Source organism: Triticum urartu, chromosome 1A (assembly GCF_056163025.1).
Source record: "Triticum urartu cultivar PI428250 chromosome 1A, HENAU_Tu73, whole genome shotgun sequence".
Lineage (NCBI taxonomy): Eukaryota > Viridiplantae > Streptophyta > Magnoliopsida > Poales > Poaceae > Triticum > Triticum urartu.
Window position 1 is genome coordinate 586,581,950 of NC_141873.1, and position 72,089 is coordinate 586,654,038.

The following is a 72,089-nucleotide window of genomic DNA, read 5'->3' on the forward strand; positions in this document are numbered from 1 at the left end:
CGGCGACGGCAGGCTCACACCGCAGCCGAACCAGTGAACCCTTGTACTCCTCTCCGCTCGGGCTTCCACTGCCGCGTCTTCCCTGGCTTCGCGTCGTCCCTTCCTAGGCCTCGCCGTCCTCCACCGCCCTGGTGCTCTCGGCGTGGCGTGGTCAACGTGGTCAAGGAATGGCTTCCATCGGACGTGGACTGTACGTGGAGAGGCTGACAACTGGGTCCACGACGGCAGCAAGGAAGTGCCTCCTTATTATGTGGAAAGTAATGATTCCTCCACCTGACAGCAGGGACCCACCGGACGGGCCACCGTATTTCACGAAAAAAAAACATTTCCCCCTGACTGTTGGGACCCACCGGACGGGCCTGTTGGAAATATGCCCTAGAGGCAATAATAAATTAGTTATTATTATATTTCCTTGTTCATGATAATCGTTTATTATCCATGCTAGAATTGTATTGATAGGAAACTCAGATACATGTGTGGATACATAGACAACACCATGTCCCTAGTAAGCCTCTAGTTGACTAGCTCGTTGATCAATAGATGGTTACGGTTTCCTGACCATGGACATTGGATGTCGTTGATAACGGGATCACATCATTAGGAGAATGATGTGATGGACAAGACCCAATCCTAAGCCTAGCACAAGATCATATAGTTCGTATGCTAAAGCTTTTCTAATGTCAAGTATCATTTCCTTAGACCATGAGATTGTGCAACTCCCGGATACCGTAGGAATGCTTTGGGTGTACCAAACGTCACAACGTAACTGGGTGGCTATAAAGGTACACTACGGGTATCTCCGAAAGTGTCTGTTGGGTTGGCACGAATTGAGACTGGGATTTGTCACTCCGTGTAAACGGAGAGGTATCTCTGGGCCCACTCGGTAGGACATCATCATAATGTGCACAATATGATCAAGGAGTTTATCACGGGATGATGTGTTACGGAACGAGTAAAGAGACTTGTCGGTAACGAGATTGAACAAGGTATCGGGATACCGACGATCGAATCTCGGGCAAGTACAATACCGCTAGACAAAGGGAATTGTATACGGGATTGATTAAGTCCTTGACATCGTGGTTCATCCGATGAGATCATCGTGGAACATGTGGGAGCCAACATGGGTATCCAGATCCCGCTGTTGGTTATTGACCGGAGAGTCATCTCGGTCATGTCTGCATGTCTCCCGAACCCGTAGGGTCTACACACTTAAGGTTCGGTGACGCTAGGGTTATAGAGATATTAGTATGCGGTAACCCGAAAGTTGTTCGGAGTCCCGGATGAGATCCCGGACGTCACGAGGAGTTCCGGAATGGTCCGGAGGTAAAGAATTATATATAGGAAGTGCTATTTCGGCCATCGGGACAAGTTTCGGGGTCACCGGTATTGTACCGGGACCACCGGAAGGGTCCCGGGGGTCCACCGGGTGGGGCCACCTGCCCCGGGGGCCACATGGGCTGTAGGGGGTGTGCCTTGGCCTATATGGGCCAAGGGCACCAGCCCCAAGAGGCCCATGCGCCAAGAGAGAGGAAAAGGGGAGAGTCCTAAAGGGGGAAGGCACCTCCGAGGTGCCTTGGGGAGGATGGACTCCTCCCCACCCTTGGCCGCACCCTTCCTTGGAGGAAGGGGCAAGGGCTGCGCCTCCCCCTCTCCCTTGGCCCTATATATAGTGGGGAAAAAGGAGGAGCAAACCAATCTAAGGCCTGGCGCCTCCCTCTCCCTCCCGTGACACATCTTCTTCCTCCCGCAGCGCTTAGCGAAGCCCTGTTGGAATCCCGCTACTTCCACCACGCCGTCGTGCTGCTGGATCTCCATCAACCTCTCCCTCCTCCTTGCTGGATCAAGTCATGGGAGACGTCTCCGTTCCGTACGTGTGTTGAACGCGGAGGTGCCGTCCGTTCGGCGCTAGGATCATCGGTGATTTGGATCACGACGAGTACGACTCCATCAACCCCGTTCTCTTGAACGCTTCCGCGTGCGATCTACAAAGGTATGTAGATCAACTCCTCCCTCGTTGCTAGATGACTCCATAGATTGATCTTGGTGACACGTAGGAAAATTTTGAATTTCTGCTACGTTCCCCAACAGTGGCATCATGAGCTAGGTCTATGCGTAGTTTCTATGCATGAGTAGAACACAAAGTAGTTGTGGGCGTTGATTTTGTTCAATATGCTTGCCGTTACTAGTCTTATCTTGATTCGGCGGCATCGTGGGATGAAGCGGCCCGGACCAACCTTACACATACTCTTACGTGAGACCGGTTCCACCGACAAATATGCACTAGTTGCATAAGGTGGCTGGCGGGTGTCTGTCTCTCCCACTTTAGTCGGATCGGATTCGATGAAAAGGGTCCTTATGAAGGGTAAATAGCAATTGGCATATCACGTTGTGGTTTTGCGTAGGTAAGAAACGTTCTTGCTAGAAACCCATAGCAGCCACGTAAAACATGCAAACAACAATTAGAGGACGTCTAACTTGTTTTTGCAGGGTATGCTATGTGATGTGATATGGCCAAAGGATGTGATGAATGATATATGAGATGTATGAGATTGATCATGTTCTTGTAATAGGAATCACGACTTGCATGTCGATGAGTATGACAACCGGCAGGAGCCATAGGAGTTGTCTTAATTTATTTATGACCTGCGTGTCAACATAAACGTCATGTAATTACTTTACTTTATTGCTAACCGTTAGCTGTAGTAGTAGAAGTAATAGATGACGTGACAACTTCATGGAGACACGATGATGGAGATCATGATGATGGAGATCATGGTGTCATGCCGGTGACGATGATGATCATGGAGCCCCAAGATGGAGATCAAAGGAGCTATATGATATTGGCCATATCATGTCACTATTATTTGATTGCATGTGATGTTTATCATGTTTATACATCTTATTTGCTTAGAACGACAGTAGTAAATAAGATGATCCCTTACAACAATTTCAAGAAGTGTTCTCCCCTAACTGTGCACCGTTGCGACAGTTCGTGTTTCGAAGCACCACGTGATGATCGGGTGTTAGATTCTAACGTTCAAATACAACGGGTGTTGACGAGCCTAGCATGTACAGACATGGCCTCGGAACACATGCAAAACACTTAGGGTTAACTTGACGAGCCTAGCATGTACAGACATGGCCTCGGAACACAGTAGACCAAAAGGTCGAGCATGAGTCGTATAGAAGATACGATCAACATGAAGATGTTCACCGATGTTGACTAGTCCGTCTCACGTGATGATCGGACACGGCCTAGTTGACTCGGATCATGTAATCACTTAGATGACTAGAGGGATGTCTATCTGAGTGGGAGTTCACAAGATGAACTTAAATTATCCTGAACATAGTCAAAAGGATTTTGCAAATTATGTCGTAGCTCGCGCTTTAGTTCTACTGTTTAGATATGTTCCTAGAGAAAAATTAGTTGAAAGTTGAAAGTAGCAATTATGCGGACTAGGTCCGTAAACTGAGGATTGTCCTCACTACTTCATAGAAGGCTTATGTCCTTAATGCACCGCTCAGTGTGCTGAACCTCGAACGTCGTCTGTGGATGTTGCGAACATCTGACATAACACGTTTTGATAACTACGTAATAGTTCTGTTAAATGGTTTAGAATTGAGGCACCAAAGATGTTTTTGAAATGTCACGAAACATATGAGATGTTTCGAGGGCTGAAATTGGGATTTCAGGCTCGTGCCCACGTCAAGAGGTATAAGACCTCCGACGATTTTCTTAGCCTGCAAACTAAGGGAGAAAAGCTCAATTGTTGAACTTGTGCTCAGATTGTCTGAGTACAACAATCATTTGAATCAAGTGGGAGTTAATCTTCCAGATGAGACAGTGATGTTTTTCCAAAGTCATTGCCACCAAGCTGCTAGAGCTTCGTGATAAACTATGATATATCAGGGACATATATGATGATCCTTGAGATATTCGCGATGTTTGACACCACAAAAGTAGAAATCAAGAAGGAGCATCAATTGTTGATGGTTGGTGAAACCACTAGTTTCAAGAAGGGCAAGGGAACAAAGGAATACTTCATGAAACGGCAATTCAGCTGCTGCTCTAGTGAAGAAACCCAAGGTTGAACCCAAACCCGAGACTAAGTGCTTCTGTAATAAGGGGAACAACCACTGGAGCAGAATTACCCTAGATACTTGGTAGATTAGAAGGCTGGCAAGGTCGATAGAAGTATATTGGATATACATTGTGTTGATGTGTACTTTACTAGTACTCCTAGTAGCACCAGGGTATTAGATACCGGTTCGGTTGCTAAGTGTTAGTAACTCGAAATAAAAGCTACGGAATAAACGGAGACTAGCTAAACGTGAGCTGACGATATGTGTTGAAGTGTTTCCAATGTTGATATGATCAAGCGTCGCACGCTCCCTCTACCATCGAGATTGGTGTTTGCATTGAGCTTAGACATGATTGGATTATGTCTATCGCAATACGGTTATTCATTTAAGAAGAATAACGGTTACTCTGTTTATTTGAATAATACCTTCAATGGTCTTACACCTAAAATGAATGGTTTATTTAATCTCGATCGTAGTGATACACATGTTCATGCCAAAAGATAGTAATGATAGTACCACCTACTTGTGGCACAGCCACGTAAGTCATATCGGTATAAAACGCATGAAGAAGCCCCATGTTGATGGATCTTTGGACTCACTCATTTTGAAAAGTTTGAGACATGCGAACCATGTCTATTGGTGTGTATGCATGAAGAAACTCCATGCAAATGGACCGTTTGGACTCACTTGATTTTGAATCACTTGAGGCATGCGAATCATACCACATGGGCAAGATGACTGAAAGCCTCGGTTTCAGTTAAATGGAACTAGAAAGCAAATTGTTGGAAATAATACATTTTGATGTGTGCAGTCCAATGAGTGCTGAGGCATGTAGTGGATATCGTTATGTTCTTTGTTCACAGATGATTTGAGTAGATGTTGAGTACATTTACTTGATGAATCACGAGTCTGAATTATTGAAAGGTTCAAGTAATTTCAGTGTGAAGTTGAAAGATCGTCGTGACAAGAGGATAAAAGATCTATGATATGATCATAGAGATGAATATCTGAATTACGAGTTTGGCACAAAATTAAGACATTGTGGAAATCGTTTCACAACTAATACAGCCTGGAACACCATAGTGTGATGGTGTGTCCGAACATCATAACTGCACCCTATTGAATATGATGCATACCATGATGTCTCTTATCGAATTACCACAATAGTTTATGGGTTAAGCATTAGAGACAACCACATTCACTTTAAATAGGGCACCACGTAATTCCGATGAGATGACACCGTATGAACTATGGTTTAGAGAAACCTAAGATGTCATTTCTTAAAAGTTTGGGGCTGCGACGCTTATGTGGAAAAGTTTCAGGCCGATAAGCTCGAACCCAAAGCGGATAAATGCATCTTCATAGGACAACCCAAAAACAGTTGGGTATACCTCCTGTCTCAGATCCGAAAGCAATAAAGGATTGTTTCTAGAATCGGGTCCTTTCTCGAGGAAAAGTTTCTCTCGAAAGAATTGAGTGGGAGGATGGTGGAGACTTGATGAGGTTATTGAACCGTCACTTCAACTAGTGTATAGCAGGGCACAAAGAGTTGTTCCTGTGGCACCTACACCAATTGAAGTGGAAGCTTATGATATTGATCATGAGACTTCGGATCAAGTCACTCCCAAACCTCGTGGGATGACAAGGATGCGTACTACTTCAGAGTGGTACGTAATCCTGTCTTGGAAGTAATGTTGCTAGACAACAATGAACCTACGAGCTATAGAGAAGCGATGGTGGGCCTGGATTCCGATAAATGGCTCGAGGCCATAAAATCCGAGAGAGGATCCATGTATGAAAACAAAGTGTAGACTTTGGAAGAACTACTTGATGGTCGTAAGGCTGTTGAGTACAGATGGATTTTAAAAGGAAGACGGACAATGATGGTAAATGTCACCATTAAGAAAGCTCGACTTGTCGTTAAGATGTTTTCTGACAAGTTCAAGGAGTTGACTACGGTGAGACTTTCTCACTCGTAGCGATGCTAAGAGTCTGTTGGAATTATATTAGCGATTACTGCATTATTTATGAAATCTTGCAGATAGGATGTCAAAACATTGTTTCCTCGACGATTTTCTTGAGGAAAGGTTGTATGTGATACAACCAGAAGGTTTTGTCAATCCTGAAAGATGCTAATAAGTATGCAAAGCTCCAGCTATCCTTCTAAGGACTGGAGTAAGCATCTCGGAGTTGGAATGTATGCTTTGATGAGATGATCAAAGATTTTGGGTGTATAAAAAGTTTATGAGAAACTTGTATTTCCAAAGAAGTGAGTGGGAGCACTATAGAATTTCTGATGAGTATATGTTGTTGACACATTGTTGATCAGAAATGACGTAGAATTTATGGAAAGCATATAGGGTTATTTGGAAAGTGTTTTTCAATGGAAAACCTGGATTAAGCTACTTGAACATTGAGCATCAAGATCTATAAGGATAGATCAAAACGCTTAATGGAACTTTCAAATGAGCACATTCCTTGACATGATCTTGAAGGTGTTCAAGATGAATCAGTCAAAGAAGGAGTTCTTGCCTGAGTTGTAAGGTATGAAGTTAAGACTTAAAGCTCGACCACGGCAGAATAGAGAGAAAGGACGAAGGTCGTCCCCTATGCTTAAGACATAGGCTCTACAGTATGCTATGCTGTGTACCGCACCTAAAGTGTGCCTTGCCATGAGTCAGTCAAGGGGTACAAGAGTGATCCATGAAATGGATCACACGACAGCGGTCAAAGTTATCCTTAGTAACTAGTGGACTAAGGAAATTTCTCGATTATGGAGGTGGTAAAAGAGTTCGTCGTAAAGGGTTACATCGATGCAAGCTTAACACCTATCCGGATAGCTCTGAGTAGAGATACCGGATGCATATAATGGAGCAACAATTTAGAATAGCTCCAAGTAGAACAGTTATTTGGAATAGCTCCAAATAGAGCGTGGTAGCTACATCTAGGAGATGACATAGAGATTTGTAAAGCACACACGGATCTGAAAGGTTCGGACCCGTTGACTAAAACCTCTCTCACAAGCAACATGATCAAACCCAGAACTCATTGAGTGTTAATCACATAGTGATGTGAACTAGATTATTGACTCTAGTAAACTCTTTGGATGTTGGTTACATGGCGATGTGACCTGTGAGTGTTAATCACATGGCGATGTGAACTAGATTATTGACTCTAGTGCAAGTGGGAGACTGTTGGAAATATGCCCTAGAGGCAATAATAAATTAGTTATTATTATATTTCCTTGTTCATGATAATCGTTTATTATCCATGCTAGAATTGTATTGATAGGAAACTCAGATACATGTGTGGATACATAGACAACACCATGTCCCTAGTAAGCCTCTAGTTGACTAGCTCGTTGATCAATAGATGGTTACGGTTTCCTGACCATGGACATTGGATGTCGTTGATAACGGGATCACATCATTAGGAGAATGATGTGATGGACAAGACCCAATCCTAAGCCTAGCACAAGATCATATAGTTCGTATGCTAAAGCTTTTCTAATGTCAAGTATCATTTCCTTAGACCATGAGATTGTGCAACTCCCGGATACCGTAGGAATGCTTTGGGTGTACCAAACGTCACAACGTAACTGGGTGGCTATAAAGGTACACTACGGGTATCTCCGAAAGTGTCTGTTGGGTTGGCACGAATCAAGACTGGGATTTGTCACTCCATGTAAACGGAGAGGTATCTCTGGGCCCACTCGGTAGGACATCATCATAATGTGCACAATATGATCAAGGAGTTGATCACGGGATGATGTGTTACGGAACGAGTAAAGAGACTTGCCGGTAACGAGATTGAACAAGGTATCGGGATACCGACGATCGAATCTCGGGCAAGTACAATACCGCTAGACAAAGGGAATTGTATACGGGATTGATTAAGTCCTTGACATCGTGGTTCATCCGATGAGATCATCGTGGAACATGTGGGAGCCAACATGGGTATCCAGATCCCGCTGTTGGTTATTGACCGGAGAGTCATCTCGGTCATGTCTGCATGTCTCCCGAACCCGTAGGGTCTACACACTTAAGGTTCGGTGACGCTAGGGTTATAGAGATATTAGTATGCGGTAACCCGAAAGTTGTTCGGAGTCCCGGATGAGATCCCGGACGTCACGAGGAGTTCCGGAATGGTCCGGAGGTAAAGAATTATATATAGGAAGTGCTATTTCGGCCATCGGGACAAGTTTCGGGGTCACCGGTATTGTACCGAGACCACCGGAAGGGTCCCGGGGGTCCACCGGGTGGGGCCACCTGCCCCGGGGGCCACATGGGCTGTAGGGGGTGTGCCTTGGCCTATATGGGCCAAGGGCACCAGCCCCAAGAGGCCCATGCGCCAAGAGAGAGGAAAAGGGGAGAGTCCTAAAGGGGGAAGGCACCTCCGAGGTGCCTTGGGGAGGATGGACTCCTCCCCACCCTTGGCCGCACCCTTCCTTGGAGGAAGGGGCAAGGGCTGCGCCTCCCCCTCTCCCTTGGCCCTATATATAGTGGGGAAAAAGGAGGAGCAAACCAATCTAAGGCCTGGCGCCTCCCTCTCCCTCCCGTGACACATCTTCCTCCCGCAGCGCTTAGCGAAGCCCTGTTGGAATCCCGCTACTTCCACCACGCCGTCGTGCTGCTGGATCTCCATCAACCTCTCCCTCCTCCTTGCTGGATCAAGGCATGGGAGACGTCTCCGTTCCGTACGTGTGTTGAACGCGGAGGTGTCGTCCGTTCAGCGCTAGGATCATCGGTGATTTGGATCACGACGAGTACGACTCCATCAACCCCGTTCTCTTGACCGCTTCCGCGTGCGATCTACAAAGGTATGTAGATCAACTCCTCCCTCGTTGCTATATGACTCCATAGATTGATCTTGGTGACACGTAGGAAAATTTTGAATTTCTGCTACGTTCCCCAACAGGGCCACCGTATTGCGCAAAAAAACGTTCCCCCCGCTGTCAGCTCGGACCCACCGGAAGTGCCTCCTTATTACGCACAAAAAAATGAATACTCCCCCTGCTGGTTGGGATCCACCTTGGTGGGAGGCTGACTTGTGGGCCTACTAAGTTGACGGGGACAGAGTGCTTTGTCAACTTAGTCAATATGAACGATTCTAGCTCCAGTGACCGTACGATGTCCATCCAACGACGGTAGTGCTTCTTCAACCTCTGGTCTTCTTGCTCCAGCCGCCCAAAGCAGCACCGGTCGTGCCGCATGCTCCTGCCTCCCGTGGCCGGCTGTGCTGCCGCGGAGGCCTCACCGCCCCCTACTATTCCCACCGCTGGCCAGGCCATCCCTCTACTCACCCACACCCCCTATTATTCTGTGGCGATGGCAACCTCACACCGCAGCGAACCAGTGAACCCTCGTACTCCTCTACGCGTGGGCATCCACTGCCGCATCTTCCCCGGCTCCGCGTCGTCCCCTTCCTAGGCCTCGCTGTCGTCCACCGCCCTGGTGCTCTCGGCACGGCATGGTCAATGTGGTCAAGGAACAGCTTCCATTGGACGTGGACTGTACGTGGAGAGGCTGACAGCTAGGTCCACGGCCGCAGTAAGGAAGTGCCTCCTTATTACGCGCAAAATAATTATTCCTCCACCTGACAGCGGGGACCCACCAGATGGGCCACCGTATTTCGCGAAAAAACTTTTCCCCCTGACTGCTGGGACCCACCAGCTACATCTTCGCACGCAAGGAAGTGCGTTCGGGCAAAAAAACATGATTCGCCCCCCTGACTGTTGGGACCCACCAGCTACATCTTCGCATGCAAGGAAGTGCCTGACAATCGGGACCCACCTGGTCGAAGCGTACGTAGCGTTGTCATTCTGGTCGCGAACGTGTACGTACATACTGGTCGATGTAGAGGCGCACACGTAGCATGTACACGTACGTACAGCGGCCAGGGTGCAAGAAAGTAAATATGGCCACGTACGTACATACGGGCAGGGTCTCGAACGCCTACTCGCGCGTACGTACGGCCAGGGCTCGTGTACATGGCTGGGTCGGAATGGAGAAACAGCGTCGTCGTCGTGTTCATGGGGAGCCAACCGGCTGGGTCGGAACGGAATGCGTCGTCGTGTTCATCGGGAGGGCTTGGACGGAACAGCCGATGGAAACGAGGCCTGGCATACCGCAGAACGTAGGAAACGGCCTTGTGTTCGACCGGCCACGTTCGAAACGGGGTCCTGTTCATCGGGAGGGGTCTGGCGTACCGCAAAACGGAGGAAACGGACCTCCTACGGTCGAAACGGGGGTCCTGTTGATCGGGAGGGGTCTGGCGTACTGCAAAACGGAGGAAACGGACTTGTATTGGAGCGCTACGGTCGAAACGGGGGTCCTGTTCATCGGGAGGGGTGTGGCGTACCGCAAAATGGGACTCCATGGGATACTGTTCATCTCCACCATCGACCCCCTCCAGCCTCCACGGGCTACTGTTCATCCACCGTCGACCTCCTCCAGCCTCCACCTACGACTTTTCATCCACGGGCTCCTGTTCATCCAGCCTCCACCGCGCGCTACTCCACCGGCTACTGTTCAACCAGCCCTCTCCACGGGCTCCTGTTCAACCACCCCTCCATGGGCTACTGTTCATCCAGCCCTCCACCGTCTACTGTTCATCCAGCCCTCCACGGGGTGGTCCTGTTCATCCTGCCCTCCACGGGGTCCTGTTCATCCAGCCCCAACCGGCTCGATCGATCGGGGTCCTGTTCATCCAGAGGCAACACCACGGGGTCCTATTCATCCACCCCCACCGGGAACTGTTCATCCAACCCCCCCCCCCAGCAACACTCACTCTTCATCCAGAGGCAGCATCGATCGGCTTCAGTTAGCAGCAGTAGCGAAGGAATTGCTCGATCGGGTTCAGTTAACAGCCATTGATCGATCGCTCGGGTTCAGTAACGTGTAGCCTGCAGTGCAATCGCTCGGGTTCAGTTAGAGCCCAACGCCTCGCTCGGGTTCAGTTAGAGCCCAATGCCTCGCACCCACGCGCGTGCGTGTACGAGAGAAACGCGCATCGCTCGGCCCCGACCACCCACCGTAACCGGGAACACCCCGATATTTTCCTCGCCCTCGCTTCTACCACGGTTTTTTCCGTCATGGACGGCCCAAAGAATGTCATGCAGCTGCGTCTCCGGCCCGCCCAGGATGAAAAGCCCATTTTCTGTCATGATTTTTTGTCATAGAAGTAGGACCCCACCACATCTATGATGATACCGTGTTTTGTCACAATTATTGTCATAGAAGTGTCATAAGTATGACAGAAAAAAATTCGTTCGGCCCAAAATGTCATGGATGTGTCTTTTTTTGTAGTGTAAGCTTTATACGAACTGTGATATGGAAATAAAAGCGACGAACTGCATAATGAAGTTCTTTGTCACAAGAGGCAGTATAAACTGACGTTCTTTTGCATTAAGATTTTGTGCATCCAACCATAAAAGCGCATGACAACCTCTGTTTCCCTCTGCGAAGGGCCTATCTTCTACTTTTACTACCTATCCTTTATACAAGAGTCATGGTGATCATCACCTCTTCTTTTTATACTTTTCTTTTTGGCAAGCACTATATGTTGGGGGAGATCCAATATATCCACTCGGATGTAGATATTCATAAACTATTACTGTTGACATTACCCTTGAGGTAAAAGGTTGGGAGGCAAAACCATAAGCCCCTATCTTTCTCTGTGTCCGATTGAAACTTTGATCTCATAGATGTTGCATGAGTGTTAGCAATTATGAAATACTAAATGATAGTTGAGTATGTGAACTTACTAAAAAGCTCTTATATTGACTTTTTCCTACGTTATGATAAACTGCAATTGCTCCAATGACTAAGATCATAGTCTGTTGGTTTTCAATAAAGTTTTTGTTTCATACTTTACCTTGTGAATGAATTGTCACTTTAGCATAAGAAATTATATGACAATATATGTTGTTGTTCTAAAGATGATCATGATGCCTTCATGTCCGTATTTTATTTTGTCGACACCTCTACCTCTAAACATGTGGACATGATTATCGATTTTGGTTTCCGCTTAAGGACAAGCGAGGTCTAAGCTTGGGGGAGTTGATACGTCCATTTTGCGTCATGCTTTTATATTGATATTTATTGCATTATGGGCTGTTATTACACATTATGGTACAATAATTATGCCTTTTCTCTCTTATTTTACAAGGTTTACACAAAGAGGGAGAATGCCGGCAGCTGGAATTCCGGACCGGAAAGGAGTAAATCTGAGAGACCTATTCTGCATAACTTCAAAAGTCTTGAAAATTTACAGAGAATTATTTTGGAATATATAAAAAATATTGGGTGAAGAAATACCAGAGGGAGCCTGGGGGTGCCCTACCCCCCTGGGCGCGCCCCTAGGGCTTGTGGGCCCCCGGCAGGTCTCAAGTGCCCATCTTCTACTATATGGTGGTTTTTAACATGGAAAAAAAATCAAAAGAGAGCTTTCGGGACGAAGTGCCACCGTCACGAGGCGGAACCTGGGCAAAAGCAACCTAGGGCTCCAGCGGAGCTGTTCTGGCGGGGAAACTTCCCTCCGGGAGGGGGAAATCGAAGCCATCGTCATCACCAACGCTGCTCTCATCGAGAGGGGGTCAGTCTCCATCAACATCTTCACCAGCACCATCTCCTCTCAAACCCTAGTTCATCTCTTGTATCTGATCTTTGTCTCAAAACCTCAGATTGGTACCTGTGGGTTGCTAGTAGTGTTGATTACTCCTTGTAGTTGATGCTAGTTGGTTTATCCGGTGGAAGATCATTTGTTCAGATCTTAATGATATTTATTGCCCCTCTGATTATGAACATGAATATGCTTTGTGAGTAGTTACGTTTGTTCCTGAGGACATGGGAGAAGTCTTGTTATAAGTAATCATGTGAATTTGGTATTCGTTCGATATTTTGATGAGATATGTGTTGTCTTTCCTCTAGTGGTGTTATGTGAATGTCGACTACATGACACTTCACCATGATTTGGGCCTAGGGGAAGGCATTGGTGTTGTCTTTCCTCTAGTGGTGTTATGTGAATGTCGACTACATGACACTTCACCATGATTTGGGCCTAGGGGAAGGCATTGGGAAGTAATAAGTAGATGATGGGTTGCTAGAGTGACAGCAGCTTAAACCCTAGTTTATGCGTTGCTTCGTAAGGGGCTGATTTGGATCCATATGTTTCATGCTATGGTCAGATTTATCTTAATTCTTCTTTCGTAGTTGTGGATGCTTGCGGGAGTGGTTAATCATAAGTGGGAGGCTTGTCCAAGTAAGGACAGCACCCAAGCACCGGTCCACCCACATATCAAATTATCAAAGTAACGAACGTGAATCATATGAGCATGATGAAAACTAACTTGACAACAATTCCCATGTGTCCTCGGGAGCGTTTTGCTTTATATAAGAGTTCTTCTAGGCTTGTCCTTTGCTACAAAAAGGATTGAGCCACCTTGCTGCACCTTTGTTACACTTGTTACTTGTTACCCGTTACGAATTATCTTATCACAAAACTATCTGTTACCGATAATTTCAGTGCTTGCAGAGAATACCTTGCTAAAAACCGCTTGTCATTTCCTTCTGCTCCTCGTTGGGTTCGACACTCTTACTTATAGAAAGGTCTATGATAAATCCCCTATACTTGTGGGTCATCATTCCCCAAGAAGCCTAAAGTGAAGGAGAAATATATTCCACCACCTAAGCGAGTATGTGCGGTATGTAAGGAGAATCTCAGGCCACCAGTGACCTAGATCATTTCAAAGGTACAAGGTTGAGCTTAGCAACCTGAAAACCAGCGCTTAATGGGAGGCAACCAATCATTTATTTAAAAAGGAGTTTTTATTTTTAGCTAGAATGCTCTCATGAAAGAACTGGTAAATAACATCCAAGGAAGTCTTTTTTGACTTTGTGTTGTAGGAGAAATATTGAAGAAAGGAGACAAGAGGAAGATATCACAGAGCGAAGGCAACAGAGTAAAATAAGAACTCAACGTACTAGTGGGAGAGCTCGTACGAGCGCTCACATAAGAAGATGGAGGCAACCGTCGCAGAGGTCCAAAGTGATCGACGGCGTTTCATACGAGCTCAACCACTCGTATAGACGGTCGTATGAAACCCTGGCCGAGAAGCACAGAGTCTAGTGTGGTCGACAATGTTCCATATGAGCATCAGCGCCCGCATGGTTAGTGGTATGAAGCCCTGGACAGAACCCACAAAAAGGACATAGCCAAGGACGGCCTACGATACGAGCATCGCGCTCATATGGAGCTCTGCCTCAAATGGTTTTCACCTCCAGAGAGATTGACGGCCTTTCATACGAGCATCCGTGCTCGTATGGACGATCGTCCCAGGTACGCAAACCCTAGATCGAACAGTTTGAACGTGAGACCGCGTTCCATATGAACGGACCCGCTTGTATGGGCGGCCGTATGGCGTGCAAATTCTTATATGGCGCTGCCGGCGCAAGGGGATCTTCTTCCTCACCCTTGCACCCCAACTCTCATCTCTCTCTCTCTCTCTCTCTCTCTCTCTCAAACCCTAACAAAAATCCTCCAAAATCCCAATCCCCTCGAAGCTTCACCGACGAGCCTATAGATCTGTCTGCCCTCTGCTTGTTGCACCAGAGGTCGGTGGTGGGGATGAGAACTCTGGTGCCTTCACTCTGGTTAGGGTTTTTTAGTCCTCGTGGGTACGGCGCTACGACGTGGTGGCGCTTCTTCTTCGAGTTTGTCTTCCTATCTCTGATCCTCCTCAAGTTCGTCCATCTGGACGTACTCAACGGAGCTCCAACATAGATTCCTGTCGTCTTTTGGGGGCAGTGAGGTTAGGGTTTCTCGTCGTGTGGCGAGATTCGGTGTCAGGTGCTTTGGATCTATTCAAGGGTTCAACAGCGACGATTGCGGCTGCAGGGCGATGGTCCTTAGGGAAAAGTACATGAAGACTTTCCGGCTGTCATCGACAAGGTCAAGCGGGCTTGGTAGGGGAGAGGTGACGGCGGCGCGTCGCTGGCTCGTTCCGGCGGCGGTAGTGGTCGTTCAGTGGTCTCTGAATCTTGATGTAATTTTTGTTATGTTTGAGATGCTTTGCACTCCGACTAACGTTGATAATAGGTATGAATCTTTTTTCCCAAAAAGAAAGTCTAACTTACTTCCTACTATGACTAGCCTTACAATGTTCTCGTACTCACAAAATAAAGCCTAACTTACTTCCAACAGATATCGTATTCGTAAAATAACTACCGTTTAGTGGAAGTTTGGGCAAAAAAAGGACTCAAATATATCTCGTAAACATGGAATAAATTTACAGGATCATGTAAACTTGACCTTAACTTCCATCTGGTTTAGGGAAAATTTTGCTTCCTGTAAGCTTTTGGCGGCAATGTAACCGATGTGGCATCGTCGCGTCGACACGCTACCTCACTAGAATGCAGCTGCGTCGCCGCTGACGCGCCATGGCGCCACATTGCCCATGTTGTCGCCTGCCGTCGTGCCCCTACCGTGCTGCGCGACGGCCGCCACCATGCTGCCCCGCATCTCGCTGGTGACCACCGACTGCCTCGCACCGCCCTCGCCGAGACCGTGGCGGGTGTCACTGAGTAGGGGCCCGGGCCCTAGACCATTATCTAGTTTTGTTTGGTGAAAAATAAAATAAAAACAAAGTTTAGGAGGAAAAGTTTATGGGACCTGACAAAACTAGCTCAGAAAACTTGCCCTAAAATTTAGGGACATTGAAAGTTATTTTAAAGAAACTATTGGAGTTGCTCTCAGCACACGTGGCTCGTTTTAGTCTGGAATCACGTGAGCCCGAGAAAAACGCCGATGTGGACAGACATGTAGGCAGGGGCGGACGGAACAGTTGTTATTTTTTCATTTATTTAGGCCCTCACATGATTTGTATTACCGTGGTGTGCCTCTGTCGCCCCTCTCTCTCAGTTCGAACAAAAGAAAAACAAAAAAAACTAACGCCCACACATGTGGCATCTTGCACATTGCTCACACCACTCATTTTGCCACGTATGAACAGATGACATCAGCAGGAATCTGTTTGGTTTTTGGCTAAAAATGTTTTATCTCCTAATTAAAAATCAAATTAAAAATCCGTTTTCACCATTAAATCCGTATCGACGAGATCTTCAAAACTAGACCTCATGTTGATATGTTTCGACGAAAATTTTTTTGCCCAAAAGTTGTCATGATGTTTACACTGTAGTTGCCATAGTGCGTAAACTAAAGTTGCCATGTGGCAATTTTAGTTTATAGAGCATGGCAACTTTAGGTATTTGATGATGGCAATTCCAGTACTTTGACCATGAAAATTATTTTTTGTATGTACCATGGCAATTTTAAGTGCATGTATCATGGCAATTTTAGTTTATGGTCCATGGCAAGTCTAGTTTCTTAATTCCATGTTTTATAATATGTCAAAATTTACTTTTAAATGTAGAAGAAAATAGTTGAAACATATCATGGCAACTTCAGTGTAAACATCATGGCAATTCATATGCAATAGACATGGCAACTTTTAATACAAAAAAAAATTCGTCGAAATATATTGATATGAGATCTAGTTTCGAAGATCTCGTCGCGAGGGATTTAATGATGAAAACGGATCTTCAATCGGATTTTTCATTTAAGAGATAAAACATCTGCATCTCTTTTAGATGTTAGGTTTTTTTTTATTTTAGATGTTAGGGACATGGCAACTTTTTTTTCTTCATTTAAAAGAATAGAAGATTCTCCACCCAAAAAAAGAAAAAAAACGTCTGCATCTCTCTCTGTTCTTCCCCAGTTCCCCCAATCATACCTCAGTTATCCCCTGCTACCTATCAGGTGCCTTACAATACAGTGGTAATAGTAAGAGCATTGGCAGCGCATCTTGACAACTCTTAACCTTTATTTATTATTATTTATTTTGCTGGAAACTGTTAACTGATTATTTTTGTAAGTTGCAACAAGATGAATCGCCTCATCAAACATATTTATAGGATTAAAAAGAAATATTAATACCGGATTTGGAAGCACTGCAAGTATGATTAGCAAGAAAATAACTGTTGCAGGAGTAGGATTGGATGACCACTGCACTAGCTGCTGCTAAAGCGCCCAAGCTGACGGCGACCTAGCAAAACTTTCCCACCTTTCCCATCTCAAAAGATCAAACACGTGCAATAAGACGAGAAGAAAACGCCTCACAGCGAAGATGTTCCCCGGACGTGGTGTTTTTGTCGGAGACCCACCTTGACAGCTATCCGGCAGAATGTTTAAGGAGGAGGATGAAGATGGACCAGAAACTGGTGTGTACAAGTAATGGAAGAAGTGGTGGTTTAGTTCTTTTTTGGAATAATCATATCAATGTACGTAGGCTTGCCCTAGACACTATGTTCATTGATGTAATAATGGAGGATAATAATAACAATCCAGTTTGGCGTTTGACGGGGATGTACGGTGAATTTAGATGGGAGAATAAGCATCTGACCTGATCACGTATGAGGCAACTCAACCAGAGTCAGATTTTGCCGTGGCTCTTAATTGGTGACCTCAATGAAATCCAATTTCTTCATGAGAAGGAGGGAGGCAATCCACGTCCGGCACAATACATGCAGGCCTTCCAAGAAGCGATTGATGATTGGGCTTTACATGATATAGGCTTCATCGGGGACCCGTTCACTTGGAGACGTGGAAGAATAAGGGAAAGACTAGACAGAGGTCTGGTGAATGGTGCATGGGCGAATTTGTTCCCTAATGCAGCATTGCAGAACTTGGAATTTAACCACTCTGACCACAGACCCCTTCTTGTGGATACAGAGTTTTATACACACTCAACCTCCGGACAGAACAACGTACAAGTAAAACGGTTTGAGGCCCGTTGGTTGAGGGAGAGGAGTTTTGAGGAGACGGTAACGGCAGCGTGGAATGATGTTACAGCCGACCCAAGTGTGACTAACATTTATGACAAGTTGAATAAAATGCATAACCAGTTCCACGACTGGGATCAGAGAGTTCTCAAAAAGCCAAAAAAGCGTCTGCGTAAAGCGCAGCGAGATCTTGAAAGAGTTATGGCGGGACCGATGGATGATGAGAATGAAGAAAAGAGAAGAGAGTTAACTGAACTCATCGAGTATTTGCTGGAATTGGAAGAGATCCAAGTGAGGCAACAGTCCAGAGCAATTTGGCTAAAAGCTGGTGACCGCAACACTGCTTTTTTCCAGGCTTTCGCTTCGGCAAGGCGGAAAAGGAATTTTATCAAGCGATTAAGGAATGAGGCTGGGGATTGGTTGGAAAGTACTGATGATTTAAATGCCCATGTATTAAACTACTTTTCTCACATGTTTTCCTCTGAAGTTCAGCAAACCAATCCGGTGATCATGGAGCGAGTTCAGCGGAAGGTGTCAGATCAGATGAACAATTCCCTCATGGCCCCATATACAGCGGAGGATGTGAAGAAAGCGATCTCTAGCATTGGAGATATAAAAGCACCTGGGCCTGATGGTTTGCACGCAATCTTCTTCAAAAAATACTGGCATATAATTGGGGAGGAGATCACTAAAGAGGTTTTGTTGGCCATTAACTCGAAGAAAATTCCAGCAAATTGGAACGACACAACAATTCTGATGATCCCCAAAACTGATGCTCCGGAGCTGGTAACGCAATTCAGACCCATTAGTCTTTGCAATGTTCTCTATAAAATAATCTCGAAAATGTTGGCTCTACGTCTGAAAAGTATACTACCTGATATCATTTCTCCTACTCAAAGCGCCTTTGTCCCTGGAAGAATGATCACGGATAATATCTTGATAGCATATGAGTGTGTGCATAAGATTAAGAATAAAAGGACAGGACAATCTGGGTTGTGTGCAGTAAAACTCGATATGCATAAAGCCTATGACAGAATGGAGTGGTCGTTTTTGCATGATATGATGATCAAATTGGGATTTCATGAAAAGTGGGTAGAATTGATTATGGAATGTGTGAGATCAGTTAGTTATAAAGTGAGATTTAACTCACAAGAAACAGATGTTTTTAACCCTACAAGGGGAATTAGACAGGGGGATCCCCTATCCCCTTACCTATTCCTCATTTGTGCAGAGGGCCTTTCTAGTCTATTGCAGTATGAAGAAGAAGCTGGTGGCATAGAAGGGATTAGAGTGTGCAGAAATGCACCATCAGTATCACACCTATTATTCGCTGATGATTCTCTAATTCTCATGAAGGCAGACACGCTTAATGCAGCTTCCTTACAGCATGTTCTGGAGACTTACTGTCAAAGCTCGGGGCAAATGGTGAGTTTTGCTAAATCGAGTGTTTCTTTAGCCCTAATACTTCTGTTGTCACTAGGGCTGAAATATGTCAGGAGCTTCACATTGATACAGAGGCACTTTCTGATAAATACCTGGGCCTACCCGCAATGGTGGGAGCGGATAGAAGTGATTGCTTTCAGCACTTTATTGAGAGAATCAAAGAGAGGCTTAGAGGTTGGATGGAGAAACATCTATCCACTGGAGGAAAGGAGATCCTATTGAAATCTATGGCACAAGCAATTCCGGTGTTTGCTATGTCAGTCTTCTGCCTACCCAAACGTATATGTAAAGAGATTACTGATTTAATTTCCCAGTTTTGGTGGGATGATGATGAAGAACACAAGAAAATGCACTGGTATTCTTGGTGGAAACTTTGCTATCCGAAGAATGAAGGGGGCATGGGATTCCGAGACCTATACTCATTTAATCTAGCAATGCTTTCAAAGCAATGCTGGAGGTTACTGAACAACCCGGATTCCTTATGTTCAAAGGTATTGAAGGCGAAATACTTCCCTAATGGTAATTTACTTCAAGCTACTTTAAAGAATGGGGCCTCATTCACTTGGCAGAGTATTATGAAGGGCTTGGAGACTTTCAAATTGGGGTATATCTGGCGTATTGGATCGGGGGAGAAAGTGAACATCTGGAACGATCCATGGGTTCCAAGCAGTGCAAATAGAAGGATTATCACGCCGCGAGGTCATACTATCCTGTCTACAGTCAGCGATCTCATCGACCCCACAAATGGGAACTGGGACGAGGATCTGATTCGAGCTATCTTTAATCCTATCGATGTCCGAAGGATACTAGAAATCCCGCTGAATCACAATGCTTTTGAAGACTTCATAGCTTGGCATCCGGACCGAAGAGGCATCTTCTCGGTACGATCAGCTTATCACACTCAATGGAGTCGAACTTTCAGGACACATGCAAATGCAATAGCGCAGCCAGGGAGGTCAAACACACCACAAGTTTGGAGTATTCTATGGAAACTTCAAATCCCACGTAAAGTTCAAATTTTCTGTTGGCGGGCACTACATGGAATTCTACCCCTAAAGTCCATCCTCACTAACAGGCATGTTGGCGTAGAGGGTGCGTGCCCCATATGTCACATGGCGGCGGAAGATGTGAGGCACTTACTGTTTGATTGCTCCCATGCTAAGGAGATGTGGTCTCGGCTTGGAATCATCGATATCATTGATGAAGCAAAAAGGATTGATCGATCGAGGTCAATTATATTAGAACACATCCTGCTCGGTCCGCCAAGACAAGTGCCCAGCAAACCGAATTTGGATGTGAAACAAATCATAGCGGTAGGAGGATGGTACCTGTGGTGGATCTGACGCCAGTACACTCATAACGGTAATCCTCCACCAGCTTTCAAATGGCCTATATCGGTCCTTGTTATCTCTAATAACTTCGACCAGGCAAATGCGAAGAAAACTGTTTCAGTGCAAGACAGATGGGAGAAGCCGGAGCCTAGATTTGTCAAACTAAATGTTGATGCAGCATTTTATGTCGATGAAGGAGTGGGAGCAACTGCTGCGGTTATCAGAGATGTAAATGGATCGTTTCTTGCAGCCCAATGTATCTATATTCCCGTGGCATCAAGTGTGGTCACAACAGAAGCAATGGCAATGAGGGATGGCCTGAGGTTTGCAAACTCCTTAGGTTTCCGAGAGTAGAAGCGGAGTCCGATTCCTTAACAGTGGTTGATTCCTGCAGTGGCCAAGCAAGATGGTGGGATGAAGCTGTTGCTATCTTCGCGGAGTGTGTCGATGTTACGACTTTGATTGGGAAGGTCAAATTTAAGCATTGTTCTCGTAATGCAAATAAAGTGGCGCATGTGCTAGCTAAACATAGTTATTGTAATAAAATTTCTAGATTTTGGAAGGATGAGCCTCCAGGCTGTCTGGTCTCAGACCTTGTGGATGATGTAATTCCTATTTAAAGCAATAAAGCTAGCCATGATGGCCTTCCCTCAAAAAAGAAAACGCCTCACATGAAAAAAGCAAAGGAAACGGAAATCTGCTGCTGCTGTTATTACAGGATGGATTCGTAAAGTTAGGCATAACGTAAGGGACCAAATTACAAAATCGTCAAAACTGAAACCACCCTCCATGGCTAACATGAGCGAGGCCAGATGTCTCAAACAGCTGCAACCCAAGCCCAAGCAACAAAACAAGAATAGCACCACCCTTGTCAATTCATATATGCACCCTCAAAAGCGTCAATTTATCCATTCGGCCAGGTGGTTTTGACGTCGTGCCGGCTTTGTCAAACTCACGGTATGCTCAGTATTTTCTTCAGCTTCATCACAAGCTTCCAGTCATCCATCGTCAAGTCATCCTGCAGTCACAACAGTCAAGGGTATATGAGCAGACAACAGGGTGAACCAGGGCACTGCAAGCAAACAAGAAAGAAACGCTCGACTTGCCCTGTAGTTCTCCTTAAGAAGGTCGATGGATCGCCTTGTGATGTGGCTGACCAGCTCATCTTCCATCTCAAAGTGCCTGCCAAAGCTCTTCTGCTGCTCATCAGAGTTGCTCCCAATGATCTGGTCACCACCCACGAGACAACAACATATGTCAGACAAAACCTGATATAAATCTAACAAGCATGGACAGAACACAGGGTAATACCGACCTTTATAGCCACCTTTTGCCCTTTTGTGGCTGTATCAACTTGTTTGTGATTTATCTCAATGGAGGCAATCTTCCCAATATCGATAAATTCTTTCGAGGGTATGCACAGAGGCGTTCCCACCTACATAACAGAGGAAAATGAGAAATGGAATACATATCTTGACAAAGACCACTCCATGATAATATTCAAGTGTTTCGGACATTAAATTATACATATATGATAGTTTCCACCTTTTTTTAGGTAAGTTTCCACTATCTAAGATTATGAGGTATTTGTTCATCTACGTGGTTAGTTCTTAACTACTGAGTATATTCTAGAAAAATAGCTTGAGAAGGAGATCAAAGACCATAAACACCATGATCATGATGTATGAGAAAACATAACATTCATGTCTATGGACACATCATGATCAAAGACCATTTCTAATTTCTAGATGTGAGCCTACTGCTACTGGCATTTGTTCATCTAGGTCAAATAATAGCTACTGGGTATTCTAGAATGATAACTTCTCAGCTAATCAATCCAGTAAAAAAAGGGTTGAGAAAATATAAATTTTCACTGATCAGACAAAATACCTTGGCTATTCCTTCAAGGATATCGACACCCAAAACGATTGGATCCTTCTTGTTGAAGACACAGTTCGGCATGATCTTGAGAACACAGGGGAAAACAGCCTCTTCAGCGCTGTCCTTCTTCTTCTCTTCCCTTATGTTCTTAATGTATGCTGTGAATTGGTCGAAAAGGTGGTATATGATATCTGCCACGAAGATCTTCACACCAGACTCTTCTGCAAGATCACGGGCATCAGGCATCACTTTGACATCAAAAGCCAAGATAGTTGCATATTCCTTCTTCCTCTCAAGCATAACACTGGCCTTCATAACATCTTTCTTGTGCACTGGCCCTATGCTGAAATCACAGAAGGGGATATTCACAGCAGGGCTCTTCAAGAACTCCGTGAGAGCCTCCAATGACCCCAGCGTAGATGCTTGCACATATACACCCTCGCCACTCTTATCAATCCGGTTCCTAACCCTCGACATCTCTTCCATTACAGCATCCTTTAGGTCCTCTATATCCGCATCAGGTCGTACAGCATATAGCGCAGTCCCAGCAATTGCATGTTCGAGACCCTGACCAAACACACACGTTGTTTTTCAGAAGTGTGCTAATATTTACACTCTGAAGTGCCAAAGATCTATGAACTCACCTGCGCTGATATTTTAATTCCTTGTGCAGCTCTGATCTTCTTATGGTGAAGATAGGTGCCCTGAAAAATTGCGTTTCAATGAATTAGTCAACTAGATCTTACAAGGTAACCGAAGGCTCAAATCATCTTAGTGCAAAAGAAAGCAATGAATCATAATATGCAAGCGTTTAATCATCTTGGTAAGGCCTAAGCATTGTGGTGCCTAAGAGTTAGAAATAAAGATAACTACTACCTGTCCCTGAACTACATGAATGAATATATAAAGAAGGGAAAAATTCATGCTGGTGAGTGGCATTGAAGGGACAAAACTCAACCCAAAACCATCTTAGCGAAGCAAGCAAAGGCAGCAGGTGGCAAGTAAGATGTTGTGGCGGACAAATTTGTCACCACACTTGTGGCAGAAGTTGGCTGGCAACTGAGTCTATGACAAGCGGGGTGACTGACTAAGAAAGTGTGGTGTGCCACTGTGACTGCATCCAAACACTTGCCACACTTTTCTGCCTAACATTTGGCAAAGTATGGCTGCAAACCAAACATGCCCTTAAGCTTTCTTGGCAGGGCTAGCATGACGCTAATTTACTGTTTCCAAGTAGGCACAAAATGACATGATAACATAAATCTTTTGGACAAAGTGTGCATAATATAAACCTCCCAGTATGTAAATGTTTTAGTCAAAGCTACCAAAAGGTCCCCGGTCATCAAAGCACCAAAAGAGAATGAATCTTCAAGGTAGCAGCCTATTTGAACTTGAACAGCACTGTATTAAATCTATAGTGAGAAATTGAATGAAGGTACAGTATAATGAGCCACACACCTTAACTCGAAGCTCCTTCATCGGGTGTGGTGTTAACAAAGCTCTGATGGTTGTCACAATGGGTCCCTAAATAGAAATACAGTGAGAACATATTGAATCTTACAAATGCTGGTGATGTACTTGCAGCGGGAATTGCAACTATACAACAAAGTGAATTTTACCTGCATGCCACACACGACTATTTGATCTCCTTCATGGAGCATACCATTGACCAGCACAACATCAACTGTAGTGCCATGACCTTCAATGACCTTGACTTCCAGGACAGTACACTGATACACAATAAGATAAGATCATAAGACTGAATCTTCTACAATGACAAGCATATTTATGCAACGTACACTGAAACAGAATAAGATAAGATCATACAAGTGCATTCTTCTACAATGACATGTAAACTCATATATGCCCGTACCTGGACTTCATCAACAAAAGTAAGCTTTTCTTCCATCGTCTTTTGTGCCCATTGCACCAATAGTAGAAGCAGATCAGGAATGCCTTCACCGCTGCAGAGAGAAGTGCATTATGTGTTAAGGAAAAGATGCTAGTAATATCATACTTGCTGCCAGATATCTGAATGAATGAACCCATAAGATTAATGGTTGACCATGCCTTACTGCACTGGTAGGCACAATGTTAAATGTATCTTCCATCTCTTTGTTCTTGTAGTACAAAGCAGTGTTCACACCTTGCATCTTGAATTGTGTCACAATCTGTTGGACAAAGCACATACATGTGATTAGAACAACACCAACTAGTAGTTCTTTCCATAATAAAAATAAAAGGAGAGAGCAATAATGTCCACATACATCAGTAAGCCTCGTATTGAACTCCAACTTGACGTCATCATTTTGTTGTCTCAAGGCTTTCCCGATAGGAGCATTGGGGCAGGTCTTCCAACCATAAAGACGATCAACCTTCATACAGTGGTAAGAAACAAACAAGTAAATGGCAGAACAGTAAGGAAGCCGAAGGTTAAAGGGACAAAAGTCCAAAGAATAGTACCTTGTTCAAAGCAACGATAAATACTGCATCTCGACTTTTCAAGAGATTCAGGGATTCGATTGTCTGGGGTTCAAGCCCATGCATAATGTCGACAACCAAAATAGCAATGTCGCACAAACTTGAACCTCTAGAACGCAGATTACTGAAGGACTCGTGACCAGGAGTATCAATAACAAGCAGGCCAGGAACCTTGAGAGTAGCATCAGCCTTCAATTCCCTTGTTCTCTCTCTAATATTCTCAGTTGGGAAGTATGTAGCTCCAATCTGTTGAGTAATACCGCCAGCTTCTCCTTCTTGCACATTAGTTCGTCTAATACAGTCCAGCAGCTTTGTCTTTCCAGTATCGACATGACCAAGGATGCAACAGATTGGTGAACGGAGGTCGCTAGCATTGTCAGCATCATCATCTTTAGAAGATCCTTTCTTCCCTTTCTTTTTAGCAACTCCATTGTTGGCACGCACATTTTCAGTTTCACTCTTTTTAGAGTTGTCAACAGGCGGAGCAACATTTTTTACAGCAGGCACTGCAGGTTGCGGTTTAGAAATTTCCTGCTTCGTGGCAACGGGCTTGTCCTCCTTCTCCTCTTCCTCCTCAAAAGCACTTGTCTTCGACAAACCCACATCGATATCATCCCAGCTCTTTGCATCCCAGTCATCTTCATCTTCCTCCTCCTCTTCTTGTTTTGCCTCTTCCACCTCTTGGTCGGGTTCTGTTTTTGTCTCAGATTCTGCCACCTGAGACTGAGATTCCTGGTCCACTATGACATACTCTTCCTCGTCAATGTTGGCTTCATTTACCTCTTGCTGTTGTTCTTCAGCTGCCTTCTGAGCCTCTGAAGCCTTTGTTTGAGCTTTTTTCTTCTTGCTATCATACTTTGGCCTCTTCTTTATCTCAGGGGCAGCCCCATCAGCTACTGGAACTTCACTCTCACCAAGGAATTGCCTCCTCATGGCTTCTAACCGCTTGGCCTCCTCCTTCTGCTTCCCTGTTAAAAGCTTACCCTCCTGCTTCTTCTTGAGCAGCTTCTCCTTTTCCCTCTCCTTCTTCCTCCTCTTTGCTTCCTCTGCCTTCTTCTCCTCCTCCTCTTTCCTCAAACGCTCCTCTTCCTCTTTCCTCAAGCGTTCTTCCTCCTCTTTCTTCCTCCGCTCCTCGGCTTCCTGCCTCTTCGCAAGAAGCTCCTGCATCTCCCGGACATGCTTTGGGAGCTTCTTCATGTCAACCTTCCCTTTAGGCGCCTCTGGCTCCTTTTCCTCCTCCTTCTTAGCATCTGTCCCTTTTGCTGCTGCCTTCTTCTCCTTCTCTTTTTCTTTCTTCTTCTTTTTCTTCTTGGCTGCAGCGGACTCTACCTCTCCTTCCCCGGCCTTCTGCTCTGCATTACCATCCTCCGCAGTTTCAGCGTCCTCCTTCACTGCTGAAGCGGAAGGCAGTGCCTGGGATGGTTTCTCCTTCTCCGGTGCCGGTGCCGGTCCTTCACCGAGCTCAGCAAGAAGTTTGTCCAGATCCTCCTCTTCCTGTGCTGTCCTTCCACTCTTCTTCTTTTTCTTCTTTGATTTCTTCCCTTCAGCATCATCCACACTGGTCGCAGCAGCAACAACAGTATCCTCGACCTTGGCAGCCTTGGGCTCAGGCTCCTCAGCGGCAGCAGGCCGGTCTTCAATCTCTGCAAGGAGCTTGTCAATGTCCTCATCATCCACAGTAAACCCTCCCTTCTTTTTCTTCTTCTTCGATTTCTTTCCGCCGGCATCATCAGCATCTGGGGCCAGAGAATCCCCACCTTTAGCCTGCTCAGGCTCAGCCTCGGCCTCCTGTGTGGGTTGGGGAGGATCCTCCATCTCAGCCAGGAGCTTGTCGATGTCCTCATCGTCCACGGTAAACCCACCCTTCTTTTTCTTCTTCTTCTGTGGCTTCTTGGCAGCCATGGCCGCAGCCTCCTGCTCCTCCTCTTCCTCGGCAGCAGCTGGGGGCGCCACCGCAGCAGCAGGAGCAGCCTCCTCCTCGTCTTCCTCGGCGGACTGGCGAGCTCCCTTGCCCTTCTTCTTTTTCTTCTTGGACTTGCTGAAGTCGAAATCGAGGTCGACGTCGTCGAGATCGCCGCTGGCCTCAGACTTACCGGCCTCGAGCTCGGATGCGGCGGTGGAGGCGGGGGCCTCGTCCTGGTCCTGGTCCTCGGCGGCCGCGAGGGCGTCGAAGGCGCTCATCCCGCCCGCGCCGGCGCCGCCCTTCTTCTTCTTCTTCTTGCCGGTGAAGACGACGTTGATCGGGTCGTCCCCCTCCTCATCCCCCGCCGGCGGGGGCGGCGGTGGGGCGGGCTCGTAGTCGTCGTCGTCGTCGTGCGCGGCGGACTTGCCGCCCTTCTTGCCCTTCTTGCCGCCCTTCTTGGGCGGTGGCTTCTCCACGGCGTCGGCGGGCGGCGGCGCGGCCTCGTCGTCCTGCGGCAGGGAGTACTCGTCGTCGTCGATGGCGACGTTCTTCTTGCGCCCCATCGGCGCCAAGCGCGTCGTCTAGTCTAGGGTTCGGGGGGCGGAGGTGGAGCCGGAATGCGGCGGCGGATGGGGATCGATTGGTGGGAGCGGCGGGGCAGAGGATGGGGAAGAAAACCCTACTTTCTTTACTTGCGAGTTGTGCCCGGACGCCAGGGAAGAAAGGGAGACGGGAGAGGAAAAGGACGCTTCTACCCTTTTATCTCTTCTCCGTTTATTAATCTCTTCTCCTTCTCATACGACTTATACTTTGTACTAGTATTTTTGCAATACTTTTGAATTTCTACCAGATTTATAAAAAATTGCCTTTATTTAAAAACACAACATGTAAAGTATTTTCTTTAGCAGATGGTTTATAATATAGTATAAAAAAATCAGTACACCTTGTTCAAAGATCTCTAATGGATGCAAGAGATTGTGAAATCCTCTCTTTATTTTGTTTCCACGGAAAAATGGGTTATATATGGATAAAAATCAAGCTTTTACAACAAAAGAAACAAAATGAAGATAGAAGAGATCAAGTGGAAGGCACACCAGCCAGACCAGAACGTAAGACGTCGATGGACGTCCAACCCAGCAACTTGTTTAAGGGTCCTGCACGCGATTCACGAAGTAGTATCGCCAGAACCACCATCTCCGCACAAGAAGCCATTCTCCAACCCTAGACGTCTCCATTTTCAATCTCATCTCCACAACCAAACACCATCGCCATCACCGCACCAATCCACCTCCAAGTTAGTCATACTTGTAATTGTGTATTGCATCCAACAACCATTGTAAGACGTATTATCAATAAAGCATGCATCTTTATGTGTTCTTCCATGATTTTTCTTGCGATCCGATCATCATGTGTGAGTAATTCGATAAGGCAAAGGATTGAGGCATAGCCTTACAACCTGGTGTATTTGTTGGAGGGGTCGATTGAATGGATTTGATTGAACGTCATGTATGTGTGAAATAAAAAATGCATCATAGTTGTCTTCTGTCTCTCTCATTCTTCGACCTTGTAGGTACCCAGGATCCCGGAGTTTGGTACACAAGGAGGCTAGGGTCAGGAAGAACGTGAAGCGCTATTGTGAACACCAGTGATAGAAAGGTTTACTACGATAACATGGATCCAATCTCCGGAAATATATGAGGTGTGGTCATTAAACACTCAATGTTTTTTGTCTAATTTATCTTAATTAACAAGATAACCATGCACGACGAAAAGGACCTATGGTTGGCCAACTGCCTCTCGATGTAGGGTGCGTTCCGATCAAGACGTAATTTGGATACATCCCCACTTTGATACATTGCAAGCACATCTTAACAGTTGTCTTGCAAAGCACAAATTAAGATCACAATGATCCCAATCTCAAATATATGGTTGTAAGAATAAAATCTTCATACCCCATGCCTATTTTTACTATAAGGTTTTCAGCAACAAAGGTGATTATCGTCGGTCCAAAAACTGAAATGTATACTCTTGCAAGCATTCAAACTACTTAGAACTCTAAGAATTCAACATGCAAGCACATCTACAGCAGCACCAAGAGTAAGCTATTATTCAAAGTATACACCACTAAAACAAAAACTAATTGGACAAATGGTGAAGTCACATACCAAGCAACAATCCCCCGAAACAGCTTCGGAAACGGAGCTTCGAGCAAAGAGATCAAAATCTGCGGGTTTGAGCTCGGGAACACGGGAGAGAGAGCAACGGGGATCTTTTTCGGGAGGTGAGCGATGATGTGGGCTAAAGAGACAAGTGAGGGGGGCCCACCTAAGGACCACAACCCACCAGGATTATAATAATTGGAAAGATTTTTTATTAACACCTTTTTATGATGCTTGAACATTATTTAAAATTGATGCACTACCCCTCTTTTTTAGGGAAAAAACAACAACTAGAAAGCAGTCGTAGAAAGAGTTTAACGGCCGGTCCATGACGTATTGGGTTTTGTATTTTATAAACATGATAAAAAGCATATACGGACACATATACTCATCTCTATGAATGCGCACACGCATAACCTACCCCCTATGAGCACCTCCGAGAAAATGCAAGCGCGAGTGCTAGGTCCATGAGTTGAACTCTCATGAATTGGTTCCGCCGCTAGGAATCTAACCATCTAAGCTACGCTTACTTCGCACTAGGTGTTGCATTTGATTGGTACCCCCTCCATCCGAAAAAGGTTGTCCCTCAAATGGATGTATCTAGCATCAGGTTAATGCCTCATATGAATTGCCTAAGGTACTGGAAGGTTATGTTATGAATGAGGAGACAACTAGAGATATTCTTGCTTGTAAGGATAGATATGACCTAGAGAAATTATTATGCAAGTATAAGGAAAAATCTCTAAATGCTAGAATGAAATATAATCCTAAGTTTGCTACTTCACCTATCTTTATTGATGATGAGGATTATGAATTCTCTGTCGACCCAGAGTTAATTACTTTGGTTGAATCTGATCCTTTCCATGGTTATGAAACTGAAACTGTTGTGGCACATCTTACTAAGTTGAATGACATAGCCACCCTTTTTACTCATGATAAGAAAACTCACTATTACTTTATTCTCAAATTATTTCCTTTCTCATTAAAGGGTGATGCTAAAGCTTGGTACAATACTCTTGCTCCTAGTTGTGTGCGTAGTTCCCAGGATATGATTTACTACTTTTCTGAAAAATATTTTCCTGCTCATAAGAAACAAGCTGCCTTACAGGAAATATTTAACTTTGTGCAAACTAAAGAAGAGAGTCTCCCACAAGCTTGGGGGAGGCTTTGTCAGTTACTTCATGCTTTGCCTGATCATCCTCTTAAGGAAAATGAAATACTTGATATCTTCTATAATGGACTAACCGATGTTTCTAGGGATTTCCTAGATAGTTGTGCTAGTTGTATTTTCAAGAAACGAACTGTTGGACAAGCTGAAGAATTATTGAATAACATATTGAAAAATTATGATGATTAATTGGACTCTTCCTGAACCACAACCTAAACCTACTCCAAAGAAGAGGGGGATATTATATCTCAGTCCTGAAGATATGCAAGAGGCAAAGAAATCTATGAAAGAAAAAGGTATTAAAGCGGAGGATGTTAAAAATGTACCTTCTATTGAAGAAATACATGGGCTTAATACACCACCACTACCCAAGGTGGTAGAGGTAAGTTCTCTAATGAAGTTCAATGATAATGACAATCCTCACAATATGCACCCTAGCCAATGCCTTTATGAGTCTGAGAACTATATTAGAAAACAAGATCACTTCAGTGCAAATGTTATGAAACAATTGAAATACAATTCTGATATGATTGCTCACTTGAGTGACTTGTTATTTAGAATATCAAATGATGTTAGAGGTGTTGGAAAACATCCTGCTATGGTACAAACCCAACTAGAACAAATTGCTAAATCTCAAAGAGAATTGCTTGATGAAATGAGTAATAATATACATGACTTTGTTGTTAAAGTTGCAACTAGAGGAGGTAAAAATGACTCAAGAACCACTTTATCTTGAGGGACACCCAAAAAGAATAGAACAGGATTCACAAAGGAACAACACCACCGCACCTAGTCCTTCTAAAAAGAAGAAGAAAAATAAAAATGATAGGACTTTGCATGCTTCTAGTGAACCTGAAGTAGAGAAACCTTCTAACAATGATAATGAAACTCAATCTGGTAATGAACATTCACCTAGTGATAATGAAAAAGATAATGATGATGTTCATGAAGATGGTCAACCAAACAATGAAAACGAACCAGATAATGATGTTGGGATAGAGCCACCTGTTGATCTTGATAACCCACAACCTAAGAATACAAGATATGACAAAAGAGAATTTGTGGCTAGAAAACACGGTAAAGAAAGAGAACCATGGGTTCAAAATGTTGGGTTTCGTAGTAATTTCAAAAAATTTCCTACGCACATGCAAGATCATGTGATGCATAGCAACGAGAGGGGAGAGTGTTGTCTACGTACCCAACGCAGACCGACTGCGGAAGCGCTGACACGACGTAGAGGAAGTAGTCGTACGTCTTCACGATCCAACCGATCAAGCACCGAAACTACGACACCTCCGAGTTCGAGCACACGTTCAGCTCGATGACGATCCCCGGACTCCGATCCAGCAAAGTGTCGGGGAAGAGTTCCGTCAGCACGACGGCGTGGTGACGATCTTGATGAACTGCAGCAGCAGGGCTTCGCCTAAACTCCGCTACAGTATTATCGAGGAATATGGTGGCAGGGGGCACCGCACACGGCTAAGGAATAGATCACGTGGACCAACTTGTGTGTTTCTGGGGTGCCTCTACCTCAGTATATAAAGGAGTAGAGGGGGGAGGCTGGCCAGCCAAGCCTGGCGCGCCAGGAGAGTCCTACTCCCTCTGGGAGTAGGATTCCCCCCCCCCCCAATCCTAGTTGGAATAGGATTCGCGGAGGGGGAAAAGAGGAGGAGGGGGCCGGCCACCTCTCCTAGTCCTAATAGGACTAGGGGAAGGGGGAGGCGCGCAGCCCATCTAGGGCAGCCCCTTCTCTTTTCCACTAAGGCCCACTATGGCCCATATAGCTCCCGGGGGGTTCCGGTAACCCTCCCGGTACTCCGGTAAAATCCCGATTTCACCCGGAACACTTCCGATATCCAAATATAGGCTTCCAATATATCAATCTTTACGTCTCGACCATTTCGAGACTCCTCGTCATGTCCGTGATCACATCCGGGACTCCGAACAACCTTCGGTACATCAAAATGCATAAACTCATAATATAACTGTCATCGTAACCTTAAGCGTGCGGACCCTACGGGTTCGAGAACAATGTAGAAATGACCGAGACACGTCTCCGGTCAATAACCAATAGCGGGACCTGGATGCCCATATTGGCTCCTACATATTCTACGAAGATCTTTATCGGTCAGACCGCATAACAACATACGTTGTTCCCTTTGTCATCGGTATGTTACTTGCCCGAGATTCGATCGTCGGTATCCAATACCTAGTTCAATCTCGTTACCGGCAAGTCTCTTTACTCGTTCCGTAATACATCATCTCACAACTAACGTATTAGTTGTAATGCTTGCAAGGCTTATGTGATGTGTATTACCGAGAGGGCCCAGAGATACCTCTTCGACAATCGGAGTGACAAATCCTAATCTCGAAATACGCCAACCCAATATATACCTTTGGAGACACCTGTAATGCTCCTTTATAATCACCCAGTTACGTTGTGACGTTTGGTAGCACTCAAAGTGTTCCTCCGGCAAACGGGAGTTGCATAATCTCATAGTCATAGGAACATGTATAAGTCATGAAGAAAGCAATAGCAACATACTAAACGATCGGGTGCTAAGCTAATGTAATGGGTCATGTCAATCAGATCATTCAACTAATGATGTGACCTCGTTAATCAAATAACAACTCATTGTTCATGGTTAGGAAACATAACCATCTTTAATTAACGAGCTAGTCAAGTAGAAGCATACTAGTGACACTTTGTTTGTCTATGTATTCACACATGTATTATGTTTCCGGTTAATACAATTCTAGCATGAATAATAAACATTTATCATGATTATAAGGAAATAAATAATAACTTTATTATTGCCTCTAGGGCATATTTCCTTCAGTCTCCCACTTGCACTAGAGTCAATAATCTAGATTACACTGTAATGATTCTAACACCCATGGAGCCTTGGTGCTGATCATGTTTTGCTCGTGGAAGAGGCTTAGTCAACGGGTCTGCAACATTCAGATCCGTATGTATCTTGCAAATCTCTATGTCTCCCACCTGGACTAGATCCCGGATGGAGTTGAAGCGTCTCTTGATGTGTTTGGTCCTTTTGTGAAATCTGGATTCCTTTGCCAAGGCAATTGCACCAGTATTGTCACAAAAGATTTTCATTGGACCCGATGCATTAGGTATGACACCTAGATCGGATATGAACTCCTTCATCCAGACTCCTTCGTTCACTGCTTCCGAAGCAGCTATGTACTCCGCTTCACATGTAGATCCCGCTACGACGCTTTGTTTAGAACTGCACCAACTGACAGCTCCACCGTTTAATGTAAACACGTATCCGGTTTGCGATTTAGAATCGTCCGGATCAGTGTCAAAGCTTGCATCAACGTAACCTTTTACGGTGAGCTCTTTGTCACCTCCATATACGAGAAACATATCCTTAGTCCTTTTCAGGTATTTCAGGATGTTCTTGACCGCTGTCCAGTGATCTATTCCTGGATTACTTTGGTACCTCCCTGCTAAACTTATAGCAAGGCACACATCAGGTCTGGTACACAACATTGCATACATGATAGATCCTATGGCTGATGCATAGGGAACATCTTTCATATTCTCTCTACCTTCTGCAGTGGTCGGGCATTGAGTCTTACTCAACTTCATACCTTGTAACACAGGCAAGAACCCTTTCTTTGCTTGATCCATTTTGAACTTTTTCAAAATTTTGTCAAGGTATGTGCTTTGTGAAAGTCCAATTAAGCGTCTTGATCTATCTCTATAGATCTTAATGCCTAATATGTAAGCAGCTTCACCGAGGTCTTTCATTGAAAAACTTTTATTCAAGTATCCCTTTATGCTATCCAGAAATTCTATATCATTTCCAATCAGCAATATGTCATCCACATATAATATCAGAAATGCTACAGAGCTCCCACTCACTTTCTTGTAAATACAGGCTTCTCCAAAAGTCTGTATAAAACCAAATGCTTTGATCACACTATCAAAACGTTTATTCCAACTCCGAGAGGCTTGCACCAGTCCATAAATGGATCGCTGGAGCTTGCATACTTTGTTAGCTCCCTTTAGATCGACAAAACCTTCCGGTTGCATCATATACAACTCTTCTTCCAGAAATCCATTCAGGAATGCAGTTTTGACATCCATCTGCCAAATTTCATAATCATAAAATGCGGCAATTGCTAACATGATTCGGACGGACTTAAGCATCGCTACGGGTGAGAAGGTCTCATCGTAGTCAATCCCTTGAACTTGCCGAAAACCTTTTGCGACAAGTCGAGCTTTGTAGACAGTAACATTACCATCAGCGTCAGTCTTCTTCTTAAAGATCCATTTATTCTCAATTGCTTGCCGATCATCGGGCAAGTCAACCAAAGTCCATACTTTGTTCTCATACATGGATCCCATCTCAGATTTCATGGCTTCAAGCCACTTTGCGGAATCTGGGCTCACCATCGCTTCTTCATAGTTCGTAGGTTCATCATGATCTAGTAGCATGACTTCCAAAACAGGATTACCGTACCACTCTGGTGCGGATCTTACTCTGGTTGATCTACGAGGTTCAGTAGTATCTTGATCTGAAGTTTCATGATCATTATCATTGGCTTCCTCACTAACTGGTGTAGGTGTCACTGAAACAGTTTTCTGTGATGAACTACTTTCCAGTAAGGGAGCAGGTACAGTTACCTCGTCAAGTTCCACTTTCCTCCCACTCACTTCTTTCGAGAGAAACTCCTTCTCTAGAAAGGATCCATTCTTGGCAACGAATGTCTTGCCTTCAGATCTGTGATAGAAGGTGTACCCAACAGTTTCCTTTGGGTATCCTATGAAGACACATTTCTCCGATTTGGGTTCGAGCTTATCAGGTTGAAGCTTTTTCACATAAGCATCGCAGCCCCAAACTTTAAGAAACGACAACTTTGGTTTCTTGCCAAACCACAGTTCATAAAGCGTCGTCTCAACGGATTTTGATGGTGCCCTATTTAACGTGAATGCAGCCGTCTCTAGAGCATAACCCCAAAACGATAGCGGTAAATCAGTAAGAGACATCATAGATCGCACCATATCTAGTAAAGTACGATTACAACGTTCGGACACACCATTACGCTGTGGTGTTCCGGGTGGCGTGAGTTGCGAAACTATTTCATAGTTTTCAAATGTACACCAAACTCGTAACTCAAATATTCTCCTCCACGATCAGATCGTAGAAACTTTATTTTCTTGTTACGATGATTTTCAACTTCACTCTGAAATTCTTTAAACTTTTCAAATGTTTCAGACTTATGTTTCATCAAGTAGATATATCCATATCTGCTTAAATCATCTGTGAAGGTGAGAAAATAACGATATCCGCCACGAGCCTCAATATTCATCGGACCACATACATCGGTATGTATGATTTCCAACAAATCTGTTGCTCTCTCCATAGTACCGGAGAACGATGTTTTAGTCATCTTGCCCATGAGGCACGGTTCACAAGTACCAAGTGATTCATAATCAAGTGGTTCCAAAAGTCCATCAGTATGGAGTTTCTTCATGCGCTTTACACCGATATGACCTAAACGACAGTGCCACAAATAAGTTGCACTTTCATTATCAACTCTGCATCTTTTGGCTTCAACATTATGAATATGTGTATTACTACTATCGAGATTCAATAAAAATAGACCACTCTTCAAGGGTGCATGACCATAAAAGATATTACTCATATAAATAGAACAACCATTATTCTCTGATTTAAATGAATAACCGTCTCGCATTAAACAAGATCCAGATATAATGTTCATGCTCAACGCTGGCACCAAATAACAATTATTTAGGTCTAATATTAATCCCGAAGGTAGATGTAGAGGTAGCGTGCCGACCGCGATCACATCGACTTTGGAACCGTTTCCCACGCGCATCGTCACCTCGTCCTTTGCCAGTGCCCGCTTATTCCGTAGTCCCTGTTTCGAGTTGCAAATATTAGCAACAGAACCAGTATCAAATACCCAGGTGCTACTGCGAGCTCTAGTAAGGTACACATCAATAACATGTATATCACATATACCTTTGTTCACTTTGCCATCCTTCTTATCCGCCAAATACTTGGGGCAGTTCCGCTTCCAGTGACCAGTCTGCTTGCAGTGGAAGCACTCAGTTTCAGGCTTAGGTCCAGACTTGGGTTTCTTCTCCTGAGCAGCAACTTGCTTGCCATTCTTCTTGAAGTTCCCCTTCTTCTTCCCTTTGCCCTTTTTCTTGAAACTAGTGGTTTTGTTAACCATCAACACTTGATGCTCCTTCTTGATTTCTACCTCCGCAGCTTTCAGCATTGCGAAGAGCTCGGGAATAGTCTTGTTCATCCCTTGCATATTATAGTTCATCACGAAGCTCTTGTAGCTTGGTGGCAGTGATTGGAGAATTCTGTCAATGACGCAATCATCCGGAAGATTAACTCCCAATTGAATCAAGTGATTATTATACCCAGACATTTTGAGTATATGCTCACTGACATAACTGTTCTCCTCCATCTTGCAGCTATAGAACTTATTGGAGACTTCATATCTCTCAATCCGGGCATTTGCTTGAAATATTAACTTCAACTCCTGGAACATCTCATATGCTCCATGACGTTCAAAACGTCGTTGAAGTCCCGATTCTAAGCCGTAAAGCATGGCACACTGAACTATCGAGTAGTCATCAGCTTTGCTCTGCCAGACGTTCATAACATCTGGTGTTGCTCCAGTAGCAGGCCTGGCACCCAGCGGTGCTTCCAGGACGTAATTCTTCTGAGCAGCAATGAGGATAATCCTCAAGTTACGGACCCAGTCCGTGTAATTGCTACCATCATCTTTCAACTTTGCTTTCTCAAGGAACGCATTAAAATTCAACGGAACAACAGCACGAGCCATGTATCTACAATCAACATAAACAAGCAAGATACTATCAGGGACTAAGTTCATGATAAATTTAAGTTCAATTAATCATATTACTAAAGAACTCCCACTTAGATAGACATCCCTCTAATCTTCTAAGTGATTACGTGATCCAAATCAACTAAACCATAACCGATCATCACGTGAGATGGAGTAGTTTTCAATGGTGAACATCGTTTATGTTGATCATATCTACTATATGATTCACGCTCGACCTTTCGGTCTCCGTGTTCCGAGGCCATATCTGCATATGCTAGGCTCGTCAAGTTTAACCTGAGTATTCTGCTTGTGCAAAACTGGCTTGCACCCGTTGTAGATGGACGTAGAGCTTATCACACCCGATCATCACGTGGTGTCTGGGCACGACGAACTTTGGCAACGGTGCATACTCAGGGAGAACACTTGTTGATAATTTAGTGAGAGATCATCTTATAATGCTACCGTCAATCAAAGCAAGATAAGATGCATAAAAAGATAAACATCACATGCAATCAATATAAGTGATATGATATGGCCATCATCTTGTGCTTGTGATCTCCATCTCCGAAGCACCGTCATGATCACCATCGTCACCGGCGCGACACCTTGATCTCCATCGTAGCATCGTTGTCGTCTCGCCAATCTTATGCTTCCACGACTATCACTACCGTTTAGTAATAAAGTAAAGCATTACATCGCGATTGCATTGCATACAATAAAGCGACAACCATATGGCTCCTGCCAGTTGCCGATAACTCGGTTACAAAACATGATCATCTCATACAATAAAATTCAGCATCATGCCTTGACCATATCACATCACAACATGCCCTGCAAAAACAAGTTAGACGTCCTCTACTTTGTTGTTGCAAGTTTTACATGGCTGCTACGGGCTTAAGTAAGAACCAATCTCACCTACGCATCAAAACCACAACGATAGTTTGTCAAATAGACTCCGTTTTAACCTTCGCAAGGACCGGGCGTAGCCATACTTGGTTCAACTAAAGTTGGAGAGACAGTCGCCCGCAAGCCATCTATGTGCAAAGCACGTCGAGGGAACCGGTCTCGCGTAAGTGTACGCGTAAGGTTGGTCCGGGTCGTCTCGTCCAACAATACCGCTGAACCAAAGTATGACATGCTGGTAGGCAGTATGACTTGTATCGTCCACAACTTACTTGTGTTCTACTCGTGCATATAACATCAACATAAATAACCTAGGCTCGGATGCCACTGTTGGGTTTCGTAGTAATTTCAAAAAATTTCCTACGCACACGCAAGATCATGTGATGCATAGCAACGAGAGGGGAGAGTGTTGTCTACGTACCCAACGCAGACCGACTGCGGAAGCGCTGACACAACGTAGAGGAAGTAGTCGTACGTCTTCATGATCCAACCGATCAAGCACCGAAACTACGACACCTCCGAGTTCGAGCACACGTTCAGCTCGATGACGATCCCCGGACTCCGATCCAGCAAAGTGTCGGGGAAGAGTTCCGTCAGCACGACGGCGTGGTGACGATCTTGATGAACTGCAGCAGCAGGGCTTCGCCTAAACTCCGCTACAGTATTATCGAGGAATATGGTGGCAGGGGGCACCGCACACGGCTAAGGAATAGATCACGTGGATCAACTTGTGTGTTTCTGGGGTGCCTCTACCTCAGTATATAAAGGAGTAGAGGGGGGAGGCTGGCCGGCCAAGCTTGGCGCGCCAGGAGAGTCCTACTCCCTCTAGGAGTAGGATTCCCCCCCCCCCCCCAATCCTAGTTGGAATAGGATTCGCGGAGGGGGAAAAGAGGAGGAGGGGGCCGGCCACCTCTCCTAGTCCTAATAGGACTAGGGGAAGGGGGAGGCGCGCAGCCCATCTAGGGCAGCCCCTTCTCTTTTCCACTAAGGCCCACTATGGCCCATATAGCTCCCGGGGGGTTCCGGTAACCCTCCCGGTACTCCGGTAAAATCCCGGTTTCACCCGGAACACTTCCGATGTCCAAATATAGGCTTCCAATATATCAATCTTTACGTCTCGACCATTTCGAGACTCCTCGTCATGTCCGTGATCACATCCGGGACTCCGAACAACCTTCGATACATCAAAATGCATAAACTCATAATATAACTGTCATCGTAACCTTAAGCGTGCGGACCCTACGGGTTCGAGAACAATGTAGACATGACCGAGACACGTCTCCGGTCAATAACCAATAGCGGGACCTGGATGCCCATATTGGCTCCTACATATTCTACGAAGATCTTTATCGGTCAGACCGCATAACAACATACGTTGTTCCCTTTGTCATCGGTATGTTACTTGCCCGAGATTCGATCGTCGGTATCCAATACCTAGTTCAATCTCGTTACCGGCAAGTCTCTTTACTCGTTCCGTAATACATCATCTCACAACTAACATATTAGTTGTAATGCTTGCAAGGCTTATGTGATGTGTATTACCGAGAGGGCCCAGAGATACCTCTCCGACAATCGGAGTGACAAATCCTAATCTCGAAATACGCCAACCCAATATCTACCTCTGGAGACACCTGTAATGCTCCTTTATAATCACCCAGTTACGTTGTGACGTTTGGTAGCACCCAAAGTGTTCCTCCGGCAAACGGGAGTTGCATAATCTCATAGTCATAGGAACATGTATAAGTCATGAAGAAAGCAATAGCAACATACTAAACGATCGGGTGCTAAGCTAATGGAATGGGTCATGTCAATCAGATCATTCAACTAATGATGTGACCTCGTTAATCAAATAACAACTCATTGTTCATGGTCAGGAAACATAACCATCTTTGATTAACGAGCTAGTCAAGTAGAAGCATACTAGTGACACTTTGTTTGTCTATGTATTCACACATGTATTATGTTTCCGGTTAATACAATTCTAGCATGAATAATAAACATTTATCATGATTATAAGGAAATAAATAATAACTTTATTATTGCCTCTAGGGCATATTTCCTTCACAAAAACCTATGCCTTTTCCACCCAAGTCAACTAAAAGAAAGATGATGAAGAATTTGAATGCTTTGCTGAAATGCTGAGGCCAGTCTTTTTGCGTACTCGCTTGACTGATATCTTGAAAATGCCTCCTTATGCAAAGTATATGAAATTGAATACACCTTGTCCAACGATCTCTAATGGATGCAAGAGATTGTGAAACCCTCTCTTTATTTTGTTTCCATGAGAATACTCTTCCTCCCTTAGCCTGAGGGGATTACTCACACATCAGGATCAAATCACAAGCAGAACGCATTGTATAGATAGTTTCTTGAAGATGAATGATTGGAAGTCTTAGGATGTCGCTGATCGCAATGGAATGTCGATTACAAGTATTTAATCTAATGGCGATGGAGGCAATGATGATGGAGATGGCTATGGAGATGTGATGTTGACAACGGTGTGACGGTTGTGTAGAGACGGGAATGGCGAAGCTTGACGGGCGGGTGAATGGTATCTCCCGTGGCATTCTTTTCACCTGGTCTTCCTTGTCCTCTTGGCCTAGTGCACATGGTAGTGGTTTAGCATACAATGATCCTTGTCCTAGGCTATTAAGACCTTTTGCACCTTTGCAATGAACCCCTCGTTTTTAAAAGTTCAAAACAAAATTTCAAATTCCGCAATATTTTGTGTGCTTGCAAACATTTTTTTAGTTCAAAATCATAAAAAAATCTTGAACATTTATAAAAAACTAAGAGTATTTTTTAAACCCATAATATCCCCCCTATTTTTTCGGGTAAGGCCAATATATCTTCACTTCATACACCCGTATGGTCCTACTGCATCAGACAGTGTATTTTCGATATCTATTAGTACTTATTTCTTCTTCTTCTTCTTCTTTTCTTTTTGAGAAACACTTTTTTTGATAGGGAAAACACTTTTCTTCTTCATTCATGTAGGCAAAAAAAAGTAGCGAAGTTTCGGCCCGACCCATCAAGTAGGGGAAGAAAGGCCCGGTGGGGGAGGAAAGGCCCGGTGGAGTAATAATAGTAGATGCAGGTAGGAGTCGGTCTACTAATCTTGGATGTGATGTCTATATACATGCATGATCATTGCCTTGGATATCGTCATAATTATTTATTTTTCCGTCAATTGCCCAATAGTAATTTGTTTACCCACTGTATGCTATTTTCTCAAGAGAGGCCCCTAGTGAAAATTGAGTATATTTTCTATCATATACTAAAACCAAAAATACTTTGCTGCACTTTTATTTATTTATTTTGTTTTATATTTTTGTTAGATCTATTTATCAAAACCTATACAATTTAATCTTTCTCAATACTGTTGAGGGATTGACAACCCCTCTACGCGTTGGGTTGCTAGTATTTGTTGTTTGTGTGCAGGTGTTGTTTACATAGTGTTGCTTGGTTCTCCTACTCAATTGATAACCTTGATTTCATAACTGAGAGAAATACTTATTTCTACTATATTGCATCATCATCTCCTCTTCGAGGAAATCCCAACGCAACTCACAAGTAGCACATACTTACCACCTCCATCATTAGAAAGTGCTATGACAATTCCTTGCACTTGGGGATTTTGAGTCATCCACTTGAGAAAAAAAGGTTGCCGTCCGATAAAACCCTACTTTTGGAGGCCAAACAGAGTCTACAATAATAGAAGTGTGCAGTGCACATCAGTCGACCTTTTGCTCGATGTCGTGAAGTGGAGGATGGTCCGATGGGTTGTCCAAAGGAATCACATCCATGACTTTTTGCAAAACAAGGGACAAAGAGCTAGGAAAAGAACGCGAGTCTCTAAAAGGTGTCAACAAAGGGACGCACTAGTGGGTTTTCACTCTCTCCCCTAACACATGTATTTGGAAGCTAAGAGGACTACTCATCTTGGAACCACTCATATCGGGCTTGTGGCGCTCACTTACTAATTTGTGGGTCATTCTCTTACTAGGCTTGCCTTGAAGATGGGATACTTGAAGTTTATCGGGCGAGGACTTGACTTGGAGTCATAGGCCGGAGCACATACTCTTCCCCTTCCACTTTGAAGTTATAGTAGCTGACAGTGGCGGATCCAGAACCCAGGCCGGGGGGGGGGCCTAGGCCTGGGGCGTGCTGATTATACTTAGTGTTGAGTATACTATCTCACGCACTGTAGCAACACTGTTGAGGCGCTGTAGCAAGCATGGGCCCAGGGCTTGGGCTGATCCTAGCTCCGCCCCTGGTAGCTGGTGCATCCATCATGAGATGTCTCAGTCATAATGCCAAGGGTGTCCCAAGAGAAGGTGACAAACGACCATGGGCACCACATTGCATTCCAAAGTATCTTCATATGCCCCAATTTTGAAGGATACTTCAACAGTGTGCTCAACTTGAATGGTACTGTAGTCACTCAACAAATGTACACTACATGGACTAGGATGACGCTTCTTTGGAAGTTGCAACTTGGAGCATAGTTCTTCACTTGCCAAGTTGTGACAACTTCCTCCATGGATGATGACTTTGAGTTTTTGGCACAACAACACCTGCCCTTTATTATATTAAAGACAGTGGGGCACAACCGACCACACGAAACATTACAGAATCAGGGACTCAAAAGTCCCAGAAAGCTAAAGGAAGCACATACATGATCCAAAAATTCGTGTGCACACACTGCTAAAAGGATGAATAACATGTGTCTTGGGTAACTCCACAGCTTGCCACGATGCCCGCACACGCGCCCGCGCACAAGCTCCTCCGCTGACCAACACCAAGAACTGGCTCGAACGGTGGCCGACCTTGAAAACCACGAGAATACTCTTCCTCCCTTGGCCTGAGGGGATTACTCACACATCAGGATCAAATCACAAGCAGAAGGCATTTGTATAGATTGTTGCTTGAAGATGAATGATTGAAAGTCCTACGATGTCGCCGATCGCAATGGAGTGTCGATTACAAGTATTTAATCTAATGGCGATGGAGACAATGATGATGGAGATGGCTATGGAGATGTGATGTTGACAACGGTGTGACGGTTGTGTAGAGACGGGAATGGCGAAACTTGACGGGCGGGTGAATGGTATCTCCCGTGGCATTCTTTTCACCTGGTCTTCCTTGTCCTCTCGGCCTAGTGCACATGGTAGTGGTTTAGCATACAATGATGCCTTGTCCTAGTCTGTTAAGACCTTTTGCACCTTTGTAATGAACCCCTCGTTTTTAAAAGTTTGAAACAAAATTTCAAATTCCGCATATTTTGTGTGCTTGCAAACATTTTTTAGTTCAAAATCATAAAAAAAAAATCTTGAACATTTATAAAAATCTAAGAGTATTTTTAAACCCATAATAACATTTTAAAAAATGTACTCTGGCCATTTTTCTGAAAGATTTCTTGAACATTACCTGTAGTGCCTTGTTTTGGCTAAGCTGCCAAAAGACAAAACATAAGTTCCAGGCTTTTATGACCTTTTGGATGGTTAAAATTAACCCCTCGTGATCATTTTAAAAAATTGAAACAAAATTTAAAATTGAGAATACTTTCTGAATTTGTGAATATTTTAGAATTTTTGAGCATTTTTGAAGTCGTTACTTTTTTAATAATTCGAAAGATCTGTTATTAACAATTTTTTAAGATGCTTGAACATTATCTAAAATTGATGCACTACCCCTCTTTTTTAGGGAAAAAACAACAACTAGAAAGCAGCCGTAAAAAGAATTTAACGGTCGGTACATGACGCATTGGGTTTTGTATTTTTATGAACATGATAAAAAGCATATACAGACACATACACTCATTTTTATGAACGCGCACACGCATAATCTACCCCCTATGAGCACCTCCGAGAAAATGCAAGCGCGAGTGCTAGGTCTACGAGTTGAACTCTGGTGAGTTGGTTCCAACGCCAGGAATCTAACCATCTAAGCTACGCTTAATTCGCACTAGGTGCTGCATTTGATTGGTACCCCCTCTGTTCGAAAAAGGTTGTCCCTCAAATGGATGTATCTAGCATCAGGTTAGTGCTAGATACATCCATTTTAGAGACAAGCTCGTGACAAGATTTTTTGGACGGAGGGAGTAGTAATGTGCAGGACACGAGCTCTCTCTCCTTAGTAAACAACATATTACATTAAGAAAGAAAAAAATGCATTCTTTCTTTGTGAAAACAAAATAAAACCGAGACTTCTTTTTATTAGAATCAAAGAAAATTATGACGTGAAAAAGAAGAAGGGATTGCGTACAATACTTTTTAATAGATATCGAGAAAAGTGCATTTTCGATATCTATTAGCTTCTTCTTTTTTCTTATTGAGATGAGAAACACATTTTTTTAGGGAAAAGGCAAGGCAAAAAAAAAAGTAGCGACGTTTCGGCCCGGCCCATCAAGTAGGGGAAGAAAGGCCCGGTGGGGGAGGAAAAGGCCCGGTAGGGTTGGTTGATAAACCCGGCGTATCGGGGGATCCATCCCCCTCCTGCCTCCTCTCTCCCCGGTGAGTAGGGTTTCCTTCCATTTGCAGCGGCGAAGGCGCTTTGGAAGAAGCCCTCATGGCGACGGTGGCCCGCACCGCCCTCAGGAGGATCGGCGGCCGCTCCTTCCGCCCGTCGCTGGCCGCGGCGGCGCACCAGCACCAGCACCAGCAGCCGCACCCCACCCCACCTCGCTCCATGGTACGGGCCCCTCCTCCCTCCCTTCTCCACGCCGCGCGAAGACGACCGCCTTTGCGTAGCCCTTGCTTGCTCCGTAGGAACCGTCGCAGGAACCCTAGCATTTCGTGCATCAGTTTCGTTGCCCTAGGCGCTGCCTGTACTGTATGGACGATGGATTCCGTTTTCCCTGCCCCTGATCATGCCGTAGACGGCAGATCCCAGCTCCTTGGGGCCTCAAGGGGAAGGGGATCTCCGTCTTGGTCATGCCCTGCTTCTCCATCTCGGTGGAATCGGTGAGCTCTGCCTCCACCACGCTGTCGTCACTTGATTTACCTTGTGTAACTGACCTTGCCTGCCCATGAAATTCCTGTTGTGTGCCTATGTAAATTAGCCATTTTATTTTATTCGCAAAAAAAAAGAAAAAAAAGTCAATTAGCCATTTGCTTGGAATTACAGCGGCTAGTTACAGTCGTTCCAGTAATTAGCTCATCTACTTTCATTCATTGCGCACCTGCAGTTTGAAATGCAAATTCCTTCCAATTCTATATGCTAGCTACTTCATTTCGATTTCTTATTATTGGTGCAGGTCGCCGTTCCACATCGCAGCTGTTCCTCCACCTCCTTGCCTGCCATCGTCCGTCCCACTCCAGACATCAACAGGAAGGTGTGTTTCTGCCATTCTTCATGCCTTGCCCAGTTTGGACACCCTCTCTCGAGATGGGATTTTTTGACCGTGTGGTGTTAGCAGCCTCATGGAGGCTATTGCAAGGTAGCCCCTCCGTAAAGAAATATAAGAGCTTAGTGATCTAAACGCTCTTAAATTTCTTTAGAGAGGGAGAACCAGGATAGCTGTATTTATGCACAACTTAACTTTGTTTGCCTATGGAATTTCTTAGAGGCTTTATTATAGCAATATCAGTCTCTGCCAGCTTGCTTCTTACCGATTGGTGTATGCAGTACTGATTTTACTGTGATAAGTATAATCTGTTGATGCCTCTGCCTGGTGATGACGGAGAGTTGGTGTCCATTTCCTCGTGGAAATGGATTTTTCTTTGTGTGTTTAGGCCATGAATGGTTTGCATCGGAGGTTATTGTTGCAAGGTGCCAAGGTGGCTGTATGGACAGCTTAACCTATGGAGTTTCTTAGAGGCTTTACAACAATATCAGTCTCTGTCGCTTGTTACCAATTGGTGTATGCAGTACTGAGTTTACGATGATAAGTACAATCTGTTGATGTCTTTGCCTGGTGATGATGCGGAGTTGGTGTCCATTTCTCCATGGAAATGGATTTTTGTTTGTGTGTTTAGGCCATGAAATGGTTTATCGGAGGTTATTGTTGCAAGGCGCCAAGGTGGCTGTGTGGACAGCTTAACTTTGTTTGCGTATGGAATTTCTTAAGAGGCTTGATAGAAATATTAGTCTTGCAGTATTTTGTCTACGATACGATGATACGCGATTTGTTATGTTTTTCAGATGTTTCTACAAGTTTCTGAATGTTTCTCTGTGGAACTGGAGTTTTTCTTTCTGTGTGTAGACCGTGTGGTGTTAGTCTGATGGTTTATATTGGAGGGCGTTGCAAGGTGCCAAAGTGGCCCTACTTAACTTTGTGTGTTTATTATGGAATTTCTTAAGAGGCCTAATAACATGTCAGTATGTGAGCTTGCTTCGTACCTAGTGGTGGTGTATGCTACTACTTTGTGTGTTTATATCTGAGCCATTTGTGTGTTGAATGTACAGTTTCATCTGGACGTGAGTGGCAAGCTGCTTCCCGAGATCGGGTTTACCACGGACCATGCCTACAGGATCTCCATCTGCGATGACAATGCTGACTCCGCATCAAACATAGTGAAGTAAGAGTTACAACTGTTGGGGTGTTGTTTTGGATCATGAAGTCGGTTCAATATTGATGCTTCGTCGCTGTTTTGACAGGGACTTCCTGAAGGCACTTCAGTCAAACAGACCAGAGGATCTCGAGGCGTATCTGAGGCACCAGGTATGATATGCTGTGCTGTTGTTATATCGAACCAACGTAGACTTGTGTAGATGGACGGCTCTGGAAAAGCCAACAGAAATATTTTTTTTTTGTGTTTCAGCAAGAAGCAGTCCCCTTCTCTGCAATGTTATGCCACTCCGCTGGTGATATATAATTGAGATTATATTGCACACTTCTGGCTAATTGTACCTTGCTGTGAAGCATTTATTTTGATCTCCTGTTTTGCATGTTCATTGATTGTATTGCACAGTGCCCTTCTCTGCGATGTTATGCTCTCCTGCAGTCATACATCATTGATTGATTATATTGCATAATACTCCCTCCGTAAACTAATATAAGAGTGTTTAGATTACTACTTTAATGATCTAAACGCTCTTATATTAGTTTACAGAGGGAGTACTTCTGGTTGATTGTACGTACCTTGATCTGGTCTCCTCGTGTTTTGTATGTTCGTTGATCATATGGCTTTTGAGCAAAATGAGCGAATCTACACTCTAAAATATGTCTATATACATCCGTATGTTGTAGTCCATTTGAAATCTCTAAAAAGACTTGTATTTAGGAAGAGGGAGTAGTTGATTGGACCTTGCTGTGATAGTAGACTCATTACGTGAAGATGATCGTTTTTGATGGTTGTTGCTGAATTTGTAGGTCTCTATTGTGGAGGTAAAGAAGGTGGTCAGCGGAGCTGCTGTCGAGATCACGCTCCAGGGAATAGAGCGAACCGCCGAAATCCGTTTTGAGATTGAAGCGCTCAAGCAGATGGTGATGGATGAGGCCACCTCCACCAGGGCTGGAGTGGAGTCCTTGAAGACTATGGTGGCGGACACGAAGAAGGAGCTGCAGGAGCTGAAGACCTCCACCAGTGCCCAAGTGGGGTGGTTGAAGGCTGCCGTGGCGGGCACGCAGAAGGAGGTCCAGGAGCTGCAGATGGATATGTCAGATAAGGACTTCACCACGGTCGTCTTTCGCAACACTGTCGCTAATGTGGCGTGCGCATTTCTGGTTTTCGTGTCTGGGAAGGTGATGTTCACTGTTACTGAAGCAGCGGTGGACTTTGTGAACCACGGAGGGATATGAACGTACTGTAATGAGCTGAAGAAGTGTTCCCACGGACCACACTACTGGTTGGGTTAGTCTGGGAGTCATGTGTCATGTCTTGTGGTTTAGTTTTGCTGGAAAGTGCAAGCCATCCTCTGGACTGTAGATGATCAAGTGTGGTAGGTTTGCTCTTGCCTAATGGAACTTTTTTCCTGCAAAATGTTGTGTTGGCCCAGGTTGTTTGTGTGTGTGTGCTAACATTTTTGTGATGGATGCAATCAATGGTGAAGAAAATTCTCTAAAATGTTGTGTTTTGTTGGGTTTTCTTTTTCCTTCCAGTTATTTGTGCACAAGCACCAAGCAGTAGATGTTTCATTTGATAAACTGCTTTTGCTTCCTCTAGCGTGGTAAATTTTTTGTTGGTTCACTAGTACTACTACTACTAGTTGAGTCAAGCCTTCCATTGATGTTTATAATTAATCTCTAGTACTCCTTCTGTAAACTAATATAAGAGCGTTTAGATCACTATTTTAGTATTCTAAACGCTCTTATATAAGTTTATGGAGGGAGTACTACTTAGTTGCTACTACCTCATTGATGTTTATAATTAGTGTTTCTTATCGCCTGTTGCACTGCCTTCAACTTTCATATATCTTACTCCCTCCGTCCTACTCCCTCGGTTCCTAAATATAAGTCTTTATAGAGATTTCACTATGGCCTATTTTCGAACGGAGGGAGTACATACGAAGCAAAGTGAGAGAATCTTCACTCTAAAATGCATCTATATACATCCGTATGCGGTTCATAATGGAATCTCTACAAAGACTTATATTTAGGAACGGAGGGAGTGTAATATAAAAGCGTTTTTGACACCACACTAATGTAAAAAAACACTTTCATATTATGAGACGGATGGACGAACAATTTTTCTATCCTGCGAACGGTTTTTAAGCATTTTCTTTTGAATAGGCAAACAATTCTAGAATAGACGAACATTTTTTTCCAAAACTGGTGGATTCTTTTTTTTGAATTTCATGAACATTTTTTTAAAAATTAGGACATTTTTCAATTAGCAAACATTTTTTAAATTTCATGCAAAAAAGTTAATACACACACCTTTTAAAAAATCATGGATTTTTTGATATTACGAGCATTTGTTTTGAAACTATGAACATTTATTTGGATATGCAAACATTTTTAGAAAAATCCCCAACATTTTTTGAATTCACAAATATTTTATGTTTTCTTGAAAATTTTACGTCAAAGGTATCAGTTTTTTAAAAATTGAAAAGTTTTTTTTACTTTCCAAATTATTTAAAGTAGAATAAATGGAACAGAAAAATAAAACTTCAAAAACAGGCGCCTGCACATGGGCCTGCCGAAATGGGCGCGCTGTGTCTTCTCCAGCCCAAATGTACCAAATCAAATAACATTTTTTTTGGAAATTGTTTGTTCCAACAATTTTGGAAATTCATGATTTTTTTTGAAATAATGAACATATTTGGAAATGCATGATCATTTTTTGAACCATGAAACATTTTATGAATTAGTAAACTATTTTGTAAGTCATGAACGTTTCTGAATTTTTTGGTTATTTTTCAATTCATGAACATTTTTTGAATTGGCGAAATTATGTTTGATTTCATTAACGTTTTTCGTACATGAAGTTCTATAAAAAAATCATGGAAGTTTTTGTTTCCCGAACATTTGTTTTCAAAATCGGGAATATTATTTTATTATACGAACATTGTTTTTAAATCATGAACACTTTTGAATCCACAAACATTTATGAGTTATTAAACATTTTATTTCAAAATTCTCATTTTTTAAATATTCGGTACATTTCTTAGGATTATTTAAAGTCAAGGAAAGGAAGACCGAAAAGGAAAACAAAAAATCAAAACCGAAAAATAGAAAAGCAGCTGCCCGGAGATGAGCCGGGCCAAGCAGGCGCGATGTGTCTTCGCACAACACGCAAAGCGCAGTATAGAAGGTTCCTACTTGGGCTTGCCCAGACGGGGATTCGCCTGTGTGAAACATTTATTTATTGGCATCGGCCGGCAGATTTTTTTAAAAGATCCGCCGCCTCGCGAGCCGTGGGATCTGACACAATCAAGAGGCCGAACTTCTTTCTCTACTTTGTAACAGAGGGCTTGTTGCGAAAACATTTACAAAGAAAGATTATGTTGCAATTATTTTTTGCAACATAGGTTATGTTGCGAGAATACCTATAGACCAACATGTCAGTTGTCCCTCTATCTCACTACAATAAAGTGTGGGTCTCACTTGATCCCGACAACATTATCATTTTCCTCTAAAATTATTCATTTGCTTACTCCTCACAAGTGAGGTTCACATTTATCATTGTGAGATAAAGAGAGCTGATATGTGGGTATAGGAGTATTTTCTTCATATAACATGGTCAACGAGTTTGACCTGACAATAACGATGTCTAATGGCATTTTTGAGCAAACATCTAATGAAATGATGTCATTTTTTAGATATCTAATGGCATTTTGAGCAAGCATCTCACGGAAAGATGGCATTTTTGAGCAGTTGAAATTTCTAGTAGCACAAATGATAAAAACCCTTTTTTGTAACATAGGTCGTGTTGTAGAATTTTTTCCCATCTTCACTCTTTTTTTGCAACAACTGTGATGTGGTTGGAGAACTTTTGCAACATAGGTAATGTTGCAGAAAAATTAAAAATGAAAAAATGTGCAAAAAACGACGCTGCTGTTGCCTGCGTCAAGCGCGTCGTCGGTGATCACAACAAATCAATAAAGCCGCCGCTCCCGTGGTTTCAGAAGCGCGCTGGGGAGCACAAATCATCGCTGCCGCCGTCAACCACCACCACTACCGCCAGCGACCAGCACCGCCGCCACCTAGCTACCACTTACGCCGGCCTACAGGAACAGGGGAAAAAGGGATCTCTGGATTTGTAGAGAGGCCGGCCACCGTCGGCGAAGATCCCATAAATGGGAGGGCTGACGTTGCGGCATGCACGGAGTGGCGGCGACGGCGATCAGCTCGATAGCCGAAACAGCATGGATTTGCTGCGAGTGTGAGGTGCTCGACCGGAACAGAGGGAGGGCGTAGAGAAAGGCCGACAGTGAGATGACCTCAGGAGTCAATGGCATGCACTGAGGACGGCAAGGTGACGGACACGGCAGAGCACGAGGAGGAAGCAGCATTTTGTCGAGCACTTGGCCTGCATTCCATTTCCGGGCTAGCTACGCCCCATCCCCATGCCACTCCGGACTGCGACATGTCATTCTTTCTTCTTGACATGACTTGACATCGACAGCCAGAGGAAGACAGGTTGGAGCTCCGCCATGTCCTCGGTGCCGGTATGCACGCATGCAACAAGCTTGTGGTCTTACTCTGGCGAGCGCCTTGTCGATGGCGGCCGACCTGGTCGAGCCAACCTCAACCTGCACCATCTCATCTCTCGTGCGCTCGGCCCCGTTGCTGCCTCGTCCACTGCTCCGGCCAGGCACCCACCCCCGCCTCCACCTTCTTCCCCGCACCGCACGCCCACCCGAGAAGCAACACCCCGCACCCGACGCGCAGCAGGACCCTGGCCTGGACCCCGACCTCACCACGCTTGCCCTTGGCGGCGCCCAACGGCGAGCAGGTTCGCCGGCTTCAGATCGCGGAGCGCGTGCGGAGGAGGCCGGCGAGGAAGCCCCCGACACGAGCTCCAGCGCCAGCACGGCCGGACGGGATGACCGCGTCAAGGCGCACGACGTGCATGAGCCAGTATCTCGGCCTCGTGAAAAGCTCGACCGCGAACGGCTGCGCGCCTTGCAGACGGTGCCGCCGTCGCCCAGTCGGAGAGGCCGAGGAGGCGCGGCACGCAAGGCGGAGTGGTCGGTGCGGCGCTCCCGCGGACCAGAGCCATGAGATGGGTGGTGTTGGAGTTTTTTTTAATCAAAAATGTGAGGCAATATTTTTGCCTCGTTCAATGATTAGGAGGGAAATGATTTTAGGGTTTGTATTTATACAACACCAAATCAGAAAAGGATCACTACTCTCGCAGCATGATTGATCCTAATATTTTCTCCCACGGCGACCAAAGAGAGCGCTTCATTCTTGATGTGTCACGAGGAGAACCGTCGATGGGGCGCTCTTGTGTTGAAAGATGCGAGCGTTCCTTCCATTGCAAATGATTCAAGAGGTGAGCATGGTGAGGGTGGTCACAGCCTTCCTATTCGGGATGCTTGTGTCAGAGAGCTCAATTCACCACCCCTTGATGGAATGCGTCAAGTGCAAAGTGTAGGTGTTGATGCTTTTCAAGCTGAAGCCACTCTTTGAGCATTCCTCAAAGCATAATAGAGTGTTGTCACTTGAAAGGAGGTGATCGATGGATTCTTACTCGCCCTTGCAAAGGGGGCAAAGCCTGCAATTAGGCCATCCACCACTGGCCAAACAGTCGGCGGTCCAAACTCAATTTTGTATGGACAACCAAGAAAAGAAAATGACCTTTGGTGGACCTTAAGCCTTGCACAATGTGTGTTCCATAGGGGAGTGGATGTTACCGAAGAATAGAACATTATATGCGGACTGGACGATGTAGATCCTGTTCTCGGTGTGCTTCTACACAAAGGGTGAAGTCGCGGATGGTGGTCCAGAGCTCAATGGATTTCCAGAGATGCGCGAACGAGAAGTTTAAAGTGACTCTAATCTTGTCAACCCAAGCTTAACCTTTAGAGCTTCCCGAAGCTTCAATTTTTTTTGAGAGGATGCCTCATAGATAAGGGGCGTGATGTCCCATGGTTTTAGGTTTTGCATGCAAGGGGAGTCCCAAAAAAGGGATGCGCGCAATTGCATGCCAACGGTGATAATCATGGAGGTGTAGAATAAGTTTTGGTCCATCTCATCACATGAGTTTCTAAAACCAACCCATAACTTGGTTGGCTCCTTCCATTCGAACCAAAGCCAACACAAACGAAGTGCCCATGCAAAGAATTCCGTGTTTAACACCCCAAGGCCTCCAAAATCGAGTTGCCGACAAACAATGTTCCAATTGACTTTGCACTTGGCGCCGACGGTCTTGTTTGTTCCTACCCAAAAGGAAGGCCCGCTCGAGCGTATTGACATTGTGAAGGATGCTAGGGGGGCGATGAGCGGGTGATGAAGTAGATTGCTTGCGAGGAAAGAATGGAATTGACAAGGGCGGCGCGCCCGATGGTGATGATGCTTTGCCCATTCCAAGGGACAAGTTTAGTGCCACCTTGTCCATAAGGGATTGGAAGCCTCCATTTTGTAAGTTGTCGAACTGATAACAGGAGACCCAAATATTTTAACGGGGAGGACGCACGGGCAGTTGGGAATCTCTGAAGGAAGGTCTAGATGTCTGCACCTAATTGGGACCATCACCCTCTTTTGAAAGTTTGTGCATAGGCCCGTGGCGTCACCAAAAGCAATTAGCAAGTTGGGGAGATTGTCGATATCTTTTTTGATGGGGGCAATGAACACGGACGCATCATCCGCGTAGAGGGAGGTTCTCATGATGGGTCTATGGCCACAGATTTTGTGTAGCAGCCCCTTCCTAGTCGCCAAGTCAAGAATCTTTTGGAGGGGGCCAATGGCAATGACGAAAGAGGAGAGGGGAGAGAGGGTCCCCTTGACGGGAGGCCACGACTGTGGTATACGGGGTTATCGGGGATGCCGTTGAGGAGAACCTACGATGAGGAGGTGCATAGGAGAGCGGTGGTCCAATTCGGCTTGGAATAGATTTAAAAAAAACACCGCAGCAACTATAGGTCCTCTGAATAAGAAGCAATGTAGATAAGTTTGCTCAACAGGGGTTTCAGTACGGAGTTCATAACACCCTAGAGCATTACTTTATAGTTTATACTCAAAATGACCATGGTGCGTTTGAAAAATGCAGTTTTGGGTTCATCCACTTGTCGCATGCGTATTTGATGGTACCCCGACCAGAGATCCAGACAAAACCTAATAACTCATCAATGATGAGCAATGGGTACTTATTCTTAACTGTTATAGCATTCAGAGCCCTATAGTCCACCACCAAATGCAAGGATAGGCCCTTTTTGGCCATGAGAACAGCAGAAGAGAACGGGCTGGAGTTAGGCTTGATTATGCCATTTTGCAGCATCTCTCTGATTTGTTTCTCCATTTCATCCTTCTGGAGGGGATTATAATGATATGGTCTGGGCTGCACTGGTTGAGCTCCTGGTAATAGGGGAATTAAGTGATCTTGGGAGGTAGTCCCTTTAGCTCATCAGTCAAAGTATTGAACTCATTCAGGAGAAGCTTGATCTCAGGATCACAAGCCACTGTTTCCACAGAGTTAACCTGACACATAAAGGGTATGTTGTATATTTGGTGTGGCTTCCATGCTCGTGAGTATATTATCTGACACTTCTGGGCATTATGACAAATTGGCCGAAATTCCAGCTAGTGTAGCTTGGGTTCCCAACAGTGAGACCTTCATCCATTTTCTGGCCCAGTCCACCTCCATTGGACTGTCCATCTGTTCCCAACTGTGTGAAGCGAGGAAGTGATTTGTGTGGTTGGGGTTGCCTTTTTGCGGCGCCTTCCATGCACCTTTACCGTCTTCTTGCCTGAGGAGGAAAATGACAGTGGTGGCCATGGCTTCAAAGGCCAAGTGAGTTCTGTTCTTCCTCTTCATCATGCCAAACATCTTTCTTGTTGGTTATATACTCCCCCCGTAAACTAATATAAGAGCGTTTATAGAATACTAAAGTAGTGATCTAAACGCTCTTATATTAGTTTACAGAGGGAGTACTTGTTTTCTGTTATTGAATCTTGCTCGGAGTGCTTGTGTTGGCTATGTGATCCTGGTTGGGCTGATATTTTGCTTCTACTCCCTCCGTTCCTAAATAATTGTCTTTCTAGAGATTTCAACAAGTGACTACATACGGAGCAAAATGAGTGAATGTACACTTTAAAACATGTCTACATATATCCGTATGTTGTAGTCCATTTGAGATGGCTAGAAAGACAAATATTTGGGAACAGATGGAGTAGGACACAAGAGATGGGGTGGAACAGGGGAGGTGCAGCGATCAAGATACAGCAAGCTGACTGCAAATAAGCAAGCGTACCTGCAGTCTATGCGGCAACCCAGGCCATAACATGCGAAGTTGCAAAAAAAAAATACTAAGTGTTTTTTTTTTCATTTTGCTGATGGTTAATTACTGAAACATGTGTTTGTGGAACATCTTTAATGATTTAATCTTCATTGCTGTCAACCTTCGAACTGAATAATGATGGAATAAGGCGCCAAGATTGAATAAAGTTGTTTATCATTTTTGTAAGCAAGCGAGAAAGTTGTCTTTTCTCGTTTTCAAACAGTGTTGGTGTGTTTCAGTTATTTAGATACCAGGGCAATCCTTGTGTGTGTGCAGCAGAAGCTTGTCGGAATGATGTCAAAACTATGAAAGTGGCCACCGCGAGTTTGGGTGCTAGTGATCTTACTAACTGGATATTTTCTGCATTCTATGTATCTTTTGGGATTGGTGCATAAATCTTATGAATTTTGTTCCATTAATAAAGTTTATGGCGTGGTCATACATATGTGGCTATTAATGGACCTAGAAAGTTTCAACCAGTGGGTTTCAAGAAGAAGAAAAAAGAGAGGCTTTTTTAGCTGCCAATTTCAAAATTTTGCTTCAAACTTGAGCATTTTCGGAAAAGAAAAATGCAAAACAATAACTGAAAAATCATATGTATGCCCAGTGAAGATCTGGGAAAGTTTCAACCGATATGGACCAGTGGTTTGTGAGAAATTTGCTGGTTTTGTTTTGGGTCATGCTTGCCCATTCTTGTACGGTTGTACCCAACACAATCAAAAATGCGAATAAGAACAGTCAGGATGAGATCCTGATATGCCCTCTTGAGTCAAGAGGGCATATCAGGGTCTCATCCTCGATAAATAAATGGATGCAGTTTAGTAATGCGAATAAGAACAGTCAGGATGAGACCCTGATATGCCCTCTTGACTCAAGAGGGCATATCAGGGTCTCATCCTCGATAAATAAATGGACTCTTGACAGTGCTAAACTGCATCCATTTATTTATCGAGGTACCACACTGCACATCAGATCAAAAATTTCTCGGCCGTAAGAGTTAGTGACTACTAGGATCCAGCTCTTTCTATCTTCAGAGGAGTACTTTTTCTGCACAATTTGAATCTGAAAAGTTCTCCCGTGGTGTTTTCTGTATGATGAAGTCGATATCGACTGAAGGAGTGCCTTCGTCCAGAACCAGAATCAAGTTCGTTTCAAAATAACCCTACCAAGACAGACCAAGCTGGCGCTCGCACATGCTACACTTCTCTCCATCCTCTTATCAATGCAAAAGCCAAATTCACACAAGGATGCCTCATAATATGCAGTGTCACTACATCAGACCTGGCAAGTTCAGGTTTAAGCTTCTGTTTCCTGACCTCATGCATCCCCTAGCTTACAATCATCCAAGGCCTGAAATGTAGGGAAAGATCCAGACTAGAATTTTACATATTCCTGAAATGTAGTACAAGATTCAGACTATTTTGTGCTGAAGAACCCGAGAGGGCCGACAAGAAATGAAGCACGTGAAAACCGAAACGACCACAAAAGAGTCCCCTCCCTTATTCAGTCAAAAAATGGTTCATACAAAACCGAGACAGAACGCTCTGACTGGATCCAAAGTTACATCCAGGCATCTACATTCCTGATCTTCTCTCTCTCAAAGATTCTTGGTGCATGCAAATGTACTGCCAGGTCATAAAAACCAGATTATCTTTCACGCAGAGACAAAAACCAGAGCAGATGCAAAAACAACCTAGTAGGTCTAAACAAAACTCAAAGACAAACACATGGTAAATGTGATGGATTGATGCAGCAGAGAAAGATTCTTGATACAGCACATCAGATCAAAATTTTCTCTGCCGTAAAGAAAGTGACTACTAGGATCCGGTTCTTTCTATCTTGAGCAGACTACTTTTCTGCACAATGGAAGTTCTCCCGTAGTGTTTTTGTATGAAGTCTATACTCCCGAGCACGATCCGAGGACCACAGAAAAATCAAGGATAATATGCTACAGTTCTCTCATAATATGCATTGTCACTGTTCCTAAATATATGACATTTTGACGGTTCAAATTGAACTGCCAAAACGTCATATATTTAGGAACAGAGGGAGCACCTACAATGAAGTTCTTTCTAAATATATGCTATAGTTCTCTCATAATATGCATTATTTAGGAACAGAGGGAGCACCTACAAGTCAGGTTTATGGGCAACAAACAAATGAAGCATGTGAAAATCGAAACAACCCCAAAAGAGTCCCCTTCCTTATTCAGTCAAAAGATGGTTCATATGACACCGAGACAGGAAGGCTTTGACTGGATTCAAAGTTACATCCAGGGATCTTCTTTCTCTTGAAAGATTCTTGGTGCATGAAAATGCACTGCCAAATAAAAAAAAACAGATTATCTCTCTCACACACACACATACCAAACCCAGAGCATTTGCAAAAACAACCTAGTAGGTCTAAACAAAACTCAAAGAGAAACACATGGAAAACGCAATGGATTGATGCAGCAGAGAAAGATTCTTGAAAAAACACATCAGATAAAAAAAATCTGCCATAAAGAAAGTGACTACTACTAGGATCCAGTTCTTTCTATCTTGAGTGGAGTACTTTTCTGCACAATGGTGATGGCCGTCGCCTCCGAAAAGTTCTCCTGCAGTGTTTTTGTATGAAGTCTGCAGTCCCGAGCGCGATCGGAGGATCACAGAAAAATCAAGGATAATATGCTACAGTTCTCTCATAATTGTTCCTAAATATATGACATTTTGACAGTTCAAATTGAACTGCCAAAACGTCATATATTTAGGAACAGAGGGAGCACCTACAAGTCAGGTTTATGGGCAACAAGCAAATGAAGCATGTGAAAATCAAAACAACCCCAAAAGAGTCCCCTCCCTTATTCAGTCGAAAGATGGTTCATACGACACCGAGACAGAAGGCTTTGACTGGATTCAAAGTTACATCCAGGGATCTTCTTTCTCTCGAAAGATTGTTGGTGCATGAAGATGTACTGCCAAGTCACAAAAACCAGATTATCTCTCTCGCACACACACACATGCAGACAAAACCCAGAGCATTTGCGAAAACAACCTAGTAGGTCTAAACAAAACTCAAAAGAGAAACACATGGCAAATGCAATGGATTGATGCAGCGGAGAAAGATTCTTGATACTGAAGATTATACAAATACACAAAAAGATGAATCACTAGTTGAGACGGCCAAATCAGCTGAGAGTGCTATATAAATTCAGTGCATTTTTTGCATTCATCAAACAATGCAAATGGCATGAACACGATACTGTCATCACAGCTAGTTCAACCTTACCATAACATACCTACCACCTCATAACAGCTAGTTCAACCCTAGCTTAACATACCAGCTCATAACAGCTAGTTCGGCCTTAGCTTAACATCGAGCCTCATCACAGCTAATTCAAGCTTAGCAAAAGATACCACCTAATCACAGCTAGTTCAAGCTTACCAAAAGATACCACCTAATCACAGCTAGTTCAGCCTTACCATAACATACCACCTCAGTGAACATGACAGATAATTTAGTCTAACAGCGCAACCCTGATGATAATAATCATAAGAACTAACTACTGATCTGGCGCCGGCTCCTTCTTGCCATCAGGCCGATCCCACATGGACGCATAGCCAAACACAAATGCTGGGCCATACATCATGAGCAAATGGTACCACTTTGCCCTACGATAGAAGCGCCTGCAGAAAAGGCAGTTCAAGAGAGAGAGGTTAGTACAGTCCTTGTAACCAAGACCAAGAGTGGAAGCAGGTATAGAGCGAGCGGAACACGGGCTGGAGAACATACCAGACAGGGCTCTCGCGCTTAGGCTCGGCATGGGATGAGATGAGGCCCTTCTGCATCTTCGTCTGCAGCAAGTCATCCATGGTTAATGACAGACAGGGAGAAACAGCATTATGAAACCCAAGACGAATCCGTATTACTAGAGCTAGGGTTCCGATAATGTGATGTCCCCTAGAGATTGAAAGGGGCGACGCTAGCAAATCGGGACCGAAGCCGTATGGTTCGTCCATGGCCGCCGTCAGCTAGGGGTCGGAGAAGCGGGGGAGGCGTGGGGGGTGAGGGCAGCATACCGTCGAGTGGAGCAGGCGAGCGGTCGCCGGCTGGTGCTGCGTCGCCGCCGCCGTCGCCGCCGCGGCCAGCGATGGGCGGAGGGCGCGGCCGGCGAGCCTTCTGGAAAGGATGGGGAGCGCCGTCGCCATCCCGGAGGGCTTCTTCGAGTCGAGACCTGCTTCCGCTTCCGCCGCCGGCTCGAGGAGAGGACAGGAGACGAGGGGATCGATTGAGTCTTTTTTTTCTTTAGGGTTAGGGTTTAGGCCTTTCCTCTCCTCTGCGCCACGGCCCCGCACCGGTCCACCACCCCCACGCATGGGCTTCTATGGGCCGGTCGAAAGACAATTCTAGTACCGCTGGATTGGGTTTTAATTCTCATCTCGTGGTGCCTTCTTTTTCTTCCTTCTGTTTTGTGCATCGTGTTGTGCTGCAGCTAGATGGTATCTCTATTCCTAATGGAGCAATTGGTAGTCTCGCTTTCAGCTTTTTTTCGTCCCATTTTTCATAGTTTTTTTGGTACCTCCTCCTACATTTGCTGGTTTTTTTTCGTAGATTTTTTTCGTCCCCTCCCCCATTTCATCGGTTTATTTTCGCGTCATCCTCTCACACAATGAAAGAAATCTAAACAGATCAGAATTTTTCATACTGGCGCAAGTTATTTAGTAATGTAGAATTAATCACGAACAATCTCTAAAGATCAAATCTAAATTAATTAACCTTATCTTAAATCACTCAATCACATTAATTAGAAAAAATAATTGATTTTCAAAAAAATCGCTCAATCACATTAACCTTACCCTTAACTCACGGATGGTAATCAATCTCCAAACAAAGGAAACAATATATCGAGGGAGCAGTAAATAAACTCCCTTTCTTATGACATGTATATGATCATCCCTTCCCTCTATGTTATCGAGCGTTCTCGATTCTCGAGGTCGATACTTGGGCTGCATCACTGGGTCGCAACGGTGCCGGAGGACGAGGACGGCGAGGCCGGGTGCCGCGGCCGGCGAAGGGGGCGAAGAAGGGCGGCTTCCCTGGCCCTGGCCGTGGCCGTGGCCCTGGGAGTTGGTGCGGTGGAAGCGGCACTTGAAGGACCCGGCGTGGGTGGCCGGCGCGCAGACGCACTTGGAAGCGGGCCCGTGGCCCGCGCCGGACGGCGCCGACGCCGACCCGGGCCACCTCCTCCGCGTATTCTTGGAGCTGTGGCTGGCCGATTTACATGAAATTAATTCCCTCACTTGTCGTGACAAATATAATACACATAATCCATATTGTTATGCACTAGCGTGTATGTGTGTGTGTGTGTGTAAATAGATGAATTATGGTCCCGTACCCAATAAGATGGATGTGAGTGTGTATGTTAGAGAGAGGGGGAGAGGGGGAGAGAGGGTGAGGAAGAGGGAGGGAGAGTGTGTGTAAGAGGATTTGATGATAAAAAAAGGTTGTCAATGTCACTTGATATGTATAAGAATATTAATATTGAACTCTTAAAGTTAATGTGGCCTCGTTGCAACGCACGAGCGTTCTTTTAGTTTGTTATGCGAGGGGAGTGGGTTTGCTTGGTGCATGGTTGTCGTGTTCTTTTACACATTAGACACATGGGTGCCAGCAAATGGTTGTTGTGTGAGCCCCTTGGGAGCTCCTATTCCACGCCGACACTGTGAAATTGCCGATGAAGCTCTTGCTCGCTCGGTTCAGCTCCGTGCTCCACTTCCTCGCTTAATGTCTTTTTCTGCTAGTGCCATCTTATAAAAAGTGGGGCATAGTTTTTAAGTTTGTTAAAGCAAAAGATGTTCACAGATTTAAGTTTTATAGATTTTCTAAAAAACTAATTGAAAATTTCAAAATTCATGCATTTAAAAAAGAATATTTAGATATTTCAAAAATATTCACAAATTTGAAATAAAATTTTCAAAATTTTAAAATCATGCAATTTCAAAATAATGTTTAGATATTTTAAAAATATTCACCAATTTGAAATAAAGTTTCGTAATTTTAAAAATCATGCATTTTAAAAGTATTGTTTAGATACTTAAATAATATTCAAAGAGTCGAAATAAATTTTGCAAATTTAAAAATGTTCACAGACTTTTTAAATGCTCGTGAGCTTTAATAAAAAACATGAATTCAAAAAAATTCTTTCAAAAAATCGTCAGAAATTTTATAAAATATTTTTAAATTTTAATTTTTTTTCATAAATTAAAATGTGATAGATGGAAATTGAAAAATAACACTGAGACAAAATAAAAAAAAACATGAACCTTAACGAACGATACACCCTTACAGGTGGCCCAGCAACCCCACAACCCTCGGCGCATCAGGAGGCTCCAAATATAGAAAACATAGTATTTTACATAATAGATAAAGCATCGAGAGCGTGCTAACACGTAGGCAAAAAGGCTGCATGAACTACCATGACTCACCATTGAGTAGGACCAGGTCGCAACCAAAACACAGCCTCATAAAACGAGCCCAGAAACCGCCGTTGAAAACCAGGACCCATGCATGGGGAGTGCGGACCACTCAAAAAAAAAATGCATGGGGAATGCGTGGAGCTCGGGAACTGTACAAATATTCAAGCAAATGCATACCCAGTGCGTCGTGGGCAGATCGTTTGATGGTCTTCTACAGCTGATTTGGTTTTCTAGTTGGTGTTTTTCAACAAAAGGGGCAGTGCATTAATTTAAATAATGTTCAAGATTGTAAAGAAAGAGTGCCAGATTTTAAAAGATGTTTATGATTTTTGTTAAATTCATGGCTATATAAGCGTTCAAATTTTCTAAAATGTTCGTCAATTTAAAAAATTGTTTGAGAATTCAAAAAATATTCTTCAAATTTTTAGATCAAGTGAAGTCGAGGGCGACTTTTCTCCAAAAGAAGGAGGATGATATGTACATGGTCATGGTTGTTTACAAGTTTGTACTCCGTGAAAATGTTAGTTGAAAGAAGTTCTTCAGTCAAACAAAACATCATGTTGACATTCATAAGCATTTGAAGAAGTTTGCGAAGGTGAAAGCTAAACTTATGTGTTTCATAAACACCTTGCATTGCTTCTTGGTACTAGCCTATTTTTCTTTGTATGAAGTCCAGCCAGAGTTGAGGACGAATGCTTTCCAAGAGGGGGGGGGGGGGATGATAAGGGCATGCCAACCATTTTATACACCCACGGTCATCAAAAGGGAAATCATAATAATTCGTGTTAAACAAATACATGATCAGGTGAACGCTAACCTAATTTTCAAGAGGGGAAGGATCATGAGGACATGCCGGCACTTGGTTGCGCGCGTGCTCACCCCACACCCACCCCGCAGGGGCGAGTTCAGCCTCGCGGCCATGGACCCGAGACTCCTCCTGCGTCCATGGCCGGTCGAGGGGGCTCCAGGTCCACGTACCCACGAGCTAGGCCCCTTTCGCCTCATTTAGCTCGCCGGCGCTACGGTGCCACCGCATCGAAAATGATACACTTACACACAACTATTCCGGAAAGCTGGCTACGCACTGATGTGGCAGAATGAGAGAGCGGCGTGTGCCGCAGTTCACGCAGAGTGAAAAATTGAGCGCCAATCAGCTGGCTCCCACTCCGCGCGTAGATGTTTACCGTGGGTTGGCAGTCCGTAAGTGTAGCATTGTTGCCACCGCACACTCACCCTGTTGTACTTTAGTTGCTTGATTGGCTTGGTTGGCTGTATTTTTTTCCTCCATAAACAACTTGTTGGAAATATGCCCTAGAGGCAATAATAAATTGGTTATTATTATATTTCCTTGTTCATGATAATCGTTTATTATCCATGCTAGAATTGTATTGATAGGAAACTCAGATACATGTGTGGATACATAGACAACACCATGTCCCTAGTAAGCCTCTAGTTGACTAGCTCGTTGATCAATAGATGGTTACGGTTTCCTGACCATGGACATTGGATGTCGTTGATAACGGGATCACATCATTAGGAGAATGATGTGATGGACAAGACCCAATCCTAAGCATAGCACAAGATCGTGTAGTTCGTATGCTAAAGCTTTTCTAATGTCAAGTATCATTTCCTTAGACCATGAGATTGTGCAACTCCCGGATACCGTAGGAATACTTTGGGTGTGCCAAACGTCACAACGTAACTGGGTGGCTATAAAGGTACACTACAGGTATCTCCGAAAGTGTCTGTTGGATTGGCACGAATCGAGACTGGGATTTGTCACTCCGTGTAAGCGGAGAGGTATCTCTGGGCCCACTCGGTAGGACATCATCATAATATGCACAATGTGATCAAGGAGTTGATCACGGGATGATGTGTTACGGAACGAGTAAAGAGACTTGCCGGTAACGAGATTGAACAAGGTATCGGGATACCGACGATCGAATCTCGGGCAAGTATCGTACCGCTAGACAAAGGGAATTGTATACGGGATTGATCGAATCCTCGACATCGTGGTTCATCCGATGAGATCATCGTGGAACATGTGGGAACCAACAGTGGGATCTCTTATTGACCGGAGAACGTCTCGGTCATGTCTGCATGCTTCCCGAACCCGTAGGGTCTACACACTTAAGGTTCGGTGACGCTAGGGTTATAGAGATATTAGTATGCGGTAACCCGAAAGTTGTTCGGAGTCCCGGATGAGATCCCGGACGTCACGAGGAGTTCCGGAATGGTCCGGAGGTAAAGATTTATATATGGGAAGTCTTGTTTTGGTCGCCGGAAAAGTTTCGCGCATTATCGGTATTGTACCGGGAGTGCCGAAAGGGGTCCGGGGGTCCACCTGCCCCGGGGGGCCACATGGGCTGTAGGGGTGTGCGCCTTGGCCTATATGGGCCAAGGGCACCAGCCCCAAGAGGCCCATGCGCCAAGAGATAAGGGAAAGGAAGAGTCCTAAAGGGGGAAGGCACCTCCTAGGTGCCTTGGGGAGGATGGACTCCTCCCTGGCCGCACCCTTCCTTGGAGGAAGGGCCAAGGCTGCGCCCCCCCTCCCTTGGCCCTATATATAGTGGGGGGAAGGGAGGGCAGCCGCACCTAAGCCCTAGCGCCTCCCTCTCCCTCCTGTGACACATCTCCCTCCTCCCGCAGCGCTTGGCGAAGCCCTGTTGGAATCCCGCTACTTCCACCACCACGCCGTCGTGCTGTTGGATCTCCATCAACCTATCCTCCCCCCTTGCTGGATCAAGAAGGAGGATACGTCGCTGCTCCGTACGTGTGTTGAACGCGGAGGTGCCATCCATTCGGCGCTAGGATCATCGGTGATTTGGATCACGACGAGTATGACTCCATCAACCCCGTTCTCTTGAACGCTTCCGCGCGCGATCTACAAAGGTATGTAGATCCACTCCTCCCTCGTTGCTAGATGACTCCATAGATTGATCTTGGTGACACGTAGGAAAATTTTGAATTATTGCTACGTTCCCCAACAGTGGTATCAGAGCCAGGTTTATGCGTAGTTACTATGCACGAGTAGAACACAAAGTAGTTGTGGGCGTTGATTTTGTTCAATATGCTTACCGTTACTAGTCCAATCTTGATTCGGCGGCATTGTGGGATGAAGCTGTTGGGAAACGTTGCAGAAAACAAAAAAAATTCCTACGGTTTCACCAAGATCCATCTATGAGTTCATCTAGCAACGAGTGATCGGATGCATCTACATACCTTTGTAGATTGCGAGCGGAACCGTTCAAAGAACGGGGATGAGGTAGTCGTACACGACGTGATCCAAATCACCGGAGATCCTAGCACCGAACGGACGGCACCTCCGCGCTCAACACACGTACGGAGCGGATGACGTCTCCTCCTTCTTGATCCAGCAAGGGGGAAGGAGAGGTTGATGAAGATCCAGCAGCACGACGGCGCGGTGTTGGATGCAGTTGTCACGTGCAGCAGGGCTTCGCCGAGCGTCTGCACGCGAGAGAGAGGTGGACCCCCGGGACCCTTCCGGTGGTCCCGGTACAATACCGGTGACCCCGAAACTTGTCCCGATGGCCGAAACAGCACTTCCTATATATAATTCTTTACCTCCAGACCATTCCGAAACTCCTCGTGATGTCCGGGATCTCATCCGCGACTTCGAACAACATTCTGGTTACTGCATATACATATCTTCACAACCCTAGCGTCACCGAACCTTAAGTGTGTAGACCCTACGGGTTCGGGAGACATGCAGACATGACCGAGACGACTCTCCGGTCAATAACCAACAGCGGGATCTGGATACCCATGTTGGCTCCCACATGCTCCACGATGATCTCATAGGATGAACCACGAAGTCGAGGATTCAAGCAACCCCGTATACAATTCCCTTTGTCAATCGGTATGTTACTTGCCCGAGATTCGATCGTCGGTATCCCAATACCTTGTTCAATCTCGTTACCGGCAAGTCACTTTACTCGTACCGTAATGCATGATCCCGTGACCAGACACTTGGTCACTTTGAGCTCATTATGATGATGCATTACCGAGTGGGCCCTGTGATACCTCTCCGTCATACGGAGTGACAAATCCCAGTCTTGATCCGTGTCAACCCAACAGACACTTTTGGAGATACCCGTAGTATACCTTTATAGTCACCCAGTTACGTTGTGACGTTTGGTACACCCAAAGCACTCCTACGGTATCCGGGAGTTACACGATCTCATGGTCTAAGGAAAGGATACTTGACATTGGAAAAACTCTAGCAAACGAACTATACGATCTTTATGCTATGTTTAAGATTGGGTCTTGTCCATCACATCATTCTCCTAATGATGTGATCTCGTTATCAATGACATCCAATGTCCATAGTCAGGAAACCATGACTATCTGTCGATCAACGAGCTAGTCAACTAGAGGCTTACTAGGGACATGTTGGTGTCTGTTATTCACACATGTATTACGATTTCCGGATAACACAATTATAGCATGAATAAAGACAATTATCATGAACAAGGAAATATAATAATAATTGCTTTTATTATTGCCTCTAGGGCATATTTCCAACAGTCTCCCACTTGCAATAGAGTCAATAATCTAGTTACATTGTGATGAATCGAACACCCATGGAATTCTGGTGTTGATCATGTTTTGCCCTAGGGAGAGGTTTAGTCAACGGATCTGCTACATTCAGATCCGTATGTACTTTACAAATATCTATGTCTCCATCTTGAACATTTTCACGAATGGAGTTGAAGCGACGCTTGATGTGCCTTGTCTTCTTGTGAAACCTGGGCTCCTTTGCAAGTGCAATAGCTCCAGTGTTGTCACAGAAGAGCTTGATCGTCCCCGACGCATTGGGTATGACTCCTAGGTCGATGATGAACTCCTTCACCCAAATTGCTTCATGTGCTGCCTCCGAGGCTGCCATGTACTTCGCTTCACATGTAGATCCCGCCACGACGCTCTGCTTGCAACTGCACCAGCTTACTGCCCCACCATTCAAAATATACACGTATCCGGTCTGTGACTTAGAGTCATCCAGATCTGTGTCGAAGCTAGCATCGACGTAACCCTTTACGACGAGCTCTTCGTCACCTCCATAAACGAGAAACATTTCCTTAGTCCTTTTCAGGTACTTCAGGATATTCTTGACCGCTGTCCAGTGTTCCTTGCCGGGATTACTTTGGTACCTTCCTACCAAACTTACGGCAAGGTTTACATCAGGTCTGGTACACAGCATGGCATACATAATAGAACCTATGGCTGAGGCATAGGGGATGACGCTCATCTCTTCTATATCTTCTGCCGTGATCGGACATTGAGCTGAGCTCAATTTCACACCTTGTAACACAGGTAAGAACCCCTTCTTGGACCGATCCATATTGAACTTCTTCAATATCTTATCAAGGTATGTGCTTTGTGAAAGACCTATGAGGCGTCTCGATCTATCTCTATAGATTTTGATGCCTAATATATAAGCAGCTTCTCCAAGGTTCTTCATTGAAAAACTCTTATTCAAGTAGGCCTTAATGCTGTCCAAGAGTTCTATATCATTTCCCATCAAAAGTATGTCATCTACATATAATATGAGAAATGCTACAGAGCTCCCACTCACTTTCTTGTAAACGCAGGCTTCTCCATAAGTCTGCGTAAACCCAAACGCTTTGATCATCTCATCAAAGCGAATGTTCCAACTCCGAGATGCTTGCACCAGCCCATAAATCGAGCGTTGGAGTTTGCACACCTTGTTAGCATTCTTAGGATCGACAAAACCTTCCGGCTGCATCATATACAATTCTTCCTTAAGGAAACCATTAAGGAATGCCGTTTTGACGTCCATTTGCCATATTTCATAATCGTAGAATGCGGCAATTGCTAACATGATTCGGACGGACTTTAGCTTCGCTACCGGTGAGAAAGTCTCATCGTAGTCAACCCCTTGAACTTGTCGATAACCCTTAGCGACAAGCCGAGCTTTATAGATGGTCACATTACCATCCGCGTCTGTCTTCTTCTTAAAGATCCATTTATTTTCTATGGCTCGCCGATCATCGGGCAAGTCAGTCAAAGTCCATACTTCATTTTCATACATGGATCCTATCTCGGATTTCATGGCTTCTAGCCATTTGTCGGAATCCGGGCCCGCCATTGCTTCTTCATAGTTCGAAGGTTCACCGTTGTCTAACAACATGATTTCCAAGACAGGGTTGCCGTACCACTCTGGTGCAGAACGTGTCCTTGTGGACCTTCGAAGTTCAGTAGCAACTTGATCCGAAGTTTCATGATCATCATCATTAACTTCCTCTCTAGTCGGTGCAGGCACCTCAGGAACATTTTCTTGAGTTGCGCCATTTTCCGGTTCAAGAGGTAACACTTCATCAAGTTCTACTTTCCTCCCACTTACTTCTTTCAAGAGAAACTCTTTCTCTAGAAAGGATCCATTCTTGGCAACAAAGATCTTGCCTTCGGATCTGAGGTAGAAGGTATACCCAATAGTTTCTTTAGGGTATCCTATGAAGACGCATTTTTCCGACTTGGGTTCGAGCTTTTCAGGTTGAAGTTTCTTGACATAAGCATCGCATCCCGAAACTTTTAGAAACGACAGCTTAGGTTTCTTCCCAAACCATAACTCAAATGGTGTCGTCTCAACGGATTTCGACGGAGCCCTATTTAAAGTGAATGCGGCAGTCTCTAAAGCATAGCCCCAAAAAGACAGCGGTAAATCGATAAGAGACATCATAGATCGCACCATATCTAATAGAGTGCGATTACGACGTTCGGACACACCATTACGCTGAGGTGTTCCAGGCGGCGTGAGTTGTGAAACTATTCCACATTTTCTTAAGTGTGTGCCAAATTCGTGACTCAAGTATTCTCCTCCACGATCTGATCGTAGGAACTTGATTTTCCTGTCACGTTGATTCTCAACCTCACTCTGAAATTCCTTGAACTTTTCAAAGGTTTCAGACTTGTGTTTCATTAAGTAGACATACCCATATCTACTCAAGTCATCAGTGAGGGTGAGAACATAACGATAGCCACCGCGAGCCTCAACACTCATTGGACCGCACACATCAGTATGTATGATTTCCAATAAGTTGGTTGCTCGCTCCATTGTTCCTGAGAACGGAGTCTTGGTCATTTTTCCCATGAGGCATGGTTCGCACGTGTCAAATGATTCGTAATCAAGAGATTCTAAAAGTCCATCTGCATGGAGCTTCTTCATGCGTTTGACACCTATGTGACCAAGGCGGCAGTGCCACAAGTATGTGGGACTATCATTATCAACCTTACATCTTTTGGTACTCACACTATGAATATGTGTAGCATTACGCTCGAGATTCATTAAGAATAAACCATTCACCATAGGAGCATGACCATAAAACATATCTCTCATATAAATAGAACAACCATTATTCTCGGATTTAAATGAGTAGCCATCTCGAATTAAACGAGATCCCGATACAATGTTCATGCTCAAAGCTGGCACTAAATAACAATTATTGAGGTTTAAAATTAATCCCATAGGTAAATGTAGAGGCAGCGTGCCGACGGCGATCACATCGACCTTGGAACCATTCCCGACGCGCATCGTCACCTCGTCCTTCGCCAGTCTCCGCTTATTCCGCAGCTCCTGCTTTGAGTTACAAATGTGAGCTACTGCACCGGTATCAAATACCCAAGAGCTACTACGAGTACTGGTAAGGTACACATCAATTACATGTATATCACATATACCTTTTGTTTTGCCGGCCTTCTTGTCCGCTAAGTATTTGGGGCAGTTCCACTTCCAGTGACCACTTCCCTTGCAATAAAAGCACTCAGTCTCGGGCTTGGGTCCATTCTTTGGCTTCTTCCCGGCAGCTTGCTTGCCGGGCGCGGCAACTCCCTTGCCGTCCTTCTTGAAGGCTTTCTTACCCTTGCCCTTCTTGAACTTAGTGGTTTTATTCACCATCAACACTTGATGTTCCTTCTTGACTTCTACCTCTGCTGATTTCAGCATTGCAAATACCTCAGGAATGGTCTTTTCCATCCCCTGCATATTGAAGTTCATCACAAAGCTCTTGTAGCTTGGTGGAAGCGACTGGAGGATTCTGTTAATGACCGCGTCATCCGGGAGATTAACTCCCAGCTGAGTCAAGCGGTTATGTAACCCAGACATAGTGAGTATGTGCTCGCTGACAGAACTATTTTCCTCCATCTTACAGCTGAAGAATTTGTCGGAGACTTCATATCTCTCGATCCGGGCATGAGCTTGAAAAACCATTTTCAGCTCTTCGAACATCTCATATGCTCCATGTCTCTCAAAACGCTTTTGGAGCCCCGGCTCTAAGCTGTAAAGCATGCCGCACTGAACGAGGGAGTAGTCATCAGCACGTGTCTGCCAAGCGTTCATAACGTCTTGGTTCTGTGGGACGGGTGGATCACCTAGCGGTGCTTGTACGACATATTCTTTCTTGGCAGCTATGAGGATGATCCTCAGGTTCCGGACCCAGTCCGTATAGTTGCTGCCATCGTCTTTCAGCTTGGTTTTCTCTAGGAACGCGTTGAAGTTGAGGACTACGTTGGCCATTTGATCTACAAGACATATTATAAAGATTTTAGACTAAGTTCATGAAAATAAAGTTCATCTAATCAAATTATTCAATGAACTCCCACTTAGATAGACATCCCTCTTCTAGTCATCTAAGTATAACATGATCCGAGTCAACTAGGCCGTGTCCGATCATCACGTGAGACGGACTAGTCAACGTCGGTGAACATCTTCATGTTGATCGTATCTTCTATACGACTCATGCTCGACCTTTCGGTCTTCTGTGTTCCGAGGCCATGTCTGTACACATGCTAGGCTCGTCAAGTCAACCTAAGTGTTTGCATGTGTAAATCTGTCTTACACCCGTTGTATGTGAACGTTAGAATCTATCACACCCGATCATCACGTGGTGCTTCGAAACAACGAACTGTCGCAACGGTGCACAGTTAGGGGGAACACTTCTTGAAATTATTATGAGGGATCATCTTATTTACTACCGTCGTTCTAAGTAAACAAGATGCAAAACATGATAAACATCACATGCAATCAAATAATAATAGTGACATGATATGGCCAATATCACATAGCTCCTTTGATCTTCATCTTGGGGCTCCATGATCATCTTGTCACCGGCATGACACCATGATCTCATCATGATCTCCATCATCGTGTCTCCATGAAGTTGCTCGCCAACTATTACTTTTACTACTAGGGCTAACACATTTAGCAATAAAGTAAAGTAATTTACATGGCGTTTCTCAATGACACGCAAGTCATAAAACAAATAAAGACAACTCCTATGGCTCCTGCCGGTTGTCATACTCATCGACATGCAAGTCGTGATTCCTATTACAGTAGCATGAACATCTCATACATCACATATATGTCATTCATCATTCATCACAACTTTGGCCATATCATATCACAAAGCACTTGCTGCAAAAACAAGTTAGACGTCCTCTAATTGTTGTTGCAAGTTTTACGTGGCTGAAATAGGGTTCTAGCAAGAACGTTTTCTTACCTACGTGAAAGCCACAACGTGATTTGTCAACTTCTATTTACCCTTCATAAGGACCCTTTTCATCGAATCCGCTCCAACTAAAGTGGGAGAGACAGACACCCGCCAGCCACCTTATGCAACTAGTGCATGTTAGTCGGTGGAACCGGTCTCACGTAAGCGTACGTGTAAGGTTGGTCCGGGCCGCTTCATCCCACAATACCGCTGAAGAAAGATAAGACTAGTAGCGGCAAGAAAGTTGACAACATCTACACCCACAACAAATTGTGTTCTACTCGCGCAAGAAGAACTACGCATAGACCTAGCTCATGATGCCACTGTTGTGGAACGTTGCAGAAAAGAAAAAATTTCCTACGGTTTCACCAAGATCCATCTATGAGTTCATCTAGCAACAAGTGATCGGATGCATCTACATACCTTTGTAGATCGCGAGCGGAAGCGTTCAAAGAACGTGGATGAGGTAGTCGTACACGACGTGATCCAAATCACCGGAGATCCTAGCACCGAACGGACGGCACCTCCGCGCTCAACACACGTACGGAGCGGATGACGTCTCCTCCTTCTTGATCCAGCAAGGGGGAAGGAGAGGTTGATGAAGATCCAGCAGCACGACGGCGCGGTGTTGGATGCAGTTGTCACGTGCAGCAGGGCTTCGCCGAGCGTCTGCGCGCGAGAGAGAGGTGGACCCCTGGGACCCTTCCGGTGGTCCCGGTACAATACCGGTGACCCTAAAACTTGTCCCGATGGCCGAAACAACACTTCCTATATATAATTCTTTACCTCCGGACCATTCCGAAACTCCTCGTGACGTCCGGGATCTCATCAGGGACTCCGAACAACATTCGGGTTACTGCATATACATATCTTCACAACCCTAGCGTCACCGAACCTTAAGTGTGTAGACCCTACGGGTTCGGGAGACATGTAGACATGACCGAGACGACTCTCCGGTCAATAACCAACAGCGGGATCTGGATACCCATGTTGGCTCCCACATGCTCCACGATGATCTCATCGGATGAACCACGAAGTCGAGGATTCAAGCAACCCCGTATACAATTCCCTTTGTCAATCGGTATGTTACTTGCCCGAGATTCGATCGTAGGTATCCCAATACCTTGTTCAATCTCGTTACCGGCAAGTCACTTTACTCGTACCGTAATGCATGATCCCGTGACCAGACACTTGGTCACTTTGAGCTCATTATGATGATGCATTAC

At 44.6% G+C, this 72,089-nt stretch overlaps 3 protein-coding genes across 3 annotated transcripts; 1 reads left to right on the forward strand and 2 right to left on the reverse strand.

Annotated features, from left to right (window-relative positions):
* Nucleotides 1-21,381: 21,381 nt before the first annotated feature.
* On the reverse strand, nt 21,382-27,695 carry LOC125532245 (uncharacterized). Its single transcript, XM_048696383.2, has 11 exons — nt 25,040-27,695; nt 24,844-24,951; nt 24,647-24,747; nt 24,450-24,540; nt 24,196-24,306; nt 24,035-24,100; nt 23,221-23,280; nt 22,586-23,143; nt 22,011-22,130; nt 21,802-21,921; nt 21,382-21,713 (listed from the first exon to the last, which is right to left on the reverse strand). The coding sequence occupies exons 1-11, from the start codon at nt 27,521-27,523 to the stop codon at nt 21,648-21,650; spliced, it is 3,885 nt and encodes a 1,294-aa protein (XP_048552340.2). The 5' UTR covers nt 27,524-27,695; the 3' UTR covers nt 21,382-21,647.
* A 16,830-nt stretch (nt 27,696-44,525) lies between these two features.
* Nucleotides 44,526-48,071, forward strand: LOC125531170 (uncharacterized). Its single transcript, XM_048695588.2, has 5 exons — nt 44,526-44,744; nt 45,310-45,387; nt 46,461-46,573; nt 46,653-46,716; nt 47,368-48,071. The coding sequence occupies exons 1-5, from the start codon at nt 44,622-44,624 to the stop codon at nt 47,794-47,796; spliced, it is 807 nt and encodes a 268-aa protein (XP_048551545.1). The 5' UTR covers nt 44,526-44,621; the 3' UTR covers nt 47,797-48,071.
* A 9,994-nt stretch (nt 48,072-58,065) lies between these two features.
* Nucleotides 58,066-59,173, reverse strand: LOC147993145 (uncharacterized). The gene is made up of 3 exons (XM_087533574.1): nt 58,940-59,173; nt 58,653-58,714; nt 58,066-58,546 (listed from the first exon to the last, which is right to left on the reverse strand). Exons 1-3 carry the CDS (start codon nt 59,066-59,068, stop codon nt 58,423-58,425), a joined length of 315 nt encoding a protein of 104 aa, XP_087389700.1. The 5' UTR covers nt 59,069-59,173; the 3' UTR covers nt 58,066-58,422.
* Between the last annotated feature and the right edge of the window lie 12,916 nt (nt 59,174-72,089).

Excerpts from the sequence above, each read along its gene's own strand:
- LOC125532245 (XM_048696383.2), bottom strand. The coding sequence starts at position 27,523 with ATGGGGCGCAAGAAGAACGTCGCCATCGACGACGACGAGTACTCCCTG. Across the intron at positions 23,144-23,220 it reads GAATTAAAATATCAGCGCAG|GGTCTCGAACATGCAATTGC; the intron begins GTGAGTTCATAG and ends GTGTTTGGTCAG. Across the intron at positions 22,131-22,585 it reads TCCTTGAAGGAATAGCCAAG|GTGGGAACGCCTCTGTGCAT; the intron begins GTATTTTGTCTG and ends TCTGTTATGTAG.
- LOC125531170 (XM_048695588.2), top strand. The coding sequence starts at position 44,622 with ATGGCGACGGTGGCCCGCACCGCCCTCAGGAGGATCGGCGGCCGCTCC. Across the intron at positions 44,745-45,309 it reads CCACCCCACCTCGCTCCATG|GTCGCCGTTCCACATCGCAG; the intron begins GTACGGGCCCCT and ends TTATTGGTGCAG. Across the intron at positions 46,574-46,652 it reads TCCGCATCAAACATAGTGAA|GGACTTCCTGAAGGCACTTC; the intron begins GTAAGAGTTACA and ends CTGTTTTGACAG.
- LOC147993145 (XM_087533574.1), bottom strand. The coding sequence starts at position 59,068 with ATGGCGACGGCGCTCCCCATCCTTTCCAGAAGGCTCGCCGGCCGCGCC. Across the intron at positions 58,715-58,939 it reads CTCGCCTGCTCCACTCGACG|ACGAAGATGCAGAAGGGCCT; the intron begins GTATGCTGCCCT and ends GACTTGCTGCAG. Across the intron at positions 58,547-58,652 it reads AAGCGCGAGAGCCCTGTCTG|GCGCTTCTATCGTAGGGCAA; the intron begins GTATGTTCTCCA and ends CCTTTTCTGCAG.